This window comes from Polypterus senegalus, chromosome 4 (genome assembly GCF_016835505.1).
Source record: "Polypterus senegalus isolate Bchr_013 chromosome 4, ASM1683550v1, whole genome shotgun sequence".
NCBI classification, from domain to species: Eukaryota; Metazoa; Chordata; class Cladistia; order Polypteriformes; family Polypteridae; genus Polypterus; species Polypterus senegalus.
Genome location: NC_053157.1, coordinates 81,447,714 through 81,519,802, shown reverse-complemented (window position 1 = coordinate 81,519,802; position 72,089 = coordinate 81,447,714). Strand labels below are relative to the sequence as shown.

At 37.5% G+C, this 72,089-nt stretch overlaps 1 protein-coding gene and 1 long non-coding RNA gene across 2 annotated transcripts; both read left to right on the top strand.

The window, feature by feature from the left end:
- Window positions 1-19,572: 19,572 nt before the first annotated feature.
- On the top strand, window positions 19,573-58,435 carry frg1 (FSHD region gene 1). The gene is made up of 9 exons (XM_039750955.1): window positions 19,573-19,746; window positions 26,785-26,849; window positions 27,719-27,841; window positions 36,510-36,567; window positions 44,109-44,223; window positions 44,727-44,831; window positions 53,275-53,366; window positions 54,521-54,631; window positions 58,024-58,435. Exons 1-9 carry the CDS (start codon window positions 19,685-19,687, stop codon window positions 58,058-58,060), a joined length of 768 nt encoding a protein of 255 aa, XP_039606889.1. The 5' UTR covers window positions 19,573-19,684; the 3' UTR covers window positions 58,061-58,435.
- LOC120527491 lies at window positions 19,742-26,080 on the top strand. Its single transcript, XR_005633341.1, has 2 exons — window positions 19,742-19,829; window positions 25,930-26,080. It is a non-coding gene; the product is annotated as an uncharacterized LOC120527491 (long non-coding RNA).
- Window positions 58,436-72,089: the final 13,654 nt, after the last annotated feature.

Below are 72,089 nucleotides of genomic sequence, written 5' to 3'. Positions count from 1 at the left end.
GGCAGTCCTCCACAGCAGATGTAAATGAAAGTTTGCAGGGCAGAGTGAAGCGAAGGTTCCCCTTTCAAAGTCTGCATTTACGAATGAATATTACAATGGATTAACTCATGGGGATCCCAAAAAGTTTAAACACCATCTGCCCCCCTTTGTCTTAGATCTGAGGATGCGACTTTCGCTTCCTTTTTTTACTTTCTGCCTTTCTGTTTCTAGTGAAGCAACACCAATGCTCACAGCAACGGCATCTTGCACAGGCAGTCAGGCTTTATAGAGCTTGCTAACCATTGAGCTTCGCATCTTCCTTTGGCTTCACCAAACTTTTTCTTTCCACTTCACACCTCACAGTACATGGCAATTGTAGTTACATCATTTTTTTTCCTGTCCAAGACACTAGCTCTTCTTTAGTTGTCCATCCACTCAATTGGTTAGTGTTGCATTCTATCATTTCCACTGCATTGTTTTTTTTTTATTTAAAACCACCTTTAAGAGCATCAAAGGGCATGTACCGGGGATACTATTAATAAATATAAAAGAATAAAAACATAATAAAAAAAAGTTTCTTTTTTCAATAGCGTCACAAATGGAATCAAATCAGACAAAGCATTTATGAAATTTTGGGGTATCTAGTTTTTCTATGATAGGGTTTTTGTTAATCCTAAATATTGATACATCAAAATGTCCTTTCTTTGTGGATACCTACTGGCCCAGATGTACAATCCTGCCAAATTTCAGTATTTTAATAATATGAGAAAGAGTGAGTGAGTGAGTGAGAGAATGAATCAGTCAACTTTGCATTATATACAGTATATATTTCAGTAATGTATTAAAATTGGTGTCTGCTTAATTACTTGTTACTTATGCCTGCTTTATAGATTTTCTGAAACTTGTTACTTCTGCCTGCTTTATAGATTTTCTGAAACTTGTTACTTCTGCCTGCTTTATAGATTTTGTGAAGATAATTACTAGTCACTAGCCTTGACTAGATTTCCTTTGAGAGAAAAATTGTAACTTGACTTTCAGAAGGTCAGCACCAAATGAATGTTTATTACAGACCTTGGGAAGCTGTCAACTAACTGCATATTCAGTTCAAAGATTGCATTTTATTATTGAGCAGATTGAATATTTTATTACATCATTTCCTTTGATTTAGTTTATTGCCATAAAGGATTTGGCCCGTTCATTACCTTGCTAAACCAATTCTGTTAGTGGATCTCTAAATTTTTGAACTAGGAATAGTTTATGAAAACCTTACTGAACCTTGGAAATATAATTGAATCATTTATGAACCAGAAAGGACAAGGTAATTTACATTTTAAATCTAACATTATTCATACTTAAGCTTCTCAAATGTCTTGCTGCACAATTAAAAAATATAGCAAATCATATATTTTTTTAATGCTGTACATAGTTTCTGATATGCAGCTCCATTTACAGAATTACTTTTTCATGCTTTATTATACACACTCACAAAACTTAAAAGAGCTATTTATAAAGACTAAGAAAGTATAAATAAGTGGCAAAGTGCAGTGAATTGCCGTATCCTCCACAGAAAATTGCTGCCTTCAATAAGAAAACAACAGCAGAGCAAATCTTTGTGTACAAATGAATCTCTTGAAAAATGTAAAAAGTTTTTTGGGATGATAAAACTATAGTATTATTGAAATTCCATCCATCCATTTTCCAACCCGCTGAATCCGAACACAGGGTCACGGGGGTCTGCTGGAGCCAATCCCAGCCAACACAGGGCACAAGGCAGGAACCAATCCTGGGTAGGGTGCCAACCCACCAATTTTGAAATTACATCGGAATTTACAAATTTAAAAAATACTGCAAATTGAATTTCACACAATCTTTTTCTCTAGGTGTCGTGTTTTCAACTAGCTAGGACTTTCTTAACATTGTAGTATTTATCCAAATACTTAAAAAATATGTTTGTTTCATAATACAAACTTAACCTTGAGTAAAAATAAATAATTATGTCACCTCTTAGATTAACGACAACTGAAAATCTCACCAGCAGTAATTACATAGACCACAAAAATAATAAATATATTATTGAATCGTATTCTCCTTGATTCTTTTTAACTGGTCTGTGTTAAAAATTGATATATGACATCTTTTTGATTGTATTTATTGTTTACCATAACATTGTTCATATTATTAACTCTTAAAATTACTTTTAGGTTTTATTATTGAAGTTGTTTGTAGTTGTGGGATCTCTATTGTTGAGAAAACAAAGCAAATATATTTCAGGAAATGAAACTGTAGTTCTTCTTTTTGTCTTTTATATATGAGACAAGCATTTTGAGTAAATTAAACAGAAGATATACTGAGTTATATGAAATAAACAATGTGAAAAAGAAATCCTGACTGTCCTGGTTATATAAACTGTAATATAAATTGTTTGGCATATTTTTTTTCATTCTGTTGCAAACTTATTATATAACATGATATAGATGTTTAAGAGAATGCAATGGGCAAATAAAAAAGCACATTTAAAGTCATATTTTTGGAAAATATGTATGATCTGTTATATATTATATTTCACACGCAGTTTTGCGTGGGTTTCCTCCCACAATCCAAAGACATGTGGGTTAGGTGGATTGGTGTTTCTAAATTGGCCCTAGTGTGTGCTTGGTGTTTGTGTGTGTCCTGTGGTGGGTTGGCACCCTGCCCAAGATTGGTTCCTGCCTTGTTGGCTGGGATTGGCTCCAGCAGACCCCTGTGACCCTGTCTTCAGATTCAGCGGGTTGGAAAATGGATGGATGGTTTGAAGTTATACCAAAGTGAAATAACGTCCAAAATTGGGTATGAGCAGAGAGGGTCAGACAAAAATGTGGCTGCGTTTAGAAAAATTTAGTGAAAAATACAATTAGACAACAAGTATTAACACAGGGGGTAAGATTTTAGGTTACTTGGTATGAGCTGTGGAATGGAGTAGGAGAGTGAATTACAAAAGTGTGGAAGATGTAAAAGCTGAAAGTAAAAAGAGCCCAACGAAAAAACCCAGAACACACTCTTAATAGCAGAGATCTTCTCACAATTTCACACAAAAATAAACCCATCTTGCTAATTCCATTTGCCAGGTCCACTTGTCAGGAATGCTAATTTTTTATTTATTTATTTTTTACTTCAGATATATTAACCTTATATTTTATCTATTGATAAATGTAATCATTTTGACATTGATTACGCTTCTTACCCATCTTAGACATTTGTTTTAGTCACAGGCGCTGCCATTTTGAGATGGCTCATGGGTGCAGCTATATTGTTTTTTATCACGTGATATATGTCATTACTTGTGCCCAAGGAAAATCCCTGCACAAAAGAGGTGATGTCACTGTCAAAATCATAACAAATAAACAAACATGTAATAATGCTTGGACACACTACTATTTATTCTGTTTTTTCCTTGGAGAACTAACATTGTTCATAACAATGCACAGGTAATTAATTTTAATTTGAAGTTTTGGGCATAAAATCCACAGTATCTTGAAGATTGAGCACCTGCCACAAGACTACCTAACACTAGCATTTTTATTTTTTTATAAGAAAAGACTTACAGCTTTTCCAAAGTAGGAAGTGATTTTAACTATGAGACTATACATTAGAAATCACTTTAATAATGAACAGAGTAAAACGGTGATGAATGGGACTTAAAAGTAAACCAGGCCTCAGGATCATCTCACATAGCATAAAGACATCACAAGCAGGATGAAACCAATTATGGATTCCACTTAAGGAATCATTCTTTAGAGATCTGGAGTTAAACTGAGTAAACTGCAAGTATATCTTTAGGCAGAAATAAGCAGACTATTGTAAGCTTGCCCATGATGTTATGATTGAAATATACACAAAATGACATAATGCACACACTTGTCACCTTGTTTGGGTCCACGTGCAGCTGACTTTGGGAGAGCTGTTGGAGAAATAGTTGAAAGTATCGGACATCTTTTTTTAATATTGTGTGAAAGAAAATGTATTTTTCATTAAAACTGCAGCAGAACTTTGGATGGAGAATTCCCTTTAACACATATTCTTTATTGCAGATAATGGCTCCTCTAAAATAAGGGCAAGTGGGTCACTACCCTCCTTTATCTCCCAGAAGCTGCTGCTGTTATGCTGGCACTGCTAGGCTGTTTCTGAGTTTTTTGAGAAGACCCTTAGACCCTACAGTTTTCCTGCAATACTTCTGTTCATGTGTGCATATATGCAGTCTGAACCTTTCAATTTCACCTTGGAGTTTGAAGATTATATCTCTTTTGAGTGACCTATTGGTTTAATTTTTTGTGATGCCATTTCAAAGGTTGCACAATTGTACAATTGTACATTATGCTATTTTGGAATGGTCATCATCATTATCATGAATCACATTTATCAGTTGTGTACAATGCAATTTAGCACTTTGCCCACTGAAGAAAAAATTGGAAACCTATGAATATCCTTTGGTAGTTGTATTGTATGACATGTCAATATTGTAATGAGAGGCGGCACTGGAGTGATGTCTAGGCTGAGATGAATGGTGTTCCTGTTCCTATGACAGGGCAATAAAATAGGTGGATTGGGGAAGATATCCTTTCAAGGCTGTGTATTCCCCTGATATGCTAGGTGGCAGCACTCCTTGACCAGTGCATCTAAAATTATGTTTCCATGGTATGTTGGGAACTGTAGTCATGCTGAGCAGCACTGCTTCGTGCCATGTGTACCACCAGTGATGACTACAAGGAGAGGGCTATCCCTGCTTTTAAGGGCTTCTACCTGAAACAGAACTGCTTCCTTTGTGCAGTGTCCAGTGGGACCAGAGATATTCCCGGGCCCTGGATAAAAGGGGCCTCCTCACCTAACTCAGGGAGTTGTAGTCAGGAGAAGGAAGACAACACTTGTCTGGGGGGAGTGGAGAAAGGGAAATCTGAAATTAGGAAGGGCAACTGTGCCTTGACAAAAACCTGTGAAGGTATTATTTTAAATAAAGTCATATTTGAATGTAGATTAGTTCTGATTACAAATTGACAACATTATTAAAACAAATGTACCATTTTGATATTTTATTACATTTCTGATTATTCTTTTGACATAACTAACTACTGCATGCTTAGATTCAATATGTTAAGAAAGAATGAATACTGCTTCACAGCAATATGCTGTGCTTCAGCAGCTTTGTGTGGCCTGGTAAAACTTTGCCATATGTTCGGTGCAGAACTATCTTCCTATGAAAGACTTAATCCTACACTGAATTTGCAGTGAGCTACCAACTTCACAAATCAACTATGTGTTAAATTTGGAAAATGAAAGTTGCCTGGTTGTAATCTGTTGCAGACAATTCCTTTAATGTTTTACTGAAAACAAATAAAGATAAATACTGAGTATTTACTGCAGAATTGCAACACAAACAGAATGCTGTGAAATTATGTCCTTGATCCTTCAGTAAAGTCAGAATTTGATCCATTTGGCTCCCACACCACATTTTCAGGAGAAGCCATGATGAAAGGTATTTCAATGGACACAACTGTCACTAGACTAAAAATTGTTTTGGTAGCAAAGTAATGCAGGGGCATTGATTATTGCCTAGTATAGTTTGGGCAATATATTTATTTTATTTATTTATTTCTGTGTGAAGTGCATTCTTTTGGGGTTTATATAGTGGGAGGTTTCTGAGGCCCCAAAACTTCCCCAGTTGCGTGGTGTGCCAAAACTCAAAGCAGGTAGGGATTGCTTGTACATTGCCGAGGCAACCGCAGGTTCGCAGCCTTTCCGCATAACGTGCTGGTCAGCTGATTGATGCAGGGAAGAGTCAAACCCGGCCTCTAACCTGGAACCACTACTGCTTGTTTGCTGTGGTTGTGTGTATTAAAGTGGCAGCTCCCATTTGAATAAAGACCCTGACTGTGCCTGTTTTGATTAAAATAAAGATGCTTGTCCTGAAGTCTGTGGACTCAGCGTCTTCTCTCAGGTGCAAGACAGTGAGTCACATGTCACAATAGGCTTCCAGCTTCCTTCCTGGTTACTTCTACAATCTAATAATTTAGCTGATTATCGACTCTTTATTATCACTATGGTACCAGTAAGTGTGGGTGCCTCTCAGTACCTTGTGAAGGACTGTCACCCTCTGAATGATTCTTGAAAACATGGTATAAAAATATTTTCAAGCATTTCAGAACTTAAAAAATTCAATGTTATAAACATAATTGTGCTCAGGGCCTGTATCAACAGTTACATGACATCGCAGACATGAAGTCAGTAGCCATACCACATGTACTTCAGAACAGGTCATTTACTTGAAGCTAAGCATGTTCAAGCCCAACCAGATGGGAGACCAACCAGGAAAAAGCTTGGGTTTGCTGCTAGAAGAGGTGTTGGTGAGGCCAGCAGGAGGCACCTACCCAGTGGTCTAAATGTGGATCCCAATGGCACAGTGCAATGACAAATACACTGTGCTGTAAAAATGGCGCCAACCTTTGGATGAGACGAAAACCAAGGTCCTGACTCTCTGTGGTCATTAAAGATCCCCGGTATCCTTCATAAAGAGTAGGGTGTATCCTGATATCCTAGTTAAACTGTCCACAACGGCCAGGTCATTCTGACCTCCAATCATCCCCTGTCTCTGACTGGCTAACTATCTCTCACCCCTTCACCACCAAACATCTAATGTGTGGTGAATGTACTGGTGCAAAATGGCTGCCGTCGCATCATCCAGGTAGATGCTACACATTAATGGTGGTTGAAGTGGCTCCCCACTCACTGTGTGAAGCTCTCTGAGTACCTTGAAAAGTGCTATATTTGCTCGTATGATAAAGGTGTATGAGGGAGTGAGATACAAAAAAACACAAATCAGTGCAAACGTTGCTTTGGAATAATTTGGGTATTACCGTGTGGTTACGTGGGCACAATACATAGATAAAAAAGGCAGTATGCTCCATGGTTACTCTCTTAGGTGGGCGTTAGCATATCATAATCTCTTGAACCAATAGCGTGAGTTTTCCGCATTTGACTTATACAACTGGCATTATAAAATACCAGAAATTATATAGTAAAATCAAGTCCCGACTTATCTGCGGGAGAACTTATCTGCTAGTATATACGGTATATAATATTTGTCAGACAATCATAATACTGTGTTGCCTGGCTCTTTTGCTAAGAAAGGGCCAGTAGTCTGACAAGAATACCTGGGGTCACCAGAAAGAGCTCCGGGTAGATGACTCCAGGGGTTCTGTAGAACTATTTCTGGCCTGGAAGCACTTCAGAAGAGCTTTAGACTTAAAAGAGGCTGTGGCTATTGCTTTATCAACTTTAGAGTTGGGAGGAAAGTGGACATGAGTAGGTGCAGTGCAAGAAAGAAGAACGGTACGAAATGGAACAATCACGGAGAGATGTGAGGGTGCTTTTTATTCATTCCCTTAATTTAATATTTTTCCCTCAAAAGTCATGTACACTTATGTATTATTACATTTTTAGTTATACAACCATTCCTTTCCTCATAATTTGATTTTCCTAATGTTCTTTCATGTTCTGGGACAATGGTAACACACTCCTAAGGCCACAATGTGTGCAAAAGAAGTTAAAAAGACATTTTAGAAGATTGAAACAAAGGAAGGAATGCACTTAGTGAGTTGCATAAAATCTTTCTTGTTTATTGTTTAATAAGTACTTAACATTTTAGTGGACCTTTTTCCATAGTTGCTGCTTTATAGGTCCTTGAGTCTAGAGTTTCTTGTTAGAAATGCTCCAGCTTTAATTTTAGGCATATTCAAACATACCAAGAGTAAATGCCAAAAAAAACAAACAGCTAATCTGCATGGTGTCAAAAGGGGAGGCTTAGAATGTTTTATTAATGAGTGATATGGCAGGTAAATGTCAAAGGATAAAAGGACTTACTTTATTATTTTAAGTTTTTTATAATCTTTGTTTGATCTACTTGACTCTTAATGATAAATGTCATCTTATATGCAATGTGGTGATTCAATTGAATTTTCAAAATACTGACTCAGCACCACCTGTGCAATATATCATGATGCCAGAATCCTGAGATTTTAAATACAGACAATGTTTTAACTTAGTTGTGGTGACTGATGTTGCTGTCATTGTTCAAAACTAAGATTTAGATTCAGGAGTAATTCAAGAAGCATAAGACATAGTTTCTTTTAAAGATATTTTACCAAGAATGTTACCTCTATGCAAAAGTGAATTTCTTTGAGTGTTTTTTTTTTTCATTTTTTTTTTAGCTGGATATATATTTACTTGCTGTAAGCAGAAAAGCAGAATCTTGTTACATGCTTGTTTAAAAAAAAACAGAATGCATTAGTTGAGCTAGCTACCTGTGAAAACCTTTTAGTTAAAGTAATCATGATGTGAGGGCAGCACAAGGGCACAATGGTTGCTGTTGCTGCCCCATGGATCTGTCCTCCTGAATATGACTTCTACAAGGTGGCTGTCTGCATGGAGTCTGTACATTTTCTATGTCTCTGCATGGGTTGTCCTCTTACACCTGCAAAGACATACATGTCAGGTTGTTTTTAAGTTCTAAGATGATCATATGTGTAAGTTGGCCCTAAAAATGGACTGACACTTACTCCAGGCAGGGTTGTCACTAGATCAATTTCAGCAGTTGATATTTGATATTAACTGGATGAAGCTAGATTATTGTAGAAAGTCTTTATTGGTTGAGACAATTATATCTTTAACAGAAAAATCAACATGACTGAAAGCAGCATGTATACTTTTGACATTATTGTTGTCATGCACCCTTTCTATCTCCATCACTTCTTCTCAATTCTTTCTTGTCTGCTTTTAGCACCACTTTTGCTGGTGACTATAAATGGTGTTTTGAAACATTTTCTTGAATATATCACTTAGACTACTGTGATATTTAAATGAGATTAAACCAACTCTATCTACAAAACTGGCCTGTGTGTTGCATTATAAATCCAGTACTGAAACATCAGATATGACATAGGGCCTAGGTACATTGTTTTCATTCATCATGAAAGAAAAAGCAAATTTGATTGACATGTGAAATTAGTTACCTAAATGTTTTATATAAACAAATATAAATAAATACAAGCAATGTAAAGTTTTTTCTAGTTTATTTGAAATTTATTTTTCTGATGAGGTGATGGCACTACACTTTGATGACACTGGGTGCCCAGAGTGTCTTCTTGCCTTGTGCCTGACACTGCTGAGATAGGCCCCAGCCCCTGCAACCTTGAATTAAATTGACCACATTGGAGAATGTTATGTCATGATCATGTGAATTTAACAAAGCATCCACCCATTTATTTATCAAGCGTTAAATCGACTAAGGTTATAATTCAGTCAGTACATTAGTGCTTTCTATTTCGTTCAGATGAATCAGTTCAATTTTAGCAACTTTATTTTGTTCAGCTGAGTTTGTTTCTGTTCAATGGCTTTTAAAATGAGTATTGATTTGGTGATCCATTGATATCTCAGCAGTTTTGGCTCTGCTGAATTTAAGTTTAGCTTATTAGTTTAAGGTCTATGTCTTCTGTACAGAATACAATAATTTTTATGAGTCATTATTTTTGGAATAATATCTTTAAACAACAATGCCAGATGTCAAACTGCCTCTTTTAGATCTATAATGGATGGTTAAGGATATTTGGAAATTGTTACCCTAAGTCCCTAACATCTGTGCTTCCAACACTTATGCAGATTATTCCAACTAAACATTGAACATTTGCATAAATTACCACTTTTTTTGTTTCTCTATTGCAAATACTGTATAATACATGAGGCTTTTTACAGATTTCCGAGTAGATAGATAGATAGATAGATAGATAGATAGATAGATAGATAGATTTCTAAAACCAAGGAATGTTGTATTCATTTTGCATACTTCTCAATAATTTTAATAATTTTTCATAAATCACTAACAATATTGGGTCTCCACTAACAAATAAATGCCAGTTTGGTGGCAAAAATAATAACAATTTGCCCCAAGCTATTAGAATAGCGAAATTCTCTTCCGTTTCATATACAGATATTGTGTAAGGGTAACCTGTGTTCACTATGCAGACTGCCCTTACATTGTTCCCATTTCACTTTATAGCATCCTGAGGGCATGCAACAAGAAAATGTCCTTTGTTTTGTAATTTGAGGGTTGAGATGCTTTTCTGGTAGATTCAGGAGTTTGTCTAGATTGTTGTGCTTCTGTATCCTTCCAGAAAGAAAAAACAATTTAGGCCCTGAGTTATGTAGAGTTCTCATTCTATCTTCAGGTAGGTTTCCCTTGGGCAACCAATTCATTTTGCACAGGGAGATGTAGTAAACTCTAACCATACAGTTGTGCTTGAAAGTTTGTGAACTCTTTAGAGTTTTCTATATTTCTGCATAAATATGACCAAAAACATCATCAGATTTTCACTCAAGTCCTAAAAGTAGATAAAGTGGAACCAGTTAAACAAATGAGACAAAAATATTATACTTGGTCATTTATTTATTGAAGAAAATTATCAAATATTACACATTTGTGAGTTGCAAAAGTACGTGAACCTCTAGGATTAGCAGTTAGTTTGAAGGTGAAATTAGAGTCAGGTGTTTTCAATCAATGGGATGACAATCAGGTGTGAGTGGGCAGCCTGTGTTATTTTAAGAACAGGGATCTATCAAAGTCTGCTCTTCACAACACATGTTTGTGGAAGTGTATCATGGCACGAACAAAGGAGATTTCTGAGGACCTCAAAAAAAGAATTGTTGATGCTCATCAGGCTGGAAAAGGTTACAGAACCATCTCTAAAGAGTTTGGACTCCACCAATCCACAGTCAGACAGACTGCATACAAATGGAGGAAATTCAAGACCATTGTTACCCTCCCCAGGAGTGGTCGACCAACAAAGTTCACTCCAAGAGCAAGGCGTGTAATAGTCAGTGAGGTCACAAAGGACCCCAGGGTAACTTCTAAGCAACTGAAGGCCTCTCTCACATTGGCTAATGTTCATGTTCATGAGTCCACCATCAGGAGAACACTGAATAACAATAATGTGCATGGCAGGGTTGCAAGGAGAAAGCCACTGCTCTCCAAAAAAAAGCATTGCTGCTTGTCTGCAGTTTGCTAAAGCTCACGTGGACAAACCAGAAGGCTATTGGAAGAATGTTTTGTGGATGGATGAGACCAAAATAGAATAGAGTATAGAACAAAATAGAAACTTTTTGGTTTAAATGAAAAGCGTTATGTTTGGAGAAAGGAAAACACTGCATTCCAGCATAAGTACCTTATCCCATCTGTGAAACATGGTGGTGGTAGTATCGTGGTTTGGGCCTGTTTTGCTGCATCTGGGCCAGGATGGCTTGCCTTCATTGATGGAACAATGAATTCTGAATTATATCAGATAATTCTAAAGGAAAATGTCAGGACATCTGTCCATGAACTGAATCTCAAGAGAAGGTGGGTCAAGACAACAACCCTAAGCACACAAGTCATTCTACCAAAGAATGGTTAAAGAAGAATAAAGTTTATGTTTTGGAATGGCCAAGTCAAAGTCTTGACCTTAATCCAATCGAAATGCTGTGGAAGGACCTGAAGTGAGCAGTTAATGTGAGGAAACCCACCAACATCCCAGAGTTGAAGCTGTTCTGTACGGAGGAATGGGCTAAAATTCCTCCAAGCCGGTGTGCAGGAATGATCAAAAGTTTCTGGAAATGTTTAGTTGCAGTTATTGCTGCAAAAGGGGGGGTCACACCAGATACTGAAAGCAAAGATTTTGTATTATTTTCCCTGGGTTTGTATGAGGATGGAGCAGAACTTTTCTGGAAGAATAAGACCTTTTCTTGCAAAGTTTAAAAGTATGACTGGTTGCCAAAATGTAGCTTGCCTGGTAATGCCTTTGTATGTAGATAAGAACTGGTTTAATATTTTAGAATTTAGTTTAAGCAGAAAGTGCCCTGACTCTGTAAGACCAAAGTTATGTTGTTTTAGGAATGCTGCGTAGAGTATTACTTAGTTACTGATGAGATACTTACACACTTACTGGTTTGAATTTGAAGTTATACAAGCACATTTTGCTGCAGCAGCAGCATCATTTCCGATATCAGAAGCATAAATTAGATTTATGAGCTCTTAGAGATGAAGCCAACTAACTCAAACACAGAGAACTTAGTTTTATGAGCCCCAAAATGAAATGTTGGGATAGGCAATACTTAATTTTAAAAGCCCAGAAAGAAAGGTGTAGGCAATAAGCCAACCCACCTTGGGGACAGGAGCACAACAAATTTTAGATTAGCTTTATAATGTCAGATAGTAAGCTGATTTTATCAGGTAGAAGAAGAGAGGGAAGTCAGACCAAGAAGGTCCCATTTAATTGCCGAAGCATCATACAAGATGAAAGGTGCTTGAACATTAGAGTACATATTGGATATGTTGTTGATCCTCATCTGTTTTACAGAACTACAGGGCAATTAAAGCTGAATGGTGTGAATTAACACATGCTATTTGCTTTCATTCATGGTGCTAGCTATTTGGATAATGTTTAAGAATAACATACAATAAGTCTGTTCACCTGCTTGCAAGTTGTTCTGTTCTACTGCTAGGGGCTGGAAACCAAGTGTCTTTTGTAGCTAGTTTAATTAGGGGTGATGAGGGACACTTCCAGCAGGGGGCATTAAGGTGTAATGGTAACACATCATTTGTTAAAACATGGCGTTATCCAAGGTGTATTAGCATCCATGTACCTAGGTTACTCTTGGGGACCAAGGGGTGTCAGCTTTAGCCATCTAGGTTATATCAAGGCATGCCTGTGTGTGGCCTAAGCTAGTGAGTCCCTATGTGGAGTACTGTGAAAGTATCTCTCATAATTAGTTTTTAAGTGAATAAGGGACTGTGTGTGTGTGTCTTTCTGTGTGCGTGTTAAGGTTAGGAGGAGAATTAACTTGGTGAGTTCCACTAACACCACAGGGTTTTACAACTTTTTTGTTGAAGTAGATAAATTTCTCTTTTTGTTTATATTCACAGAGAAATAAAATATAATTTCATTTTCTTGTTAGACAATGTACATGTTTGAGCCTAGTTAATTTTATTTATCATTTTGTTTTTGAATGTTACTGTGACACCATTCTGTTTTTATTGGGTGGCGCCATTAAAGCACCCATTGCTGTGATATGATGTTGTGTTGCTGGGAGGGTGGCACCACACTGTGCAATGGTATTTATGTTGGTACCTCATGTAACACCTTATCCAGGTTTGTGGATACTTTCTGAAAATGTTTTTGCAACTGGTTTAGTTTGATTTTTTGGATTTTTAACTATTTTCTTAGTAATTTTTATTTCTTTTTGGTAATGAACCCGTGCATTGTATTTTAACTATGTTTCATCTTTTGACAGGGTAGAGATGGGATATGGGTGAACCCAAGAGTTTGTAAGAAAGAAAGTCCTGAGTGTTACAGTAAACAGAGATGAACAGAAACAGAAAAAGAGAGTAGTCTTATTGGTGATGGTGGGCAAGCACACAAAGAATTCTAAAAAAATAGACTGTAATGGAATTCTTGTGGACAGTAGGCTTAGTAGGGTGGTCAGGATTTTACTTTGTTTATTTAGTTTTGTTACTAAGTACTTTTTTGTCTTCATACCATTTCTTTTGTTCTTTTTTTTTGTTACTTAAAACTTTTATCCTTGCCGTTCATTCTAGGCTCATGGATGGCTCGAGTATGCCTTCTATCATCTATTATGTTATTGACAAATAAGTATTAAATTGTACATATTTTTTCATTTTCCATATTGTAAGATGGAGAAAGAAGAGGGTACCAACATATAGACAAGGGAAAATAAAATGTTAAATACATTTATAAACACAGATAACTACATTTCACAATAATTTACACAAATATATCATTTTCTCTAATAAAGAAATTAAAAAGCTGTTACATAATATCCAACCAAAAACAGAATAAATAAAAGTAAAAAATGTGATGAAATAAAGGAACATTCTAAAATGTCCCTGAAAAAAAATGTTTATGATAGAGCACTTAGTCACACTGAGCTTGTAAAAGTGGTGCACATTACATATAAAATCAAGAGCGGCGTTTGGGGGTGGCAAGTAGGGGGACTGCCCCAGGCCCCATGCCTAAGGGGGCCCCGCTTTTGAGGTCCGCGTGTCCCATTTGAGCGGATTTGCCAAGTTATATTCTCCAGTATATATATATTTCAGATGCTTCTAAGATTAACCCTTTTAAAATCCCTCTTCATGGTTAGATTCCATACATGTATGTTGTGGAAGAGCAGCCTCGACACAGACAGACACGGACTCCAGATGTCAAAAAGCCCACACATTTTATTCCTGGGCCCACAACACAATACAATACAATACTCAGCGCAACACAGCTCACAGTCCTTTCCTTTTCTTCTGCCACCTCTACTCCTCCAGTCGCAAGCTCCGTTCTCTTCCATCCGACTCCGGCTCCCTAATTGGAGGGAGGCGACCCCTTTTATGGCACACCGTGATGTGCTCCAGGTGCTCCCTGATGATCTTCCGGCAGCACTTCCTGGTGTGGCGGAAGTGCTGCCCTTGCACCTGGAAGCACTCCGGGCGTATCTGGTTCCTGTTCCGGCAGCATTTCCTGGTGTGGCAGAAGTGCTGCAGTCCATGCCTCAGGAACCATCCCGGCGCCCCTGCCCCTGATGGAATCCAGGGAGGCTGCCCTCTTGCGTTCAGGGGAATATATTGCCCCTCTCCCTATCCTTCCTTGTTCCAAGCATCCCGATGGGGCAAAGTCCCTGGTCGTCTGCCACAATGTCTTTGAAAACATTCCCTAGTACGAATATTAATACGTAAAAACATGTATCGCTAATGATAACCTGCAGACATGACATCAACGTCCTGCATATCGAGAATCAGAGAATACTTGCAATTTGGGTACTTTTCTAGAAGAGGCCCTGCTAATCTCCGCATGACACTGCATTGCATTTTGCACTGTCATGGTATTGTCATGAATTATGAACTGCACTTTTTTTAATAGATTATATCATTATATTTTGAAAAAGTCCATGTGTTATCTTGCAAAAATGTACCTGAATGCTGTAATGAGAAAATCTGGTGTATGTTAACATTATTTTTATTAAATTTGCGCGCAAGTTTATACAGTCCACACATACTGGTATCAACATTGGACATAACCGGCCCAGCACACCCCTAAGGCCGCCTCAGATCAATTGGACTTAATTGAACTAAACATGTTAAAGTTAGAATCTGGGCTTTAATTCATACCTCTTCGCTGTCTGTGTAGAATCTGCCAAAACTTCCATAAACCTTGAAGGATTTCACTGGGTAACCTTGTTTCCCACAGCATTCACAGTAATATGTATGTTAAGTTGACTAGTTATTCTAATTAGGCCCTGCATGATTAAGAGTGGGTAGGTGCCATTGTGCCCTGTGATAGCCTGACACCTTTTTCATGTTTGGTTCCTGCCTTGCACTTTGAGATGCTGGAACAGATTTTTTAATAACAATCTCTACTTGTGGTCTAGGAATATCTGAAAGGACTCCTTTTATTGCCATTATACAGGGCCTGTATATCTACAGTATTTCATTACATTGTGCACCTACACTAGTGCTTTACATTGTTCATCCTACATAGGAATCAACAAAATTCAAGTTGAGTTAACCCCCTTGCAAATAGAAAGAGTGCTTGAAGAATACAGAGTTCAAAATAGGCATATTACAACCCTGGTTTGAATGATAGTGTGGAATTCTTTATTTAAAACAATGAAAATGAATGGACAACTGTTGATGGTGCTTAATGATGTGTTGAAGTGAACAGGGTGCCTACTAGTGCATAAAGAATCACCAATAGACTCTGATATTAGAGAATCACTAATACACTGTAATATCAGAGAAGTGCAGAATGAAAGTGGATCTAACAAACATGAATAATGAAAATAACTCATGGTTACTGCAAGCAGGATAATAACGACTTCATTTATTCTACTACAGAATATGTAATAGAATTGTGTCACTTCAGAAGATTTGTCAGTAAAGAGTGCCCAGTAGAAATTTGAAGGTTATCAGATTTCCACATTTCAAATAAGAAACTGCAATCTAGAAAAAGGGTTAAAATTGTATTTACATTATAGGAGACAGCCGGCAGCTCAACCCAGCCAGGACGCCCCTGAGAGATGGAAGGATGGGGGAAGGCAGCTTTTTAAGGACACTGCCTCCCCCAAAACGCTAGATGGCAGCTCCCCTGGACTGCAGCGGTGCCCCAGATTCCCACAGGGCACTATGGGACATGGAGTTCAGTAACACAGCCCTGCAGGGTATTGTGGGTGCCACCAGGGGACACTGTAAGGAGAATGTTGGGAAAATAAATTCTCAGTTAGCCCGGAAGTACTAATGGATCACAAGGACGGAAGTCCTGAAGAACTTCCGGTCTGATTAAAGACCTGGAATTCTCCATCTGACCCAGAAGTGCTGGCAAGCCACATGGGAGGAAGAATAGAAACACTTCCGGGTCAAGGACTATATAAAGAACTGCTGTGAACCCAGAAAGCAAGTCAAAGTCAGGTGGAGGTGATATAGTGAAAGAATTGAAATTATTATTGAGAATTGGGGTGTTATTTGCCTGCTTATTGTGGCTGTGGCGCTTAGGGCACTGTTTTGAGAAGAAAAGAAATTAAAATACTTCTCAGTGCTTTTACTCTGTGTCCTGAGTGTCTGTCTGTTGGGTTGGGCAACAGCGACCCCTAGCATCCACAACATATAATTCACAGATATAGATGATGCAACTGACAGATATTCAAGAAATTTGAGATATGTTAACTGTGAACTTGAAAAAGAATAGCATGCTATGGAAGATAAAAATGTATATATTAGCATAAATAGCATATATTAGCATAAATAGCCATAAAAGTAATTAACAGCTTCTGAAACATTAGATTTAGCATAAATTAGAGTCAAGTCAATAGTTAAATAAAAGATATTAGTTTTATTTTTAAGTTTGAAGCAAAATTACCAATATTGGAAAAGGAAGGACAGAATAGAAAGAGAATGATGCACAGAAACTATCAAGGACAGAAGAAGGGGGCACCTGAACACCTGTTGTTTGAAGGCTAGGAAGCAAGCAACATACCAATGACATAATACAGAAAAATGGTCATGGTAGGCATGTGAGAAGCCAGCTGGAATAGTGAGTCAGCAGAAACAGCAAAGGCATTGATAACAACGAGGTCAAGATGATGTAATGTATGGAAAATAAAATATACTAGCATAAATAAAAATAGAAAAATATATATAAGCATTAACATTAGTGCAGATATTAATTCAAGTCAGGCCTGCCAAGCAAATGATTAAATAAAAACACATGCCATATTTCTTTAAGTTTAGCTTTGGGCACCAAATAAACTAGCTTGAAGGCCAACGAAGGGGAAGTGATAAGAGAAAGCCCATAAATGGAAGAAAGGGAATGTCTGTCCGGCCTTGGCCAATAAATAATAAGCAAAACAGAAACTAAAGATGAACAATAGACAGTAAAAATACCGGAGGCCAGCTGTAGAAGGAAGACAGGAGATAATAATGGTTCCCATGAGAACTTAAAGTATCGACTGGCCAGGTGCAGTGGGGAGTCAGAGAAAACAGTGAATTAACTAATTTGAGCGAGGTCATGATGATAAGAAATTATTATATAAACTTTGATTTCTGAAATGTTCGGGGCTCAGTCTGATTTGGCCGAATTGGGACGAGTCCGTGTTCGCTGATGACACTGCTATTGTGGGCTGCATCAGGAGTGGGCAGGAGGAGGAGTACAGGAAGCTAATCAAAGACTTTGTTAAATGGTGCGACTCAAACCACTTACACCTTAACACCAGCAAGACCAAGGAGCTGGTGGTGGATTTTAGGAGGCCCAGGCCCCTCATGGACCACGTGATCATCAGAGATGACTGTGTGCAGAGGGTACAGACCTATAAATACCTGGGAGTGCAGCTGGATGATAAATTGGACTGGACTGCCAATACTGATACTCTGTGTAAGAAAGGTCAGAGCTGACTATTATTCCTTAGAAGGCTGGCATCCTTCAACATCTGCAATAAGATACTGCAGATGTTCTACCAGACGGTTGTGGTGAGTGCCCTCTTCTACATGGTGATGTGCTGGGGAGACAGCATAAAGATGAAAGACGCCTCACGCCTGGACAAACTTGTTAAGAAGGCAGGCTCTATTGTAGGAGTAAACTTGGACAGTTTAACATCTGTGGCAGAGCGATGAGCTTTAAGCAAACTCCTGACAATCATGAAGAATTCACTGCATCCACTAAACAGTGTCATTTCCAGGCAGAGGAGTAGCTTCAGTGACAGACTTTTGTCACTGTCTTGCTCCACTGACAGACTGAGGAGATCGTTCCTCCCCCACACTATGCAACTCTTCAATTTTACCCGGGGGAGTAAATGCTAACATTAATCAAAGTTATTGGCTGCTTTAACATGCATCTTTATTGCTATTTAATATTGTTTTTTGTATCAGTATACTGCTGCTGGATTATGTGAATTTCCCCTTGGGATTAATAAAGTATCTATCTATCTATCTATCTATCTATCAATAAAGCTATAAATTCTGTTTGCCTATCCTCTGAATTCCTAATAGCCTTCATTTCAAGTAAAAGATCTTTGGTGACAATTTTTCACCACGACAATGTGTGAACTGCATGCTGTGAGAGGAAAAAACAGTGATCAAAGTGAAACTGGGAATAAGATTAAGAGGTGATTTGCTACTCATGATCAAAAAAGAAAGAAATCAAGGCAATAAAGCACCTGTTTGGCTGGATGAGTCTAGAATACAAACTGAGAATTGCCCAAGTGTTCCTCCAAAAGGGTAATGTAACTACTTTATTTGAGTGCATACATTCTTGGAAAAGGTTAAATTCCAACTAAGTCCAACAGAATGGAACTAGTCTTCCTGCACTTAAACAGGCTACACCCAAAATACATTTACAATGTCCTTATTTTTCTCAGCAATATAGCACATTATGACATTGTTTGAAGAATGCATGTCACAGGAGGCAAGGAGATGTCTGTTAAAACTCTGACATGTACTTACTGTTAAAACGCAGCTGCATAGGACCAGATGTCATTTGCCATATGCCTCAAAGTATCCTAAGTTTTTATTCTCACTCCTGCATGGCAAATTCCCTTAACTTTAACAGCTGGGCCCTGAAATATGGTGCCGTCACTGAATAAGCATCACACATAACAATTGTAAGCACGATGAGCTTAATATTAAAGACACAAAACTTCAGAATTAAAGAATATATAATGTTTACACACCAGGTGTAAAGAAAGAAAATAAAATAAAGTGGCAGGAGAAGTGACAGTCGAACATTGTGCTTAATTAACCCCAGTAAAAAAATCAGTGGATGTACCCAATGGCATACAATACACATTTTGAAAAGCAATTTTAAAGGGAAAAAAAAGCTATGACTGGACTATTATAAAAGGTACATGAGTGTTTCAGTGAAAAAAAATAGTTGTACTTATTATTTAATATTCGTCCCGTTATTTTACCTACAAAGAGAAAAAATTAGCCTTAAAAATACCTTTTATTTCAACAAAATAAAAAAAGCGTAAGAGTTAAGGACCATCCACAGTAACCGCCGTCTGCAATTCGTACATGACGTGCCTTTTGGGCCTCCGCGTGTTCCGTTGAAGCCGGAAGTTTTTATCAGAAAAGCGTTGTTTTGAACGTCGCGGACGAAATATGTCGGAATATTCCCATGTAAAATCGACTAAGCTTGTGCTGAAAGGGCATAAAACCAAGAGGTGAGCCTTTCCACAAACTTGAAATAGCGGCATTATTAAATTTAAGTATCGTGTGTTTGGTGAACAAAGTGAAATAAACAAAGGTACACAGAAATCTTACAATAAAGCAACATTATTTGCTTTCGAGCGTATGTAGCATTTGTATTATTATTTCTTATGGAGCTTTATAAAAACGTATCTTCATTATTCTAACTTAAATAATGGTAGGTTATAAATCGTAACATTCTAAAAACATTTTTTTAAAAATAGAGTATATTTTAGATATTTCAAGAGTCAAGGTAAAGGTATCCGAAGTGCTTTTTTTTAGGATAACTTGATTACATTGTGCCTGTGCGTATTTTGAAATATCTGAAGTTTATAACCTAAATTGGACTATCCGTGAGTGACCCTCCAAACTTCATGATAATCTGTGTCGGCATTTTTGCATTGCCACTCAACTTTATTTGTATAACTTAATAACTTATTGGACACGAGACCTATGTAAATGAACTAATAATTTTTAAACGAATGAATGTCAGCAGTCACACCGTTTTTACCAATGTGCAATGATCTGTGTATTTGAATTATTTTTCCATGTGGTTTGATTTAAAGTTTACTCTGTAGTAGTTTTCTTTACACTTGAATTAAGAAAGTGTTTTCGATGTTATTGGAACTAGTGGCAAATACTAAGAAAGTGAATCTCTTACTGGTAGGACGCACTGAACTATTGCAGTAAGAGTGAAATCTAATGAAGTCTCTTGTTTTTGGTTAATGTTTTGTAAGGTGGCTCATTGGGCTCTTGTTCAAAAAGCGGACACCAAAGCAAAAGTGTACACCAGGGTTCTTTAAGATTAGGCACCTCATCTAAATTTCAAGATTAGGGACCCTGGTGTACCTGGCCTTACCCCCACGAACCTTACGTTCAGGGTTTGTAGTAGGGGCAGGCCAGTCAAATAGTGATGGGTCGTTTTTGAACGAATCTTTAATGTGACTCGGGAAGAACGAGTCGTCTCGTGGGAGTAATTCGTTCAGTCGTGCATTTGCGCAACTTCCTATAGTTTCTGTATTGGAATTGATTCACTTGATTCGAGTCTTCGGGTTCGAGTCGTTCGTTCATCACGTGACAGCCCCTTAAGCTTAACCTATGCAGTCTGAGCCGGAAAGAGAATTGAACAAAATGACTCGAAAAATGATTCGTTCATTTGGCTGAACGAGACTTAAAGGTCTAAGTCGGTAAAATGATCCGAACTTCCCATCACTACAGTCAAAGTGGCGTCTGCTTTTGGCATCCGCTTTTTGAACAAGACCCGCTCATTGAATTACTGCAGTACAGTAAAATGTTAATCCTGGTAATGGCCACTATGCCAACAAGCCGTAGGATTTGTTAGCTGCTCATTTTATCCCCCTCTTCGGGTGCTAGTTTGGTAAAAATATAGTTTTCTCTTTGTTGCTGGGAAGTTGTGGTCATTTAAAATATTCACTGTTAAGCTCAATCTCGTTCGTGTTTTATCTCTGAATTTTTGTATTTGAACAGGTCGTTGTCTCATAGGGTCTAATGTTAGTACAAGCCAAAACACATACGTTCTGTATGTGGATTACTAAGTTTTGCATTTTGAATTTTCGCATGTTTAATTAATAAATGGATATCCTAAATGTTGCATTGTAGTGTTCTTTAAAAAGTTCCTCTGTAATATTAATTATTTAGCAGACATCTTTTCTCAGAACATTTTACCAAAATGTAATAAGTTAATAACAATGCAGAACAAAATTTTAGAGTAAAGCACAAGAAGCCTAAGTTAAAGCAGCTGGTTGACAATCAATAATGTTGTGATAAAATTTTACAGCTTAGAATGCCAGCAGAGGAGTGCTGTAGATAGGAGCAGGTGGTTAAGGAATAACATATAGTATTTAACTACAGTGGGTACGGAAAGTATTCAGACCCCCTTAAATTTTTCACTCTTTGTTATATTGCAGCCATTTGCTAAAATCATTTACATTAATTTTTTTCCTCATTAATGTACACACAGCACCCCATATTGACAGACAAAAAAAAATTTTTGAAATTGTGGCAGATTTATTAAAAAAGAAAAACTGAAGTATCACATGGTCCTAAGTATTCAGACCCTTTGCTCAGTACTTAGTAGAAGCACCCTTTTGAGCTAATACAGCAATGAGTCTTCTTGGGAAAGATGCAACAAGTTTTTCACACCTGGATTTGGGGATCCTCTGCCATTCCTCCTTGCAGATCCTCTCCAGTTCTGTCAGGTTGGATGGTAAACGTTGGTGGACAGCCATTTTTAGGTCTCTCCAGAGATGCTCAATTGGGTTTAAGTCAGGGCTCTGGCTGGGCCATTCAAGAACAGTCACAGAGTTGTTGTGAAGCCACTCCTTCGTTATTTTAGCTGTGTGCTTAGGGTCATTGTCTTGTTGGAAGGTAAACCTTCGGCTCAGTTTGAGGTCTTTAGCAATCTGGAGAAGGTTTTTGTCCAGACCAGAGAATCTTATTTCTCACCATCTCAGAGTCCTTCAGGTGCCTTTTAGCAAACTCCAAGATGGAACGTTTTAGCCTTGATTCTAAGCGGTATGTGTGGAGACAACCAGGCACTGCTCATCACTTGTCCAATACAGTCCCCACAGTGAAGTATGGCGGTGGCAGCATCATGCTGTGTGTTTTACAGCTGCAGGGACAGGACGACTGGTTGCAATCGAGGGAAAGATGAATGCGGCCAAGTACAGGGATATCCTGGACAAAAACCTTCTCCAGAGTGCTAAGGACCTCAGACTGGGCCGAAGGTTTACCTTCCAACAAGACAATGACCCTAAGCACACAGCTAAAATAACGAAGGAGTGGCTTCACAACAACTCTGTGACTGTTCTTGAATGGCCCAGCCAGAGCCTTGACTTAAACCCAATTGAGCATCTCTGGAGAGACCTAAAAATGGCTGTCCACCAACGTTTACCATCCAACCTGACAGAACTGGAGAGCATCCCCAAATCCAGGTGTGAAAAACTTGTTGCATCTTTCCCAAGAAGACTCATGGCTGTATTAGCTCAAAAGGGTGCTTCTACTAAATACTGAGCAAAGGGTCTGAATACTTAGGACCATGTGATATTTCAGTTTTTCTTTTTTAATAAATCTGCAACAATTTCAAAAATTCTTTTTTTGTCTGTCAATATGGGGTGCTGTGTGTACATTAATGAGGGAAAAAAATTAATTTAAATGATTTTAGCAAATGGCTGCAATATAACAAAGAGTGAAAAATTGAAGGGGGTCTGAATACTTTCCGTACCCACTGTATATTGAGTTTCTCTATTCTTCTTTGTTTTCTGAATTGTGTGTGTCAAGTCAGTAGCCAAATAAGACCCAGACTGAATGTGAAACTGAGTGTTGAGTAAAGTAGCTGAAATTGGAAATGCCTATTAAAAATGGTAATATTTAAGACCATTCTAAAAGAAAAGAAAATCCAAAATGTTGCAGTTAGTTTCCATTATCTTTAATGAGAAATGAAACCAGCTTTATGTGCTTAACAGATGTTGCGTTCAAATACAATGTCAGTGATCTTGGGCTCAAAGGTAAATCTAGAGCAGAACAGTTACTGTGACAGGAAATTATTTAAGCATTTGTCCTTTGCACAATAGTAGATCCAAGAACAGGCCAATGTGGGTAGATAAATCTGTTCCAAAAAGTAAACCGGATAGGTTTACCAATGATTATTCAAGCTAATGTTTGAAAATATGAATAGACAGAAGCTAGCAGATCTGTAAAATAACAAAAATATTTCATAGTGTGTCTAGAGTAACAAACAGCCTTTCATTTACATTTCTGTTTCAACTCTACCTTAGAAATATTTTTTTAAATACATTTAAATTATATTTGAATAGTGACATTTGATCTTGACAGCCTTGCAGCAGAGCTAGGTGGATACACTCCACAGTAGGAAGTCATAGTTTTTGTAGAAGTACAACCCAAATCAGAAAAAGTTGGGACAGTGTGGAAAATGTGAATAAAAAAAGAAAAAAGCAAGTTATAAATTCTCCTCAAATTGTATTTCATTGCAGACAGTATGAACACAAAATAATTCATGTTTTTTTTTGTCAACATCATTTGATTTGTAAATAAATATCCATTCTTGCCATTCAGGCTTGCAATACATTTCAAAAAAAGTTGGGACAGTACAGCATTTACCACTTTGTCCAGTTCCCCTGTCTTTTAACAACACTTAAAAAACTTTTAGGCATTGAAGAAATCAAGTGACTAAGTGTTGCAGGTGTTAGCTTGTCCCATTCTTCCTGCAAACAATGTTTTAGGTGCGCAACAGTACGGGGTCTTCGTTGATGCATTTTTCGTTTCAAAATGCGCCAAACATTCTCTATAGGAGACAAATCAGGGCTGCAGGCAGGCCAGTCAAGCATCCGCACCCTCTTCTTACGCAGCCATGCCTTTGTTATGCGCGCAGCATGTGGTTTGGCATTGTCTTGCTGAAATAAGCATGGGTGTCCCTGGAAAAGACGTCGTCTTGAAGGCAGCATTTGTTCCTCCAAAACTGAGACATACTTCTCAGCATTGATGGTGCCATCGCAGAAGTGCAAGTTACCTTTGCCGAAGGCACTGACACAACCCCATACCATGACAGACCCTAGCTTTTGGACTTGTATCTCGTAACAGTCTGGATGGTCCTTTTCCTCTTTGGTCCGCAGCACACGGCGTCCATTTCTTCCAAAAAAGATGTGAAAAACCGATTTGTCTGAACACAATACACGTTTCCACTGCACAATGGACAATGCCAGATGCCTCTGAGCCCAGAGAAGTCGACGGCGCTTCTGGACACTATTTATGTAGGGCTTCCTTTTGGCACAGTACAGTTTTAGCTGGCATTTCCTAATGTAACTACGTACTGTAGTGCTTGAGAGTGACTTCCTGAAGTAGTCCTGAGCCCACGCAGTTATATCATTTATTGATGAATGACGGTTTTTAATGCAGTGCCGTCTGAGGGCTCGGAGATCACAGCCATTCAGTTTAGGCTTGCGCCTTTGGCCTTTGCGCATGGTAATTTCTCCAGATTCCCTGATTCTTTTCACTATGTTATGCACTGTAGAGGGAGAAATGCCCGAATCTCTTCCTATCTGTCTTTGAGAAACGTTTTTCTTCATCATTTCAAAGATTTTGCCCGCACTTCGTTGCAAACTGGCGATCCTCTGGCCATCTGTTCTCCTAAAGGAGTAGGCCTTTCATCAATGCTGCTTTTGTACTGAATCATGATTGCAATCACCTGTTAACATCACCAGTTTCAAATCACATCATTATTTAGTTATTATATATACCTCATTACTACCCCTGAATTGCCCCCATCCCAACTTTTTTTGGAATGTGTTGCAAGCCTGAATGGCAAGAATGGATATTTATTTACAAATCAAATGATGTTGACCAAAAAAAACATGAATTATCTTGTGTTCATACTGTCTGCAATGGAATAAAAGTTAAGGGAAATTTGTAAATTACTGCTTTATTTTTTTATTCACATTTTCCACACTGTCCCAACTTTTTCTGATTTGGGGTTGTAAAATGTGATTCTGCAGCGGTTTGGTGCAAGATAGCTGTATAGCTGAAACAGTGCAGAAATGTGCTTACTCAGAATGTGAAATATAATAAAACAAATCATGTGCCAATACCTTCGTTGACCCAGTCTCTTTGAAGCAGTGGTAATAGTGTTTAAATCAGATGTCAGTACCCTAATAAATGATATGGTGGTACAATAAAGTATTTCAGAATATGCACTGTGAATTCAATTAAATCCAACGTATGTCAGCCAGTATTGTGTAAGGAAGTTAGCCAGGTTATCATTTTGCAGCAAAAGAGGATCGATAATCAGACTTATTCTAGCAAAGTTAGTTTGACCCTAGATCACTTCTTCCAATTTATTTTTGAAGATATAAAAACGTCTCTAGAACTTTATGTTTAATAATATATGTAAACTCATTGATAACAGAAACCGTGATGTTGTAGGAGAAGACAGATTGGACACATTGACATTTTTCAGTGGCTACAGTAGTAAATCTCATTTCTTGCAGCATACACATTTATTCTGAATTGACATAATTGATCATCTTCCATGTAGGCTGTTCTAAATCTACACTGAGTCATCCAGTAGGCTCAGGCTATGTATTTCCCTGTTTCTCCAAATACATTGTTCTTTGTTCTTGCAGCTTAAGACCATGGCGTGGACCCCCTCTGGTCAATTCTTGCTGGCATAGGCAGATCTCAGTTTCAATTTGCTAATTGGACATAGAGTTGCCACAAGAACCAAATGCTTAGTACGATGTTGATGCCAAAGTTCCAAAAATATAACGGTACAAGCTTTTTTGCAATATCAGTAGTACAGATAAAATCAGTACCATACTGCTGTGTGATTGTGTGACTGCAAGTAGACAAATTACTTTGGATGGCACAATAATACATGAGAAAATCATTAGTAAAACTTCACATGGAAATGGCTTACAATTCTGATAATACAACACCAAATCAACTTGTGTCAAAAAGAAAACAGAAATCAGGTCTGGAAGTATTTTGAATTTAATGCAGGATAATTTTAACAGAAGATTTCAATAATCATACTTTTTATTTAAGAAAAATAATAAACAAAACAGAGGCAAGACACACTCATAGGCTCTAGTTATTGACACTTTTATTCCATTATGGAGTAAGTTCAGAAACAGAGATTTGTGTGCTTTAATAGCAAAATAATGTGTTAGATGCAAATTTCAAGAACTGCTGCTGACTTTTAGGATTCTAGCTATCATTTTTGGGTTGTTCCTTATGGCAATGCAAATGTTATACATATATAAAATAAAATTACTTAAACACTTCTTCACTTAACAAAGGAAGTTTCTGAGGCATGTGACAGTATTCTGCCTTTGTGAAAAATGACAGTTACAGATTAATTTTCAGGAATAAGTTAACTTTATCTGTCTTTTGATTAGAATGAGGTCATTATGTGCTAAAAATAAGCATTGTATACATATTATATAAATATCAGTAATTCTTACATTATATTTTTTCAGCAAGAAGAAAAAGCAGGCAGATAAAAGAAAAAGAGAAGATGATTCAGAAAAAGTGGACATAGTTGGTGAGGATTTTGTTAGTGATTGATGTATCATTCATTGCCATGTGTGTATGCTGCTAGTGAGTAGTGTCTTTTCCTAATTAATATTTTCTATTTGTATTTCTAACATTTCTGAGTGTGGTGGCTAGGATGGGAATCGGCACCTCCAAATCCGAGACCATGGTCCTCAGCCGGAAAAGGATGGAGTGCCCTCACAGGGTTGGGAGCGAGATCCTGCCCCAAGTGGAGGAATTCAAGTATCTCGGTGTCTTGTTCACGAGTGAGGGAAGAATGGAGCGTGAGATCGACAGGTGGACTGATGTGGTGTCCGCAGTGGTGTGGGCACTGCATCGGTCTGTCACGGTGAAAAAGGAGCTGAGCCGTAAGGCAAAGCTCTCAATTTACCAGTCGATCTACGTTCCTACCCTTGCCTATGCTCATGAGCTATGGGTAGTGACCGAAAAAACGAGATCGCGAATGCAAGCGGCTGAAATGACTTTCCCCCGCAGGGTGTCTGGGCTTTCCCTTAAAGACAGGGTGTGAAGCTCAGTCATCCGGGAGGGGCTCAGAGTAGAGCCGCTGCTCCTCCACATCAAGAGGAGTCAGATGAGGTGGCTCAGGCATCTGATCAGGATGCCTCCGGGACGCTTCCCTGGCGAGGTTTTCCGGGCACGTCCAACCGGGAGGAGGCGCTGGAGCGACTATGTCTCCCAGCTGGCCTGGGAACGCCCTGGGATTTCCCTGGAAGAGCTAGAAGAAGTGGCTTGGGAAAGGGAAGTCTGGGCATCTCTGCTCAAGCTGCTGCCCCCGCAACCTAACATCGGATAAGCGGAAGAGGATGGATGGATGTATGGATGGATTTCTAACGTTTGTTTTTTGTAATATATTTATAGGGATTTGGTGGAAAACGAGAAATTTTGGAGAGATCACAGGGAGTGTGGCCATAGAGATGGGCAAAAATTCCTACATTCATGCTTTAGATACTGGTCTGTTCACACTTGGAGCCCCTCATAAAGGTTTGTAAATTAGCTTATACACTGAAAAGGTCAACAAAAGTTAAAGGTTATTGACAGATCAAAGTGAGTTATGCTATAATTTTACATTTTTACAATACTGTTTTTCTTTTGTACTGTTTGGTTCATGAGTTTGTTTTTACTCCCCTTAAGTATGTATTGTATGTTTTGTATTCGGTATGTTTCTCTTTTGCATGTCTGATAGCCACTTGGCAAATGACAGATCCTTAGTAATAATAATAAACATAATGCATTTTATTTATATAGCACCTTTCCCATGCTCAAATATTCAAAGGATTGCATCAAGAATAAAAGTAAGTAGTACAAGTGATGAAAATTGCAGAGTGTGTATGCCTAGCGCTTCTGACTGCGTCATACATACCACTGTGACAAAATATTTAAAAAAACATGTATCTGTCTCTTTGATATAAGCAAATTAATAGCAGAAATTGCTCCAACTTTCAAATCGGTTAACGAAGTGCTTGAATGCATCAGAATGTTACACCATGAGTAAATTTTCTAACTTGTTAAAAAATAAGAAATTGCTTTATTTTGCTACTAGCAAAATACCCGCGCTTCGCAGTGGAGAAGTAGTGTGTTAAAGAAGCAATGAAAAAGAAAAGGAAACATTTTGAAAATAACGTAACATGATTGTCAATGTAATTGTTTTGTCACTGTTGTGAGTGATGAGTGTTGTTGTCATATATATATATATATATATATATATATATATATATTTACACACACACATAAACATATATATATATACATATCTATACATATACACATATATATACATATATATCTACATATATACACATACATATACACACACACATAAATACATACACACACAAATACATATATATATACATACATACACACACACATATATAAACATATATATACATATACATACATATCTACATATATACACACACAGCTATTTCAGTATCAGTGCAATACGCTGCTTGTTAAAACGGATAACTCCCGCTCTTACGTGCAAGTCTGCGTGGATATTATGAACTATCGTATTTGTTCAAGTTCTATTTAAATTTTAAATAGAAGGAATTTTTATTTAGTCGACAGAAATATCTTTGGTAGGAATGGTAAAAACAGACAGGAATATTATTCGTGAATAAATCAACTCAAACCTTAAACAACTTATAATATTTTGCTCTCCATAAAAATTTATCCTGTCTAAATTATACAAGTTAGAAATAAAGTAAACGTTAAAAGAACAAACATTCACATTTCTTTACTCTTATGTAATTTTATATAAAAAATAAACTTAGATTTTAAATATCCCAAAAGATTTTGCTCTCCATAAAAATATATCCTGTCAAAATGATACAAATTCAAATATGAACATGCTGCATAACAAAACCTAGAAATATAAATGAAATGTGTTCTTTCAGCAATAACAAATCAAATCATTCAGTTTTCTTTGCTCATATGTCATTTTAGAGCTGGACGCCTGGCATCTTTTTTGGCCACAGGTTCTTTATGTTTGGTGTGAGGTTCTGTGTTGTGGAGATTCTCAGGATGGATTGCAGGTGCTCATCAGTGAGGCGACTCCTGTGTGCTGTTTTGTTAGTCTTTATCACTGAGAAGAGCTTCTCACACAGATATGTGCTACCAAACATGCACAAGGTTCGAGCCGCATGTAGACGGACTTTTTGTTCTTCAAAGTCACCAAAGCGCCGTGCAAACTCAGTGCGCTCAGTTTATCAGCAAAGTGCGTATTTGGGAACACCGTAGTGACGACTTGGTTTAACATTACTTGGCAACAGGGAAAAGGGGCAAGTGCACTGGTGCATTTGTGTCTCCCATAAAAGCAGCTTCACTTGAAATCACTTTGTGATTGTGCACGGGTTAAAACGTCCGCTGAAGTGTCAGATTCTTATTTAATTATGCTGCTTTCTGTATCTTCTGCATTGCATTCAGGTTAACCTGATGTTTTGTCTCATAGTGCCGTCTTAGATTAAATTCTGTAATTACAGCCACATTAGCTCCACAAATGAGACACACGGGTTTAGTAAACATATACTCAGCCTCCCATCGGTTTTTAAAGGCTCTATTTTCAGAATCAACTTTTCTCTTCAGCATCGTGTGAGCTAGCTTCGCAATAACTTGATTAACTCGGTAAGTGTTCGGCAAGGCAGCTGAAGCGCTGCATTATGGGATCTGTAGTTTATTGTGTTACCAGCGCTTCATATACCCGGCTTTAATAACAATAATACAGTATATAAAATGATCTCGGGCGGATATAATTACACGGGCGGATGTGGCCCGCGCCCTTGAGTTTGACACATATGGACTAAATAGAACTTGAAAAGATATATTTTTCAAATGTGATCGCAATTCAGATAGAGTTGACGCACTACAGCCTGCATGCCTCAATAAGTCATCCTTCCTCGCTCTTACTTTTTACCGCTCATCTAATGAATACACTGAGTATGGCTTTACCAAAACAATCATTGATGGCTAATAAAGTATCCATTATTCGAGTATGTAGATCGGGTTATATATATATACATATATATATATATATATATACCCGCGTATCGCAGCGGAGAAGTAGTGTGTTAAAAAGCTATGAAAAAGAAAAGGGAACATTTTAAAAATAACGTAACATGACTGTCAATATACAGTATTTGTTTTGTGAGTGTTACTGAGTGTTGCTGTCATCAAGGATTTGATTATCATTATTTCTTTCAATCAGGTTCGTATTTGTAGGATGTGTTGTGTTCAAGTTACATTCCGTGTTTGTCAATCGCTGTAAAGATGACAGGTTTCATTCATCGATTCGTTTCTTACTGCATCAATAAACAGCTCGTCTTCTTCTTTATCTGAGACCTGACACACTGCATGCACGGTTTTTTTTTACACTGTCTTCCTTTAGCGGGACATTGACTTTTTCCAACGTGTATGTATCAAACGCTTAATATTTTTTGCTGCCTTTTCAATTGTGTAATTCGGTTTTTGTTCAGCGCTCTTTGGAACTGTTGCTTTTATCTGTGCACTGCGTCAGTTCACGTGAGCCGCTTCGGTGTACATGCATCGAAGTTTCCCAGCTGTGCTGGTGCCATCTGCTATGTCCATGGCTGTATTTAATGTTACCTTAGTCCTGGCACTTAAAACTTTCTCTCGCAGTTTCGCTGAGTTTGTACCAAACACCACCCTGACCATCTCATCTTCCTCTGCATAAGCACAGTCCTTAACCCGTGAATATTTAGTGGGAGTTTGCTATTGGATTGCCGCTGACGGACGGCCTTATATGGGCAGGCACTAAATTACAAACGCCAGCGGCAGCCTGTCTATGAACATAATTTAAAGTGTAGGTTTACATCGGCTTTGTTTCAAGTAGCAGAAGTCATGAATATGGTTGTATATGTCACTCGCTCGCTTCTTATTGTTTCGCTGCCTTCTCTATTATATAATGCATGTTTTCTTCAGCGCTTTTTTTAGGTCTTCCTGGTTTTCTATGTACTGCGTGATTACGTGGGAGGCGTGATGATGTCACACGAAACTCCGCCCCCACGGCGTTGAAGCTCATCTCCATTACAGTAAATGGAGAAAACTGCTTCCAGTTATGACCATTACGTAGAATTTCGATATAAAACCTGCCCAACTTTTGTAAGGAAGCTGTAAGGAATGAACCTGCCAAATTTCAGCCTTCCACCCACACGGGAAGTTGGAGAATTAGTGATGAGTCAGTGAGTGAGTGAGTGAGTGAGGGCTTTGCCTTTTATTAGTATAGATAATTACAGTAAGTAGACAAACAACCTTAAAAAGCATGTTTTCTGTCATTAAAATATCATTAGTGTTGTTTGTGTAATTTTTCATAATTTTTAAAGTTTATGTATACAGTGGAACCTCGGTATACGTCCTTAATTCGTTCCAGACCCTTTGACAGGACGTATACCAAACAAATTTTTACCATAAGAAATAATGGGAAAATGATTAATCCGTTCCCATGAAAAAAAAATCCTATTGCTATTGGAATATTATACATTGATGGGGTTGTATAAAATAATTTAAACACTGCTTAATATTAAAATACATAACTACAAAAGCAATTAGATGAAATAAATGAAAATTTTACCTCACTTTACTTTTTAATAACATCTTTGTTTTCACAATCGTAGATACCGTCGTTCTCGGCAAACGGTATGCAACAGCCATGTCCCGGATACGCATGCGTATAAAATCACGTAGTGACGATGCGGGTTTGCTGTATGCTCCCATCTGCTGCCGGGGAGCCCTTGAACCCTACACCGTCGCTAATGTGCCTCACTGCTAACCTCATTGGTAACAACAAAGCAAGGGGATGGTGAAAAAGTGCTTTAATTAAAACAATTAACAAAACAAGGTGTTCAAATTAAAGTGCAGTCTCCAAAGTTCCAACAAATAATCCATAAAATCAGAAATGAAACGTGGAGGTTAAAAACAATAGAAAAAAGTCTTCTTAAAACAACGGTTAAAATAGAGCAGGAAGCATTCTTTTAAAAAAAAAACAAAAAAACCAAGAAGAAGCCCGGTGCCTTTTTACCTGGCGGCCCCCCTGCTTCCCAACAGGGGAGTCGCTCTACTTGCACCTGACGTTAACTCTGCCTACTTCAACTACTTCGCTCTCTCTCTCTCTCACTCAACCTTCCAGCCGTTCTTTCTTTTTCCTCCCCTTCTAGCCGACTCGCGCTTCTGTTTATCAAGATAAGCAGCCCCAGGAACAATCATGAATGCGGACGGTCCCTCACAAGTGCACTTTGGTGAGAAACGCCCACATTGTGAATCGCCCTAACAACCTTCAGCCACATAACCACCACGCCCCCTCACCAAGCTGCAAACGCGGTGATTATTTATTTTAAAGGTGGACTTTGACAGGAGCTGTGGACCCGCTATACCACACACGTGAAAGTTCACAGAGAGTTATAGTGAGGGTTGTTCACTGAATGCTACTGGGCAGTCGTGGCTTTGTTTTCGAGAGAGGTAAACAAGGTTAGCACGCGAGTCGTATTCCAAACAAAGGTCATATACCAAGCAAAATCTTTCATGTCCAAACAGGACGTATACCAAGTTGGACTTATTCCAAAGCAGATGTATACCGAGGTACCACTGTATATGTTAATATAATTAAAACCTCATAATGCAAACAACTTTGTGTTTAACATGAGCTTGAATTTAAATATGTGACAGAACTGTTGTGATATTCAAAAAAATTGAATTACTTTATTATGATTCGTCTAGCTGTCTCAGTTTTAAATGCCAAGCTCCAACCATGTTTAATAGCAGGTTTTGAAGGGTTTGAAAGCCTCTGTTGAGACAGCATTCAATCAATAATGATATACATTTTTTTTTTTTTTTTCATATTCGCAAAGATGTTTTAAGGCAATTTTAAACTACAGTATACTTAGGTTTTCTTGTTTTTATTCAAAAGGAATCCAGAGGAACTGGTAACAATAGCTGTATGAATACTTATTTTTTTATTGTCAATGTTGTTTCATGTTTTACTGCATATTCTATAAGGGACACATGTTCCAAGTTTATGTGTCTTTAAAATGCTTGTGCAAGATATGTTTATACAGTGGTGTGAAAAACTATTTGCACCCTTCCTGATTTCTTATTCTTTTGCATGTTTGTCACACAAAATGTTTCTGATCATCAAACACATTTAACCATTAGTCAAATATAACACAAGTAAACACAAAATGCAGTTTTTAAATGATGGTTTTATTATTTAGGAGAAAAAATCCAAACCTACATGGCCCTGTGTGAAAAGTAATTGCCCCCTTGTTAAAAATAACCTAACTGTGGTGTTTCACACCTGAGTTCAATTTCCGTAGCCACCCCCAGGCCTGATTACTGCCACACCTGTTTCAATCAAAAATCACTTAAATAGGAGCTGCCTGACACAGAGAAGTAGACCAAAAGCACCTCAAAAGCTAGACATCATGCCAAGATCCAAAGAAATTCAGGAACAAATGAGAACAGAAGTAATTGAGATCTATCAGTCTGGTAAAGGTTATAAAGCCATTTCTAAAGCTTTGGGACTCCAGTGAACCACAGTGAGAGCCATTATCCACAAATGGCAAAAACATGGAACAGTGGTGAACCTTCCCAGGAGTGGCCAGCCGACCAAAATTACCCCAAGAGTGCAGAGACGACTCATCCGAGAGGTCACAAAAGACCCCAGGACAACGTCTAAAGAACTGCAGGCCTCACTTGCCTCAATTAAGGTCAGTATTCACGACTCCACCATAAGAAAGAGACTGGGCAAAAACGGCCTGCATGGCAGATTTCCAAGATGCAAACCACTGTTAAGCAAAAAGAACATTGGAGTTCGTCTCAATTTTGCTAAGAAACATCTCAGTGATTGTCAAGACTTTTGGGAAAATACCATGTGGACTGATGAGACAAATGTTGAACTTTTTGGAAGGCAAATGTCCCGTTACATCTGGCGTAAAAGGAACACAGCATTTCAGAAAAAGAACATCATACCAACAGTAAAATATGGTGGTGGTAGTGTGATGGTCTAGGGTTGTTTTGCTGCTTCAGGACCTGGAAGGCTTGCTGTGATAGATGGAACCACGAATTCTTCTGTCTACCAAAAAATCCTGAAGGAGAATGTCCGCTATCTGTTCGTCAACTCAAGCTGAAGCGATCTTGGGTGCTGCAACAGGACAATGACCCAAAACACACCAGCAAATCCACCTCTGAATGGCTGAAGAAAAACAAAATGAAGACTTTGGAGTGGCCTAGTCAAAATCCTGACCTGAATCCAATTGAGATGCTATGGCATGACCTTAAAAAGGCGGTTCATGCTAGAAAACCCTCAAATAAAGCTGAATTACAACAATTCTGCAAAAATGAGTGGGCCAAAATTCCTCCAGAGCGCTGTAAAAGACTCATTGCAAGTTATCTAAACGCTTGATTGCAGTAATTGCTGCTAAGGGTGGCCCAACCAGTTATTAGGTTCAGGGGGCAATTACTTTTTTCACATAGGGCCATGTAGGTTTGGATTTTTTTTTCTCCCTAAATAATAAAAACCATCATTTAAAAACTGCATTTTGTGTTTACTTGTGTTATATTTGACTAATGGTTAAATGTGTTTGATGATCAGAAACATTTTGTGTGACAAACATGCAAAAGAATAAGAAATCAGGAAGGGGGCAAATAGTTTTTCACACCACTGTATGTTGTTCAGTTCTTCTTATTTTATTATTTTTCACAGTACAGATATTTTAAAATTACTTCAATTGATTAAAATGGTCCTTCTGAAAGGAGGCATCACAATACAGCTGCCCACTGTTAACCCCTGTAAAAGCACCTAAACTCAATTAAATCTGAAAAGTACTATAATGTGCTATATACCTTAACCATGATATTTTTTTTAACTGTATCGTGATATAATTTTTTTTGCAATACTGCTCACCTCTAAAAAGGTCTTAACAACTTAATGGATTAGTAGAGATGCACTTTAACACTAAAATCCCTGAAGCCGACAAAAATATTCGTAATGCCACCTTAAATTCCCTCTCACCTCCTCATCAGCATCTTTGTTTTGCAAATGTATCCGTCAGCACAAGTGCAAGCAGCCTTCTCACTCATCCCCCACCGAGGCAGCTGAACTCGTCAGATGCAAAATTCTCAGAGCTGAAGTCTGTTTATCTGGGAGTTGGGTGTCTCGAATTGTATAGGGTAAATAATATATCATAATTTGAATACATACATTTCTTGTGTGTTCCGTGTCTACAAAGATCTGTGTAAATGTAGGATGACAGGAAATGAGAGGCAAGAAATGTTGAACACATAACTGAGACAGAAACATTTTTATCAGGTATAACAAAACAAGTGTGCTTTTATTCAAGAATATAACTGAAGAAAAAGAAATTATTCAGTTTACCTTCCGTTATCAAGGCTTCCTGACCAGGTAATGGAGTAGGGTCCACACAGGCTTGGATGCTGGTCTTCGCTCACAACTTGAAAGGCAACAACAATAAGAAAAATAAATAAATAATGCACTAAACTTCAGTAGGGCAATGGCAACAGAAGGCAGGAGATGATGAGTGATTTACAGCACAAAAAAAATATTTAATTTACAAAATATATGCTTTCTCCATGTCTAATGGTGAACAAAATTGTTTCAAACACAGACATGAAAAATTATTTTGAAAGTAATGGTTTGGAAGAGTACATAATTATACATATATAGTTATAAATTGTTTACTTGTTGCTTCAAAGTGATATGTATGTATGATACAGTGATATGTATGTATATTAATCCTAAAATATATTTGCAACTTTAGAAAAAGTAGTATCCACAATGTTTAACTTTTTTTTTTTGTTTCTTATTGTTCAATTACTGAGATTTCCTTTATAATGGTAATATAAAATAAAGCAGAACTTCAGAGAGCCGTTTTCAAGTTTGTTGGTGAACAATTAAAATATTGATGATTTCTTCTAAAAGGATGACACTAATACTTTTATTTTTAACTAAACAGTATGATATGCAAATTGAGATCTTTACTCAAAATATAACTGGATTTCTACATTACTTAATTAATTTTTTGATCATGTTCTACTGTGCATAAAGTACAAAAAACAGTAAATGCAGTTGCCATTGTCAACCATATCATTTAGAAAACCTTATTTTTTTTCTGTTGCACAGATGATGAAGGTCCTGATCCTCCAGAGCAATTTACAGCCATTAAATTATCTGAAACCAGGTAGGATGGCATATCTTCATGCCCAGTATATGTATAATGTATGAAGTGCAGAACGTTATGCATTCTGTATTAAGACCAACTCAGGATCTCATTTAACTCTTTAAAGAGAAAAGGAGGATGGATTAATGAATGAATGTTAAGCAAACAATAATAGAAGAAATAAAATTTGGCAGAGTGGTGACTGAGATCAAAGCTCTCAAAGAAACACAGGAAAATGTAATATTAGACAAATTTCAAAAGTACACACTTGACAGATTATTACAAAGCATGAAATAAAAGAATAAATGAAGCTGAAATGAAAATAAATATATTGAGAAGATTCGATGGTGCATGTGGAAAATAAATGAAGCCAAATGTGATTGAATTGGTTCAAAACTGAATAAGCACAATAGCTATAGAATTATAACATTCTGTGAATGTTTTGCTAACAATTTAAGATAATATCAGCATTTCCAAATTTTGAAAGAAAATCAATTTTCTAAATACAAGAAAAAAATACCACTTCTGCTATTTCAGGATATTATGATTGTGAAGTGATCCCATAAATGATCTCAAATTTATTTTAAAGAGTCATAGACATCTGCATTACATTTTTTATACTTGAAGCCATTTTTGGCACAATGCTGAAACTATAAAATACTGACAAACACAAATACAAACTATATTAGGAATCCAATATACACCGTTCAGTCGTAACATTGTCACCACTGACAGGTGAAGTGAATAACATTGATGATCTTGTTACAATGGCATCTGGCAGTGAGCGGGATATATTAGGCAGCAAGTGAGCATTTTGTCTTTGAAGTTGATGTGTTTGAAGCATAAAAAATGCGCAAGTGTAAGGACCAGTGATTTTTGACAAGGACAGAATTATGATTGGTAGATGACTGAGTCAGAGCATCTCCAAAACTGTAGCTCTTTTGAGATGTTCCCAGTCTGCAGTGGTCAGGACCTACCAAAAGTGGTCCAAGGAAGGAGAACTAGTAAACTGGCAACAGGGTCATGGGCAGCAAAGTTTCATTAACGCACATGAGGAATGAAGGATGCCCATGTTGTCTGATCCAATGGAAGTGTTACTTGTAGCTTAGATTGCTGAAAATGTTATTGATGGTTCTGGTAGAAAGGTGTCAGAACACACAGTGCATTGCATTTTGTTGCGTATGGGGCTGCATAGCTGCTGACCGGTCAGGGTGTCCATGCTGTCCTGTGTCCACCTCCAAAAACGCTTACAGTGGGCACATGAGCATCAGAACTGGACCATGGAGCAATGGAAGAAGTTGGCCTGGTCTGATGGATCATGATTTCTTTATTATGTGGATGGCTGTGTGTGTGTGTGTGTGTGTGTGTGTGTGTGTGTGTGTGTGTGTGTGTGTGCGTGTGTGTATCATCTGTCTAAGAAAGACATGGCACAAAGATGCACAGACGGCAAGCTGGTTGAGGCAGTGTAATGCTTAGGGCAATTTTTTGCTGGGAAACGTTGGGTCCTTCCGTTTTACGTGGATGTTACTTTGAGATGTACCACCTACTTAAACATTGCTGCTGACCAAGTACAGTACTCCCCTTCATGGAAACAGTATTCCCTCTTTCAGCAGGATATTGCACCCTGCCACGCTGCAAAAATGGTTGAAGAATGGTTTAAGGAACACAGCAATGAGTTTGAGGTGTTGACTTGGCTTCCAAATTCGGCAGATGTCAATCCAATTAAGTATCTGTGGGATGTGCTGGAGGCCCCACCTCCAACTTGCAGGACTTCAAGGATCTGCTACTGATTGCTTGGTGGCAGATACCACAGCATTCCTTGATAGGTCAGGCCTATTTTGGCAGCAAAAAGAGTACCTACTCAATATTAGGTGTGTGGTCATAATTAGGGCCCACGATTTACCGCAGCATGTTTTTTTAAAATTCAATGCAATACCAGAACTCCATAAGACTAATTCGTAACCCAAGCAAAATAAATGCAATTTTTCTTATTCTTAATCCTTAATAATCAATCGTAATACTAATCAAATAGGTATATCAAAGCGTTCGCATCTGCATATTTTAATCCACAGATTTGCTTTAGGCAAATGATGCTGAAAAATATGTAGGCATAATATTATTCTCAACAAACTGTTGAATAATGTTTCTAAAGTTATTGTTTGTTTATTGTTGAAGAAAATGGCACTGTAAGCTCGTAAGTTTGCTTGTGACAGAGAATATCGTAGTGGTGACAACACCAATCCATATTTTGAGAACGAATGTTCCACATCAACAGAAGAGATCGGCAACACAATGTAAACTTTAGCAAGAGCTGCTAAGCGAGGCAGTCTGTCCTCTAAGGCACACCAAAAAGCAGTGATATAACCTGGAATTACTTCACGAGATGCTATGTTCAGATAAGCTTGCCATTCATCTGCTGCAGCCATCATTGTTGGCACTGATGGTGCATGATCAGCAAAATTCTTCGATAAGAGTGGTAACTGTCGTGGATCAAATATTCTCACAGATCTGAATAGGTCTATTGCCAGCTGTTTGGTTCCCACAAAATATTCTTCAAGTTTAGCAGCAGCATTGTGCTTTGCATCTTCACAGCTGCTGGTTGTAATTGGAAATCCGGACGATTTCAGGCAAGACAGTAAGTCAGACACTTTGTTGTAGACATCGACAGCCATGAATGACTCTGCCTCAAAAGAAGTCAGTGTTCATAATTGGCTGGCAGTGAACAGATACAAATTCAAGTTCAGCTCTCAGCTCATTAAGTTTATCAGTACTTTGCAGCAACACTGACAGCTTCTTTAACTGGACTGTAGCTCCACTGTGTTCGATTTCAGTAGCAACGAACAAGATATTAATGAGATGATGCAATAGGCTAAAGAAAGAACTTAAAGAAGTAATCAAAACTGATCATACTAATATCAATATGCCTCAAATGGTGAGATTTCATTCAGATTTGGTATTTTCCGTGGCGTGGCGTTTTATTGCTGCAAAACCCTAAATTCCGCGGCGTGGCATTAAATTCTGCGGGCTGCGGTAAATCTTGGGTCCTAGTCATATTATGAATGATAGGTGTATACTCGGTTTTAAAATTAAAATTGTATACTGTATTGAAACTCATCTTAGTAGCCATATAATACAACATTGCAAAAAAAATAAGCAGGCTAAAAAGTAATAATTACACAGATTCAGCTTTGTAATCTGAAGATCTTTTTTTCAAACCCCCAGAGCTTTGTCTCATGACATTATGAAGGGTATTACAGATTTTGCATATTTTAAAGCAACGTTTCCCAACTTGTGGGCACTAAGGGCTCATTTATACTTCACGCGGAGAACGCGTACGCATCATGGCTGCCTGTCCTCTGAGCAGACTGGGAACATCGCAAAAGAGCTACAGTTTTGGAGATGCTCTTACTCAGTCATCTACCCATCATAATTCTGTCCTTGTCAAAAATCACTGAAATCCTTACACTTGCGCATTTTTTATGCTTCCTCAGAAATTAACGTGATGCGTTCGCAAGTTGCAGCACCAGCAAAAAGTTGGGGGGCGCAGTGTGATAAAAGTTGGAATGTGACGTCAGAGTCTCTGTTTACTATCTACATGTGACAGAAAGCTGCTTTGAGGATCCTACGGGATCGATGAGCGAGCTACGATGTTTGAATGGTTCGATGTGGGACATACAGATGTATTTGTGATGCTTTTATATTCAAGCGTCGCATATTCCCGATTGTAATGACACGATACATTTTAAAAGTCTCACATGCCATCCTTTGTGCCATTTTTTTTTTCCTTCTTCTGGGCTTCCTCCTGATCTGACAGCAGCGGCAAACAGGAATAGATCACCACTCAGAACACATTAAATGTATAATATTCCAACCCTCTGCACATTTAGAATCCTTAGATTTATACTTGATAACACTTTTATGATGAAATGCAAGTATGTATGTTACATTTTACAGATAAATCGTTAATTTCGTTTAAATAATGAATACTGTTAATAATTACACACATGGGGGTGACACAGTGGCGGAGCGGTAGCACTGCTGTCTCACAGCGAGTCACATCGCTGGTATTCCCTGTCTGGAATTTACATGTTTTCCTGCTGGGTTTCGACAGTGTGCATTGGTTTCCTTCCAAAGATATGCAGATTTGGTGACACTAAAATTACGTTAGTGTATGTAAGTGCTTGTATCCTCCTTGCGATGAGCTGATACCCCGCCTAGAGATTGTTTCTGCCTCGTGCCCAATGCATGCTGGAATGGACATATCTCTGGATTGATGATTTAATCATTAAACATCCTTTTCAGATATGTTGCGGTAAGGTGTCATCAGAATTTAACGGATGTTCCAGGTAATTCACAACACAGCAAAGCCGAACCTGTTCTCACCGTGATAACATCTTGCACTGCCACCTGGTGGATTCTTCCAGATTTACATAAAGTATGCACGCAAGTATAAACACTACAACGCTTGCGTAGCAGGAGCTGTCCACTGGAACATGTGTCACGTCGTGTGAAGTATAAACCTGGCCTACAGGTGTGTCCCTTAAATACAAACTACAAGAAACATTCATACTAAAAAATTCAGAAAATACAGCATATATTTAAAATGATGTAATATTGTTGCATTTTTATTATTTATACAGAATGACAACCATGACCAATAGGAATACAAAAGCCAAACCAGCACAACCTCCTCATGCTTATGCATGTCAACTGCACAGGTGGTAGACAAGAAAACATTGACTCATTTGAAGGACAGTTGTGTGAAATGATTTATTGCTATCCACACCTTTACCAACATTAAAACACATAGTGATAGCCAGATATTCACAAATTCAGGGTGAGAAATCGCCCACACCCTGGGCAAAAGTGAATGTTTTTGTAAACAGAAATGATATGTAAAGGCAAAGAAAAAACTTTGAAGTGGGGAATTTGGGGGATTCTTCTACTACGCAGTGTCACACACTAAATGCTTTAACCATGAATACACCAGGGTGTGCATTCATTCCTCTGTGCTCAACCGCTACTGTAACTGCCTGTGCCAGAGTGTAAACAGACCTTTATATGCTGCAGTTATTCGTAACGGGGGTCCTGTTATGCTAATGCCTTTGCCTGTTTTCAGCTCACTCGCCCTTTGCGGCTTCATTCCCCAATGGGTTTACTCCTAGGTCCTGTGTTACAGGAACTTTTGATTATTCAAATTTTATTCCACTACTCAACATGCTTTAATTGTGTGAGTCTGTTAATTTCAGCTAGATAGATATAGTGCAAAGGGATTCTACATAAAGCATTTTGGATTGATGGCTTTCAACTGACAAATTTTAAAGTGAAACAAAGTGACAAATCCACAAGTAAAGCAAAAAATAAGCCAAAAGAAACGATCAAACAAAACTAAAAGGTAGAAGAATATACAGCAAAGAATATTTAGCTGGTTTTTGATTCACACCCTAGCAGCGACCCCAAGCCAAACCCAAGGAGTGTTGTTCAAAGTTGTTTTAGCAAACAAGGCAGTGGAGTCAACCAAATAACGCCATCACCTCAAAGCTAAACTTTCAGATTTTGTGACCAAATAACCTGAATTTTCTAAAGAAATGTATGCATCCTTTCTGGTAGAGAATAACATAACCAAGACTGGGAGCCCACATACTATAAGAGAACACTGGATTTTGTCTGCTGATAAGGAAATAGTGGATGTGATGCTGGGAGTAAAGACCTCCAAATGGGTGAAACTGAAATAATTGTCTAACAGTATAGTTAAATGGAGAATTGAGGACATTTTGAAAGGTGTGTCTGAGCAGCTGGTAAAGACACTTCAAAAGAGTTTTCTATATGCCCTGCAACTGGATATTGCCAAACTTGCAAATCGACTTGTCTCTGTGAAGGTTTGAATATAATTGAGATACACAGTGCCTTCCGTAATGTTTGGGACAAAGACATGTTTTTCCTTGCTTTACCCCTCAGCTTCACAGTTTGATTTATAATTTTAAACTCTTTCTCTAAAAGCAAAAATTGACAGTTCTTATTCAAAACAAACTTGAATTAATCATTAGGAAACTTGAATTGTGGTCTAGGCAAGCTGAAACTGTGATACTTCTGAAAATCTCTTCCTATTTTTTTTTAAAGAAAGGAAAAAAATGCAGCTTCTAATCACTATAGTTAGTGGTATAAGTCAGCTTCTTAAAAGTGTCAAAACCTTGTTGTGTGATTGAATACTTTCCCATCTTCAATGTGCAGCACAGCTGGATTGAAAACTTGTATGTCTTCCACAATGATAAACCATGACCAGACTAAATGCCAGAGAACAAGATGGCCTTGCTGATTTTTTTGCAACAGTGTTTTGAAACTTTTTTCTCACTGAAGCATCTTTATGATTTTTGGCAGGCTATCCTGCACTATCTGACAAAACAGTGAAGTTTTAATGCAAGAACGTAATTCTGCAAAGCTGGGTTCCCTGTATTAGTCGCACTGAAGACAAAATACAGACACCCGCTTAATACTGAGCCTGATCTTCGATTAAGGTTGTCCTCACTGCAACCAGACATTGAGTGTTTGATGCTAGACAGACAACACCAGCCTTCACATTAGGTTAGAGGCCATACTTATACATAAGGCCTACAGTTTTAGAAACTGTTTTATTGTGTAAAATGTACCCCTTGCAGTATTAGTTTACTTGAAACATTACATGTGCTTAAGTAAGAATTGCATTCCATTTTTGCTACATTAATGATATCAGAAAAGTCCAACTCATGACATTAAGTGTTCTTCATACATAGAGTTTTTCTGTTGTTATCGTGAGAGATTTTGAACTTTATTCTGCCTTCATTGAATCCTATATTGTCCTGCAGTTGCATACAGGAAGAATCATGTGCAAATCAACAGAAGACTTACCCATGCTTTGAATGGTAATTAACCCTGTTGAAATACAGTATGTGACCTTGCATATTTGGCCTCACCATTTGTAATTATGTAATAGCTGAAATCCTTTAGTATAATTGCTCATTCAGTCATGAAGCAAGAACCACACAACTTTATGAAGGAGTAATTGCAGATAAGGTGTATAAAAAGAATAAGCTGGTTCATACAGAATACTGTAGCATTTGGATGAAATTAAATTCAAATCTCTGCCACTATTGTGATGAGTATTTTTTTCATTGGCTGTGCCAGATTGTGGCTTCTGTGATTTATAGGAGTCATTAAATGAGATGCAAAAAAAAAAAAAACGTGATAGTATTAAGAAAACAAGGTGAAAAGACCAATAAAAAGATAAACAAAATATGTAGAGTCTAACACAATGGGAATAATAGAAAAGAAGGACCATATGTTTTTTTTTTCATCTTACTGGAAGTTTAAAACAGTTTATGCATTTCCATTAATTCCTTCTATAGCTGACAATTAAAGTGGAGAATACAAAAATGTTTTAAAGAATAGCGAAGGTACTCAACTGTCCAGATTGAAAGCAAAGCAGAAAACTTAGTTAATATAATATGTTTTTAAGATTTTCATTTGCAATGTCATATTATTTAACAAGTAGCAAAAAATTGAGATTTTTCTTTTTCCTCTGCTAGAATTGCACTGAAATCTGGATATGGCAAATATCTTGGGATAAATTCAGAAGGAGTTGTCATTGGGCGCTCAGATGCAATTGGTTCTAGAGAACAGTGGGAACCAGTGTTTCAAGATGTGAGTCTGTTTATGTGCTTCTATTTTCTTATCAGGATTCCTACAGTGATAAACTGTGAGTAGAAAGTTTACTTTTTCTCATCAACTAATTATTGTCCCAGGCCAGTAACTTCCTCGGCCTCGCTCTTTGATGACTGGGCTGGGCATCACTAACAGCTGCCTTCTGGCATCTTAGGGGTAGGATGGCATGCTTTCACCCAGACTACAATCCTTACTTTACTGTTGCCCATTATGTTGTTCTGTCGGGACTTCTGCCAGATTTATAAGACTGATACCTGTTTGCTGTTAACCTATACAGGCACTTAAAGATGCTCTCCTTTCACCAGTCTGGGTTCCCTTTCACCTGCTTGCCTGCCTTCATGCAGTAGTCTGTTTCTATTGAGCTTAACTTCATAAAATTTTGAAATAAAGTGTATTCTGCTAAAATGGTTCTATGGTAAATGGCACTCATTGAACTCTTACAATTTAATAAAATTTTTAAATGCTTATTTTGTAAATTACAGGGTAAATTGGCTTTATTGGCTGCAAATAGTTGCTTTGTCTCTTATAATGAAGATGGGGATGTAGTTGCTAAAAAAAAGACAGCTGGAGAAGAGGAAATGGTAAAGGTGAGCTTTTCAGCTTTGTTTCATGTCCTTGGTTTCTTGGCAAAACTCATATTTGGAATTAATGGTTTTATGATATTTTGCTTTTTTGTTTTCCTCCTTATCCTATCATTTCCTGTATGGAAAATTTGTAAAAATATTTCAGAGAAAAAGTAGGAGATTAATGGAAGCATTTTATGTAGTGTTAAATCAGTTTTCCTAGATTACATGTGGACCCTTCCCTTCTGTCTAATTGGCCCATTTATGGCCTGTATTTCTTTAGATATAAGAAATAATATTTATCAGTAGGGCTAGACAATATTAATATGTTTTTTAAAATAAAATATCTTAATTTTCTCCTTTCAATATCAAGGGATACCTTTTATTCTCCCATGTTTCCTTTCCCCACCGTTGAGCTTCAGGTATGGTTGTGGTTTTGTCCAGAAATATCATTAAAATACATGCGTACCTGCAAATATACATGTTGTACTCCAATCACGACTTATTCTTCTTTCACATCATAAATAACAATAAGCGCAAGTAATTTGAGCAACTATGTTTACATAATTAAAATCATTTGAAACTATTGTAGAAGTAAATCTTAAGTTTATAAGTGACATATTTGCTAAAAAAGATAGTAATATTGCATGCATTCTTTGGAATTATTTTTTAATGTAGGAATTCTGATATTCAGCAAAATACTATATTGATGTATAGTTGGTTGCCACAAAAGGTAGAAGCACCACAAGCATGTTTCTTTATCTTAGATAAAAATATTCAGGTCACAACAACTTTTATCATTTTAAACAGTAGTCCCTTTTACCAGTGAAAAGAAATTGATGGCAGTAATGCATTTATTTAATCCAAAATACCTTCAGTTTAGCAAACTATATTTTTCTCTTGCCTTTGACAAGCAAATCACTGAAACTCTACTCATGTCTCTCACTATACCAACAGCACCACTGATTTGGTGGAGTAGAATGGAAGATTGATAATTCAGCGTAACAATCCATTACATGGGTAATGAATGGAAATTGTAAAATATATGCCTTCTAACATCATATTGATCCAGTAACTGTACACATTAATTTTTGTGTCCTAAACGCTATACATTTGGCTTAGCAAATATGAGAGAATCTTGGCAAAAGAGTTGTTGGCCAGATATAACAGTGATTGAGTGACCATGAAGTAGAGGAGAATAGCCGCAATGCATACTCCGCATAGGAACAGTGGTTCACAGGAGTTTTGGGGAAATAGATGGAGCATCACAGTCTATTCCATTTAAAATGCTGCTTACCTGTCTAAAGTTCATTAGCTGAGACTGAAGTATGCTCTGAGCTTAAAAGCAAGTATAAAATGTATTGCTCTCAACTAGAAGTTTAGAGAATGATGTGAAAGCCATTTTTACTCCCAAAGGTTTTGTTTACTTACTGTTAGCTATCCATGTGGGATTTACTATAGGATGCGATAGAGTTTGTGTAGTCATTAAAAAAGAAAATTGAAAAATGTATTTAGTGTAAATTACCTATTTGTTATTAACAATATGTAAGCTTTTGCCCAGTTTGTCTGACTAGTGCTATACAAACATTATTGTGGATGACATGTTCTGTATGTTTTGTTTATAAATTGTTATATCTTCAGCTTTCAAATAAAATTTTATATTTTTATATCTAGAGACGCAGGAATACTACACATTTGCAAGTGTGTATGTGTAAATATATTTTGTAAGGGTATAATACCTGTTTTTATATTAATTGCCTATAATATATAATTTGTTTATTTTCTTACACCATCTTTAAAATATTTTGTTATGACAGACTCTTGTCTTAAAACTTGTCAAGAAGTTGTAGCCATTGGTAGGGTATTGTGTGCATGACTAATGTGTAGAGTGTAAGAGTACCCCAAAACTGTGTGATATTTTTTATTTTTATTTTTTTTGGAACTGGAGGGTCTCTTTTTATTTCCACATGCCCAATCTGTATTTTAATCTCAAATTGATAGTGGTTACTCTGTGATAACCAATATACTTGTTTGCTTATAATGTTTACTGGTGAAACGGCTATGTTGCTGAAAAACACAAAGCAGAAATGTGGGGAGTGTATTGGATAGGAATGTCACTGCAAATATAATAATTGTATGGACAAACTTGTGATTTTATAGCATAGTTTTATAATTATTATTTAGTAGTATTATACTAATAGATAAGAGAATTAAGTCCTGTTTTTTTTTTTTAATTAATGGAACTTTTTTCTGTGCGCTTCCTTCACCTACATGGTTTTCCCTAAACATATGGTTTGCATTGAAACAACTATCATGCGGAGTTCATATTAATGTTAAGTGCAGTACAAATACTTTCCATCTACAGAAGACAAGATATACATTCTTCTAAAGACATTTTCTTTGGCAGCAGGGAATAATTACAGACTTCATGCAGTGTAAGATTTACCTGCATATTTTAAATAGAAATTGAGACTGCAAAGTACATGTCCAGTTCTTATTCTAAAGCAACCATGCTATTGACGTCCTCAGGATACAATATACCATTAGCTATTTCTCAAAACAATGAACTTGCATATGTCTGTGTTCCCAATTAATTAGAAATACAGAGAACAAGTTAAACATTTCAAGGTATTTTTCATGTCAAAGTTATTTATTTACAATCAAGGCATATACAGGAATGTGCCACTTGACATCTAAGACAGGCATGTCAAACTCGCTACCATTGGTGGGCCGCTTCGACTGCCATACGTGCGTCAACGGGCCACACTGTAACAAATACTATTATACTATTATACAAAGTTACTGTAGCTTTCTTTCCAATACTGAAAACTTGAAAAAATGTAACACTTTAAAGTTTAAAGAAAAGCAATTTATTTCCATACAATCTCCGTACAACAGCATACAATTAGAGTCTTAGCCTCTTAGCTAAGTCCTTATATTATTATATTATATTCATTATATTATTTTCATTGCTTATGTAGGAGTCTTACAGTGTGAGATTTATTTCTTTTGTTCTGACACTTGGCATCTCTTGTTAGTAACCAGTTTGTCAATATCAGGCTTGAAATCTTGTGCAGCTGCAACTTTTATGAGGGATAAAAGGTGCTCGACAGTAAGTCTTGAGCGATGTGGAGTTTTGGTAGCTTTCATTAGCGAAAACAATTTCTCACAAAGGTAAATGCTTCCAAACATAGACAGTACTCTCAATGCCAACTTACGGATCTGCACATAAGAGGGTGGCAGGTAAGTATACAAGCCTGGCACACCAACTTCGTTGTATTTTGCCATCAGAGTAGAATCTGACTGCAGTTCAATCAATTCCATTTGGATATTCTCAGGCACATTCTTAACGTTGTAAGAGTATGGTGACGTAAACATCACAAAGTCCTGTTCGTATGAACTGAAGTCACGAAAATGCTAACTGAATTCATTGCTCAGTAATACAAGTTGGAAAACAAATCCTCCAAAAATCTAATTTTACTTTGCTAAGTTTACTTCAAAGTTTATATTGTAAAATAAGCCGATATGCAAAAAGCCCCCTGAACTACACTAAATATACAAACTCAAAATCACAAAAATGTATTAATAAACAAACTCACCAACTTCTTGCATCCACTTCAGATCTTCAGCTGTTGTCTGCACTAACTGTTCTTTGCAATACTAGCACAAAATTACATAAAACTAGAGCAAAAAAAACGTGAAAATATGCATGCTATTACTACTCGTGATGGTCAGTTCTGCCCAGTGGCCAGTCTCAGCCGCCCAGCCAGTAGTGTAGCCCAGTGGTATGCAACCTTTTTGACACTAAGTAACGCTTTACTAGAAGCAAATTTTTCCAGGGACCGGTGGGTTTTTAGAGGTTGGAGTTTGTGGGGTGATTATGGGTGGGTTCGTAGGGCAGTTTTATACACAATTTACATTTCTATTATTATTAAGTTATGATTTAGTAATAGAAATTTATACAGCTTACCATAATGCAGAATCAGTAAAAGCCCTGAGCTTGTTTTCCTGCAACCAGGCGATCTCATCTGGGGACAGTGGAAGACAGTGACACACAAAGTGTGTTGCTTATGTTCAGTCTACTCCTTAATCTCGTTTTGGTTGCTGTCACTGCAGAAAACGTGCATCACAAAGATAGGATGTTGGAAATGGAAGCAGCTTCAATAGCTTCTTTCACGTTATTTTAATCTTCTCCTGTCTACAAGTTATGCTGACGAGAATTTTTCTCAGCATTTCCTTGCGATAATATACTTTCAGGGTGTGAATGATGCTCAAATCCAATGGCTGAAGCACTGCCGTGCAATTGGGTGGGAGGAATTCAATGCGAACATTATCTAAATGCGGAAGCATGTTGTGGGCAGCACAGTTATCAATCAGAAGCCAAATCATCCTTTTCTTCTTCTTCATATTATGAGGTTTCTGAACTCTTTCGGGATCTGGGACCCCTCAACCCAACAGGAATGAAGTGATATGAAGTGCGTCCCGAAGCGCTATTGCCACGTCTGTGTGAGATTGTTTGTCCGGGTCCCAAGAGCGTTTAAAAACCTCATATTTTCTTGAATGAGTGCTGCGTTAATAGAAATGTTTCTTGAACAAGCATCACTGAACCACATAAAAATTGGCGTCTTCAAATGCAGCAGTTCGCATACGTTTGCAACCCGAGATTTTTCTTCTTTTTTGCATATAACAAAGACATATGCATTGCATTTGTCATTCCAATAGATTGCACATCACAAACATTAACACTGTTATCGTTTTTTCGTGTCTGCCGTTTCTGTAGAAGGGTGACAATGAGTTAAATTCCGATGGATGTTTTTCAAATGTTGATGAGCAATAAGGAAAAGGTATCACTTATAACCACACAAAACAAAAAAAGCAAAAAACAGTACGAGGAAAGTTCGAAGAAAGAACGTTTTTTACAGTGTTTCTGTTTGGGGGTGGTTGTGTAAGTGTACACAACTGAGCTGCGACCACAGAATGAACTTACTGCTCTGTGGATGATTCATTTAAGCATTTCAAGGTCACTTCGTTGTAATGAAAGTATCTGCTGCTGAATGTACTTCGTAGTAACGAGATTTCTGTGGACTCGTGTCATATGGGGAAACTGTGAGAAACATAAAAATACTTCATTGTAATACTCTCTCACCGCGGTCTCTCTCCTGTCTCTGCGCAACTGCAAAGCCCCGCCCGCCTAGCGTTCTGAAAAGTGTCCTCAGTGAAGGGGGCAGCCTTTTTGCTGTAGTCCTTTACTGAGTGAGTTGCGGACTGCAGCCTACCACTTCAGTTGCGACGTCGCGGCTGCAACTATACTAGCAGATAACGTTTCCGGTACCGTAATGCCATAGGAAAATGTGCTTTTGTCAGAAGGCAGAAGTAAAAAAAGTAAATAAGTAGCGACGAAGATGCAGAATGATTCAATCACAAACGATAGTAATCATTTTGTACAAGTTTAGTGCTAACTAGGATCTGTCTTGCGGGCCGCACAGATTTCTGTTGCGAGCCGCATGCGGCTTGGGGGCCGCATGTTTGACATGCCTGATCTAAGAGATGTTCTGTGAAATAGGACATAAAGTGATTTGGACATTGTGCAAACAACATTATATGCAGTACTTAGCAAAGCTATATGGGATAATGAAATGTACCTCTTTTGACTAAATACAGAGGGATAATGCTGCAACGCTGTTGACGCGCTGCATGTAAGAATGGGGAACTACTACCCACAAGTCAAAGCATACGTTGTTACATGGTAAACGTTTTACTTTTAAGTAGGGAAAGTTTACATTAAAATAACAATAGAAAGTACAGAACAGTAATGGCAGAGCAATCACTTTGTATACAAGGGACCTGAGGTAGATGTGTTGCATTCAGAAAGGTCTTACATTCACTGCATTCAGTTATGTCTGCTGTGTTTTGTTCTCTGATCAGGATTTCTGAACTCTTATTGTAAACTTATGGAAAATCGGATGAATATACAGTTGGTCATTGCTGAACAGACATTATGTGGCGCATAGCTGTATTAGTGTCCTTCATGAAATTGCATCCTAAAGTGAAGCATATTTTATAAACTTAAAAAAGAGCTAGCTTGCTCTTGCATTTCAAAATAAAGGTGAGGGCTACCGGAGTCCCATTATAAAGAAAATTTTCAAAACTTTGTAGTAGCAAAGGTTTCAATTTAAGAAAACATGCCTTTTGAGTTAATGAGACAAGCCTATGACAAAAAAGTAAACTGTAAATAATACATTTTAATGGAGATTCTTGGTTCTATTTTTTGAGGTAAGGATATATTTCTTGCTTGTTTGTCAGCTTGCAATAGCCATTGCAGGTAGATTATGACAACACAACAGTGAAACGTCCCAAGCCTTTTGTATTCGGTGTTGCTGTTTTATATAGCCAGCAGAGCAAGATTCACGTCGAGTGGAGGCGTAGTTAAAAGAGCACTATAAGTTTCATTTAATGTTGTAATCATAACAGTAAATCTGAACTGAACTGATGACACTATGTTGTATTTTTAATAAAAGCCTTAGATTTTTGAAAGACCCAAGTCAATTTTTTAAATTAAACTGGTAGTTTGTGCAGATTGAAGCCCCACTAATTTATTTTTTCCCTCCTTCCACAAACCTGCCCTCTTTTTAAAAAAAAAAAAAAAAATCATGATGAATTGCTCTTGCTGAGGATATGGTGATAAAAACTCAACACAATGTATTTGAATCTCTGACATTCACTGATACCAGTCAATTTGTAAATACATGAGAAAAACATGCAAACTCCATGTGGAACCTGCCGCTCTGGTGCAGGAATAAATCTCTACATTATCACTTTGCCTGTGCTAAACTTACTAAATTTCAACCTGATTAAACTTAGGTGAATTGGCGCTGCAAACGTGGTGGAGTGGGAGTGTGTGAGAGATTGTCTGCTCTGTGATGGACTGCTGCTTTGTTCATGTGTTTTTGCTGCCCCACAATTGTTCCCTGGGTAAGCGAGTTAGGAAAATGGATGAATGAACAAATTAATTATTATTGTTATATTATAGTATCTTTGACAGAAAAAAAAAATATGAATAAATTATTCTTATTTTTAGCTTATTTGTCCAATGTTGATGCGTAGGGTCTGCTTTTTGGCACAACACTTTCCACTTGCAAGTCCAGGGCATCTTCAGATGTGGGGTTAAACACGGGGCTGTCTTTACCATGGACTAGTCATCATGTGGCCATACCATCAAAGACACACAAGTTCATATGAATAAATGTAAAATATTGATGACAAAAATAAAATTATTGGACGGCAAGATGCCACAATAGTAGTGCTGCAGTCTGGGGTTTGGAATTTGTATGTTCTCTCCAGGTGCACCAGTTTCCTCCCACAGTCCAAACACATGCAGGTTAGGTGGTTTAGCATTGCGAAAATGACCCGTTTGTGTGTTCGCCATGCTATGGACTGATGGCCCATGCAGGGATTGTTTCTGTCTTGCATCCAAGCTACTCATACTTCAGCTGCCCCATGACCCTGTACTTGATAAGTGGCTTAGGATGATGGATGGATGCCAATAACCTCTGTTCAGTTTGTCACTTGATTTACATACTGCACGTGAAATCAGTATTTTGTCCCTGAAACACATGTGTAGTATAAATCTATTGGCAGTGACTTTTTTAGTGATTATTCTCTAGTTGTCACAGAACAGAGACATCGATTCACATCTGGTGGTGACTTTCCAAGGTAAATTACCCTGAGGCAAAGTATATCCTCCCCATTCCAGTCTCCTTGAGAGTGAAATGGTACCGCAGAGGCAGACAAACGGATAGTTGGTAAAGTGACGCATATAGTCAGTCCACTTTTGAATTGGCTGAATTAAGGCTAAGGCTTTTCTTTATAATGGGAATCTGGTACCCTTCACCTTCATTATAAAGTGCAAGAGCATGCTAGTTATTTTCTAAAATTTGTAAAATGCTTCACGTTAAAATGCAATTTTATTTGGCAAAGTAATATATATCATGATTGTGAAGAAAAAACTTTTACTTGAAAAATACCAAACTTATCCATTCAGCATTTGAATACAGGATTAGGTTTGCAAAAGTCTTGTATTTGTATAATGATTTTAGAGTGCACCTCATAGAGTGAATGAAAATTAACTTTAGTTGCTTTTGCTAAAGAAATCTTAATGAAAAATAAATATTTACCCTGTACAGTCTAAGCATCTTTCACATGTAAAATCAGAGAAATTTAAACATCTGCACTATTTCTTTTTTTTTTTTTTGTTAAATATTCTTGTTATCTAAGTAAAATTTCATCCATTCGTAGACCCAATTTTCAAGTTTGCCTGAAAGTTTTCACATTTAACTGTCTGTGAATATTCACCAACCCTATTTGTTGTACTACTTTGTTTGTTTTAAAAAAAAAAAAGAAGAAAGAAATTATATTATGATTATTTGTTACCAGAAAATATTTCAGCATTTAATGTTTCTGTCTTTAGATTCGTTCTTGTGCTGAAAGAGAAACTAAAAGAAAAGATGATATTCCGGATGAAGACAAAGGAAATGTGAAGCAGTGTGAAATCAATTACGTGTATGCATTTTTAATATTCAAATAATATCTGTCTTGCAAGTCTTTGCTTTGATTTTCTTTGGTTGAATCCTGTGGACTTTTTTCTCAGTTTGAATTACAACATTTTAATTTTGTATAAAACTTTGTTAATTGCTTCTATAGCCAGATCTAAAATTGAGTGATGAATGAAATATACATTGTGAAAAGTAAAAAAAAAAAAAAAATCTGGGGTGGTATAGGTCTGGATTGAAAAATGAGAAACCCTGAAAACACAGATAAAATGTGAACTACATACACTGCATAGCTCCAAGTGCATGCTGATTAACATGAGGACAAAAACAATATACAAATTATTTCCTACATACATACCCATTCTTCCCACACTAGGAATCCCCACACCTTTTCAACAGAAGCATCATGCTGGTGACTACAGTACCTTTCCCCAAAAAGTGAAATGAGCACACATAGGCTTTTTTGGTGGCTTTTTCAACTTTAGGTATGTCCTCCTCAGTAGTGGATGAAAAATCAAGATGCAGTGTAATTTTCTTTTCAAATTATTGTTTCTATCTTTAAGGAACGTAATGTGCTTCATAGCCTTAACTGTGAAAAGCTTAGTTTGGAATTTCAAACCTTTGATTTACAAAAACAAATACACATTCCTGAGCAATAATTATCAGGCCCCATTACTAGATTAGAGAGTTCCAGTTGCACATGTGCATACACTCACGCACAAGCAAAGTGCTGAGCAATGAAGGGCCAATTGGTCTAGCCCCAGCAGCTGGAGACAGGCTTGCAGAACCCAGAATAAGTACAATTTTACATACTATTAAAAGCAATATTTCTCTAGATAGGTAAATACATTTAAGTATATGATATAGAGAAGAAAAAGTTGATGCATATTGCAAACATCTAACAATAAGTTGAATTACTCAGGGAAACTTATTATTTTGCACAACATCTGGTGTGGATGTGCTCCACTGGCTCTTAATACATAAATGCTACTGGTTCTAGATACTAAAAAGTATGTCAAAAATTAACAAAACAGAAGTAAGTTCAATTAGCAATAGTATTAATTATTATTTCAATGAATGTTTTAAAAAGATATTTGACATTTTAGAAAATGCAATTATCATAGATTAATATCCATTTAAATGAAGTTTTTACTTAAATTACAGAAAGAAATTTCAGAGTTTTCAAGATCATAAACTTCAAGTTACTAAAGAAGACAGTAAAATCCTTAAGAAAGCAAGGAAAGATGGGAGCTTTCATGAAGCTTTACTGGACAGGTATGTGTTTTTAAAATGCATGTTATCTGAATAATAGTATTAAAAAGAAGGTCTGCTTCAAACAATGTTGGTTACAGTATTTTAATATGCTGGGCATAATTATATAATGTGACTGTCTAAATAATAATTTTTTAATTAGTTACTGTGTAGATGTATACTGCTAAAGAGGTTACAGTGAATCATTAAGCAAGCACACTCCATTTGTTCTGCTGCTCAAGACAGGTTTTTTCCCCTTCTACCACCATCTGTCAGGTTTTGTAATTTTATCGTCTACTACATAACAAAACACAAAGGTTTATGTGTCCAGTCCCTTAAAGCAGTTTGATTAGTCAGTTTGGCTTTGGTGATGCGACGAAAGTGGAATTATGTGTGTGAGAAAACATGAGGAGGAGTAAAGACGTGAAGCATGCTGAGAGAGTAGGCTTCAAATGTGGCCAATATTAAACCAAACAGGAGGTGAGAAAGGCATTTTGAAATAATAACAGTCTGAGAAGCAGCCTTTATTGGAACACACTGGTTAAGTGACTTTTACACAAGTACAGAGAAAAGATGCTAAAGGTACACAGTACAGTATCTGCCAAATAATACAATGAGTACAGGGCAAGTGTTTCATCCTTATTAGGGCTCGTCAGGTGTACACACTTTTGCGTCCCCATACAGGGATACTGTATCACATATCTATGAGCTGCTTGTTGCAACTGAGAGGATATGGCAGATGTTTTCCTACTGGCTGACTAACCACAAGCGTTACCTTGTAGATAAACACCTAAAAAATCAGATTGTGATTGAGAACTAAGAATGTAATACTGTGCTCTGATCTTCACCCTGTCAAATAAGTAAACCAGCTGTCTTGGCACAATGTCTTTTAAGGGGATACAAAAGTGTGTATACCTGACAAGCCCCAAATAAGGGCGAAATACGTTTTGTGTGCTCTTTGTATTATTTGGCCAATACTGTATTATGTGTATGGAGATATATAGATAGATATATGGAGAAAGAAGAGAGAGATAGATAGATACATATATATAGATTTGTGATGTCTGTGTTCTCTTATTCTTTAAGTTTAAAATCACACTTCTGCTTTACTAGAATTTAATTTGCTTTCCCTAGCTGGCATATTGTAGTCATTGTCTGATCAAAAGATTGTCAGTGAACCTTCTCTGTACTCATTTTGTTAGATATATTTATAAGGCCAATAAAAAGTATTCAACTCTTGGAAGTATTACATTTAATTGGTTTACAGCACTGAATCACAATGAATTTCATTTAGCTTTTTACATTGATCAACAGAAAGCAGATCTCTGCAAAGTGGTTTAAATTATTAAAAGCATTAAATAAAATCTTATATATAAATGTCTATGCGTGGAAGTGTGTGTGTTTGTCTGTCCGGCCCGGATGTGCGTGGCCTCAGCATTAAGCTCAAAGAGCTGGCAAGGCTGCCCCAAGTTAACAAAGTCATAAGAAGAAAGAAGTACAAGGCTACAGCATGAAGCTGAAGGAAAGCAACTCCGTTGTCAAAGTGAAACCTCCGAGAAAGACAAACGAGAGAGAAACTCACTTAGCTGTTGATAGACAAGGGGAGCGAGCACGTCCGCAAAAGGAAACCGTCGACTCTGCATTTCAATTTTTTTTCCTGACGATTTCAATAGTTTCTAGGAGCCTGGGCTTTTTACAGCACGGGCTTACACAGCTAGTTAAATACATAAGTATTCACTCCCCTCAAGTCATTATTTAGTAGATATACCTTTGGCAGCAATTATAGCCTCCAGCCAGTGTAGATAGTTCTCTGACCACTTTGCACATCTGAGCACTGTAGTTTTTCTTCATTCTTATTTGCAAAACTGCCCAAGCTCTGTCAGGCTGCATGGTGTGGGGTAACTTGGATAGCCAAGTTTAATAACAGAAAAATAGCTGACTCAATAGTAGATAAGTAAGCAAAAGAAAATGGTGTTGAGGCGGTTTTTAACAGCAAACTAAATGCTATCAAGAGTTCTCTGTTCAACATTATGAGGTTCAAGACTGATGACCTTCCTCTGTAGGTCCCCTAGGTAAATAAGTCTGAGACTGGAAGGGGCAGGTTTGGAAGATGTGTCTGGGGCAGGACTAGGCATTATCTCCCTAGTCTGAGCTGCAGAGGAAAGAGAAGATGCAATTAGTGACAATGCCCTCTCTTGCTTTGAAATTGTATTGATGGGTTTGCCTGAGCTTTCTGTGTGGTCCTGATGCGTGTATATTTGACAGTGGGGATCATAAGTAAGCAGCCTTTTTTAGGTCCATCCACAGATTCTCAGTTGTATTAAGATCTGAGCAATGACTCAGTCATTCCAGGTCATTAACATGCAGTTTGTATAGGTTTGGCTTTATGCTTGGAATCATCTTGGAAGAAACAAATCTTCTCCCAAGGTGCAAATTCATTTTACTTTCCTACCCCAACAAGTCTTTCAGGGCCTGCTATACAGAAACATCTTTTCAGCATGATCAGTTTTTCATCGGACCATAAAATCTTCTTTAGGTATGTTAAATTTAAGGGCATTAACACTTGCATGATCAATTATTTTATTTTATATTTGTAATTAATTTATATTTTGCAGAGTTCTGCTTTCACTTTGATATTTAAATAGTATTTTTCTGTCAAGTGTCACAATCAATGTTGTATAACAGTAAAAGTTGAACACTTCCAGTAGATATGAGAGAGGTTGATAAACTTAGACTTATTTACACACACGCTGTGTGAACAAACACCAGAATGACTAAAAAGAAAGACACTTCTGGTTTGGCAGTTACAGTAATCCCTTATGCAGGTGTTTTCCTATTGGTATAATGGAGCCCCACTTCTGCAGAATAATTTGTTAGCTGAAAGTACTTGGTGTCAGAGAGGAGATGTGCAGCATTATTCATAACGATACTCCCTAAATTCTCTTCTTTGAGTATGTACTATATATCTGAGCGTCCTCATTTAATTAGCTTGTTGATTTGATGGGCCTTCCTCAGTACACCACAGTGTTGAAAATCACACTAACAATCACATATTTGTAGAATATGTGAAGGATATCACTACATATGTCAAAGGGACACACAGTCTCTTAAGAAAAGAGTCTGATCTACCCTTTCTTATATGGGGTACGAGATCAGTCCAGCCTGTCATTGAAAGAGGTTAACACACAGACAAATAGTCTGTTGTGAACTGTTCTTATGAGCCTTTATGGAAGAGTGGCCAGAAAAGTATTTTTCTGATATGTCTGTGCATGACAGTAAAAAATGAAAGTCTGTGCACTTGGACTTGGCTCAACAAGCAGTACAAAATAGTACCAGTCTTAAGCTGTTTTATTACTTTATTTGATTTTTATTCGATTTAAATTTCTAACCTTTATTCTTTTTCTGTGCTTTTGCAGGAGGTCAAAGATGAAGGCAGATCGATATTGTAAATGAACATTCTTTTTTCTTTTATATTTTTTTAAGTAATGATTTCACTCTTCACAGCTTTGATGCTACCATTTAAATATTTGAACTTTTGCAATGAGAAACGGTGCAGTATTTAAATAGCGATAGTTGTTGATAAACAAAATAAAGCATTTGAGTGATCTCATATTAAAAATCATTTCCAAATAAACATTGAAGTACAGAGCTTTAATGCTTATCAGAATAAATGTGTCAGTGTTTGCATTCTGTACATGCAAGTTTCTTAAATTTATTAGCTTCCGTCGTATGTATACAAGTAACAGGATATTTGCAAAACAAACAAATGTGTGTACTGCTTATGCATATCAATGTAAACATAATTAAATGAATTTTTTATTTAAAATATATCTTGAGTGTGTTTTATTACCCATAACCAATAATTGACCAGTAGACATTGACAGCTTTAGTTTAACTGTAATGATGATTCAATTACAAATAAGGCACTAGTTCACTGTGAGGAACCCTTGAGCAGCCTTGCAGGCTCTAAAGTTGCATTCTGTGCTTTAGCATACCTGGAGGCAGCACATATGGTGTGAATATAATATTTATTATGCAAGACATGTATCTGTATATTTTAGTTTTAAGCTACTCAGTCCTAAAGAGAATATGTATATGCTGTAGTCTCTGGTGTACTTTGGTGCCGGGAAATATGTGAACTTTTCATTGTGTTTAGTATTTTTTTTTCTTTTCTTTTTAAATTTCAGACAAAAAAATAAATGTAAATGTTGCAAAAAGAGATTTTATTGATTCTGACTGCTATACTTATTTTATTTGATCAGGCATCAAGTTTCACTGCTTAAATTAAAAAGCGTTTAGTTTTACCTCTTAAAAGGAAGATCTGGCTCCAGTCCAGTTAACTTCAGAAGTTGCATAATTTTTTGATTAGGAGCCACCTAATCAATATGTTGTGAAACCAAACAAATTTGATTTTTCAACATATCGGTATTCCCCATGAATCCTAATATGCATCACGTACACAGAGATTTTATGTGCCATCCTGGAGGAAAGGCTTAATGTGACGTATCTTGAGATTTATAGTTTTGTAGAGTAGGTTTTGCAGCTGATGCCGTTTGAGCAGGGGCTTTGTTGTAAATCAGAAAGGAGATGGTAGACCACTTTTCTTTCTACCTAATATTTATCTGCTGTGCTAATCTTTTGAGGTATGTAGTCAGTATGTGCTAGATCCTCTGCAGCAGGCATTGATCATGTGGTCTTTCTAGCACTGGCTTTATACCTTGACTTTCTTTCATGAACCTCGGTTTTCATCATGCTTCCATTATTTTGTTTGTTTGGACAGTGGGTCAATGTGATGTATTCAGATTTTGTGTCCAGTTATGAAATGCTTTTTAAATACTTTTTATTACCTTGAGGTTTTCCTTGGAACATTGACGGCAGTGATGCATCTTTTCAGGAGTCAAAAGCACCAAATGAACACTAGGAAATTGTAGTTGGCATATTTAGTTCACAGGAGTGAATTTTTTTCAATTTACAAACTGAGTAAATTAGAATAATCCTTTCAGATTGAGGCTTCAGAGGGTTTTTTTTTTTTGACATACATACTTTTATGTATATTATAGTGCTTATTTTTCATGCTTGCTCATAAATCCCAATATCCATGGAACATTTAAAGCCCAGACTTGTAAGTGTAATACACACTTAAACAATGTGTGTGTGTATATATATATATATATATACAGTATATATATATATATATATATATATATATATATATATATATATATACATACATACACACACACATATATACATATACATACATACAGTGGTACCTTCCCTGACCGAGCTTGTAAGTCCAAATGCTTGTATCTCAAATCAATTTTCCCCATTGAAATCAATTGAAATGAGATTAATTTGTGCCAGACCCCAGAAAACCACCCCAATTTTGTGTTAAATGTTTTCAACATAAGAAAAATGTATTTATAATGAACAAATATTGTATACAAACAAAATAAAACCAAATACATACAAGAGAATTTAAAGAAATAAACAGATGTTGGCGAACCTGATTAGCATATTGTAATTTTTCTCTTTCACTTCACTTTTGCTTAACTTAATTTTCTTCTTCACTAGTTTTTTCTTTTTTGACACGCTTTCGTCATTTTCATTCTCAAGGCATTTCAATTGAAACCTATCCAAGAAGCTTTGTTTAATCCTCCCCTTTAGAATGTTTCTGAAATGAGTTAGGCAAGTGTCATTAAATAGCAACAGAGAATTGCAAGCTAACACATAAAAATTAAAGATGAGTTACAAGTTCATGACTAGTACTTATTGTAAGTGCCAGGAAGAAAGAACAGGCCTCCTGGCTGTGGGATAAAGGAGGCCATAATTGAAGGACTGGGTGATTGGGCTCACCGGCAGCAGTTCATTCTTCTACATGACAGGCTGGCAGTGTTCCTCAAGGCTGGATCAGTTTAAGACACAGAGTGGCATGGTAGTTGAGTCCAGAAATGCAGCCCTGTCTAGGTCCTTTGGGGCCACCAGAAGGCACTCCTGGGGGAGGACTGCTCTAGTTTCTGTACAACGTGGAAGTGCTTCGGACAACTTGGACAGGAGACTGGAAGCAGTCCCTGAGTCTAGTTTTAAAGAGAGCCCACCACCTCACTTAAATCGAGTCAGGACTGGGAGGCAGTGGGGCAACACCCACTTGGAGGAGGAAGATAATTTGTGAAATAATACATTTTGCTGGTGTGCTGGTAAAGTTTTTTTTTTTTTTTGCATGATTTATTCCTGTTTGTAATTTATTCATTAATCTTTATTTCCTATATTTTCCGTTAATAAGTAACTGATTATTTTGCTGTTTTCTGAGTCAGATAGCATTTGATAACGTGTTCTCAACAGCAGTGCAAATGTTTGTAATGCAATATCATTCTGAATGAAAGGTGCAATGTAGTTTATTACAGCATCAATTGCAAAATATATTCATAGGTTAATAGGGTCAGTATTGTTACATGTACATAGCAAACATTAATGCTGAATATGTGTAAATCACACACACACATACAGTCATGTGAAAACATTAGGACACCCTTTGAAAGCATGTGGTTTTTTGTAACATTTTTAATAAATGGTTATTTCATCTCCGTTTCAACAATACAGAGAGATTAAAGTAATCCAACTAAACAAAGAAAACTGAAGAAAAGTCTTTTCAAGATCTTCTGTAAATGTCATTCTACAAAAATGCCTATTCTAACTGAGGAAAAAGATAGGACACCCTCACATGTATTCCCTCTTAAATTGGCTCAGATCTCACACAGGTATATCACACCAGGTGCACATAATTAGTAGATCGTTACTCTGCATGTTGAATGAGGCTTGCCCTATTTAAACCTCAGACATTTAGTTTGGTGTGCTCCTGACTGTTGAAGTGAGAGTGAGCACCATGGTGAGAACAAAAGAGCTGTCAGAGGACTTCAGAAAAAGATTGTAGCAGCCTATGAGTCTGGGAAGGGATTTAAAAAGATCTCAAAAGATTTTGAAATCAGCCATTCCACTGTCCGGAAGATAGTCTACAAGTGGAGGGCTTTCAAAACAACTGCCAACATGCCCAGGACTGGTCGCCCCAGCAAGTTCACCCCAAGAGCAGACCGCAAGATGCTAAAAGAGGTCTCCAAAAACCCTAAAGTGTCATCTCGAGAACTACAGCAGGCTCTGGCTACTGTTGATGTAGAAGTACATGCCTCTACAATCAGAAAGAGACTGTACAAGTTTAACTTGCATGGGAGGTGTGCAAGGAGGAAACCTTTGCTTTCCAAGAGAAACATCGAGGCCAGACTGACATTTGCCAGAGATAAAGTTGACAAAGACCAGGACTTCTGGAATAATGTTCTTTGGACAGATGAGTCCAAAATTGAATTATTTGGACACAACAGCAGAGGACATGTTTGGCGTAAACCAAACACAGCATTCCAAGAAAAGAACCTCATACCAACTGTGAAGCATGGAGGTGGAAGTGTCATGGTTTGGGGCTGCTTTGCTGCAGCAGGACCTGGTCAGCTCACCATCATAGAATCCACGATGAATTCTACTGTGTATCAGAAGGTGCTTGAAGAACATGTGAGACCATCAGTTAGAAAATTAAAGCTGAAGCGGAACTGGACCATGCAACATGACAATGACCCAAAACATACTAGTAAATCAACCAAAGATTGGCTGAAAAAGAAGAAATGGAGAGTCCTGGAATGGCCAAGTCAAAGTCCAGATTTGAATCCCATTGAGATGCTGTGGGTGACTTGAAAAGGGCTGTGCGTGCAAGAAACCCTCAAACATCTCACAGCTGAAAAAGTTCTGCATTGAGGAGTGGGGTAAAATTTCCTCAGACCGATGTCGAAGACTGGTAGATGGCTACAAGAACCGTCTCACTGCAGTTATTTCAGCCAAAGGAGGTAACACTCGCTATTAGGGGCAAGGGTGTCCTATCTTTTTCCTCAGTTAGAATAGGCATTTTTGTAGAATGACATTTACAGAAGATCTTGAAAAGACTTTTCTTCAGTTTTCTTTGTTTAGTTGGATTACTTTAATCTCTGTATTGTTGAAACGGAGATGAAATAACCATTTATTAAAAATGTTACAAAAACCACATGCTTTCAAAGGGTGTCCTAATGTTTTCACATGACTGTATATACACTGTGTGTGTGTGTGTGTGTATGTATGTATATATGTATATGTATGTGTGTATATATATATTTATATATATATATATATATATATATATATATATATATATATATATATATATATATATATATACACAGTGGTGTGAAAAACTATTTGCCCCCTTCCTGATTTCTTCTTCTTTTGCATATTTGTCACACAAAATGTTTCTGATCATCAAACACATTTAACCATTAGTCAAATATAACACAAGTAAACACAAAATGCAGTTTTTAAATGATGGTTTTTGTTATTTAGGGAGAAAAAAAATCCAAACCTACATGGCCCTGTGTGAAAAAGTAATTGCCCCCTTGTTAAAAATAACCTAACTGTGGTGTTTCACACCTGAGTTCAATTTCCGTAGCCACCCCAGGCCTGATTACTGCCACACCTGTTTCAATCAAGAAATCACTTACATAGGAGCTGCCTGACACAGAGAAGTAGACCAAAAGCACCTCAAAAGCTAGACATCATGCCAAGATCCAAAGAAATTCAGGAACAAATGAGAACAGAAGTAATTGAGATCTATCAGTCTGGTAAAGGTTATAAAGCCATTTCTAAAGCTTTGGGACTCCAGCGAACCACAGTGAGAGCCATTATCCACTAATGGCAAAAACATGGAACAGTGGTGAACCTACCCAGGAGTGGCCGGCCGACCAAAATTACCCCAAGAGCGCAGAGATGACTCATCCGAGAGGTCACAAAAGACCCAAGGACAACGTCTAAAGAACTGCAGGCCTCACTTGCCTCAACTAAGGTCAGTGTTCACGACTCCACCATAAGAAAGAGACTGGGCAAAAACGGCCTGCATGGCAGATTTCCAAGACGCAAACCACTGTTAAGCAAAAAGAACATTAGGGCTCGTCTCAATTTTGCTAAGAAACATCTCAATGATTGCCAAGACTTTTGGGAAAATACCTTGTGGACTGATGAGCCAAAAGTTGAACTTTTGGAAGGCAAATGTCCCGTTACATCTGCCGTAAAAGGAACACAGCATTTCAGAAAAAGAACATCATATAAACAGTAAAATATGGTGGTGGTAGTGTGATGGTCTGGGGTTGTTTTGCTGCTTCAGGACCTGGAAGGCTTGCTGTGATAGATGGAACCATGAATTCTACTGTCTACCAAAAAATCCTGAAGGAGAATGTCCGGCTATCTGTTCGTCAACTCAAGCTGAAGCGATCTTGGGTGCTGCAACAGGACAATGACCTAAAACACACCAGCAAATCCACATCTGAATGGCTGAAGAAAAACAAAATGAAGACTTTGGAGTGGCCTAGTCAAAGTCCTGACCTGAATCCAATTGAGATGCTATGGCATGACCTTAAAAAGGCGGTTCATGCTAGAAAACCCTCAAATAAAGCTGAATTACAACAATTTGCAAAGATGAGTGGGCCAAAATTCCTCCAGAGCACTGTAAAGACTCATTGCAAGTTATCGCAAACGCTTGATTGCAGTTATTGCTGCTAAGGGTGGCCCAACCAGTTATTAGGTTCAGGGGCAATTACTTTTTCACACAGGGCCATGTAAGTTTGGATTTTTTCTCCCTAAATAATAAAAACCATCATTTAAAAACTGCATTTTGTGTTTACTTGTGTTATATTTGACTAATGGTTAAATGTGTTTGATGATCAGAAACATTTTCTGTGACAAACATGCAAAAGAATAAGAAATCAGGAAGGGGCAAACAGTTTTTACACCACTGTATATATATATATATATATATATATATATACACACATACAGTGCATCGGAAAGTATTCACAGCGCATCACTTTTTCCACATTTTGTTATGTTACAGCCTTATTCCAAAATTGATTAAATTCATTTTTTTCCTCAGATTTCTACACACAACACCCCATAATGACGTGAAAAACGTTCACTTGAGATTTTTGCAAATTTATTAAAAATTTAAAACTGAGAACATCACATGTATATAAGTATTCACAGCACTTTGCTCAATACTTTGTCGATCCACATTTGGCAGCAATTACAGCCTCAAGTCTTTTTGAATATGATGCCACAAGCTTGGCACACCTATCCTTGGCCAGTTTGGCCCATTCCTCTTTGCAGCACCTCTCAAGCTCCATCAGGTTGGATGGGAAGCGTCGGTGCACAGCCATTTTAAGATCTCTCCAGAGATGTTCAATCGGATTCAAGTCTGGGCTCTGGCTGGGCCACTCAAGGACATTCACAGAGTTGTCCTGAAGCCACTCCTTTGATATCTTGGCTGTGTGCTTAGGGTCGTTGTCCTGCTGAAAGATGAACCGTCGCCCCAGTCTGAGGTCGAGCGCTCTGGAGCAGGTTTTCATCCAGGATGTCTCTGTACATTGCTGCAGTCATCTCTCCCTTTATCCTGACTAGTCTCCCAGTTTCTACTGCTGAAAAACATCCCCACAGCATGATGCTGCCACCACCATGCTTCACTGTAGGGATGGTATTGGCCTGGTGATGAGCAGTGCCTGGTGTCCTCCAAATGTGACGCCTGGCATTCACACCAAAGAGTTCAATCTTTGTCTCATCAGACCAGAGAATTTTGTTTCTAATGGTCTGATAGTCCTTAAGGTGCCTTTTGGCAAACTCCAGGCGGGCGGCCATGTGCCTTTTACTAAGGAGTGGCTTCCGTCTGGCCATTCTACCATATAGGCCTGATTGGTGGATTGCTACAGAGATGGTTGTCCTTCTGGAAGGTTCTCCTCTCTCCACAGAGGATCTCTGGGGCTCTGGCAGAGTGACCATCAGGTTCCCTGACTAAGGCCCTTCTCCCCTGATCGGTCAGTTTAGATGGCCAGCCAGCTCTAGGAAGAGTCCTGGTGGTTTCGAACTTCTTCCACTTACAGATGATGGAGGCCACTGTGCTCATTGGGACCTTCAAAGCAGCAGAAAAATTTCTGTAACCTTTCCCAGATGTGTGCCTTTAGACAATCTTGTCTTGGAGGTCTACAGACAATTCCTTTGACTTCATGCTTGGTTTGTGCTCTGACATGAACTGTCAACTGTGGGACCTTATATAGACAGGTGTGTGCCTTTCCAAATCATGTCCAATCAACTGACTTTACCACAGGTGGACTCCAATTAAGCTGCAGAAACATCTCAAGGATGATCAGGGGAAACAGGATGAACCTGAGCTCAATTTGGAGCTTCATGGCAAAGGCTGTGAATACTTATGTACATGTGCTTTCTTTATTTTTAATAAATTTTCAAAAATCTCAAGTGAACATTTTTCACGTTGTCATTATGGGGTGTTGTGTGTAGAATTCTGAGGAAAAAAATGAATTTAATCTATTTTGGAATAAGGCTGTAACATAGCAAAATGTGGAAAAAGTGATGCGCTGTGAATACTTTCCGGATGCACTGTATGTATATGTAAATATATGTATATATATGTGTATGTATGTATGCTGTTTTAATTGTTTTTTTCCTTTGTTTTATGGGTACATCCAAAATAACATCACAACTTTAAATATCTTTGTAGTTGCATTATTTACTTAATAAAATACGACTTCGTAACTCTCATAAAATCCTTTTGAAAAATGCAACCAACCAATCTTATTAACTTTTGGTTGGTATTTCTAAAAATATCATTACATTTGTTAAAATGTGGCCGTTATTACTCTGAAGCACTTTGAGCAGCATATTGGTACTATTTTGATATTGGGTCATGCTAGGTTTTCACTGAAGGTGTCAGTTTTAAACTTACCCATCCAAGGAAATCTTAGACTTTCCATTCCCAAAGACTGCTGTAAGATTTTTTGCAAATTTATAATGGGCAGTGATGTCATTTATGAAGACTAAAGTTTTACCCCAGCCTGACTACCCATGAGAAATGAACGGTTGTCGCCTGTAGCAAATGAGAAACAAACATCTGCAGATCCTTTGATGTGCTCTAGGAGTATTTTGGACATCTTGTATGAGCTGTCATATTGTTTGGGATAGTTTTGATGGATGTGTATATCCTGGGTAGTGCCATCCATTTGTGAACTATTTGTTTTACAGCAGAATCATAAACTCCAAAATACATGTGTTGATATTTAATTCACTCTAACCAAGTGGTGTCAAACAGTAGCTGCAGGTTCTCTTTGCAGCTACATTTATTTAATAACCAATTACTGCCGATAATGGAACAAACACTTTTTGACTGACTTTTAATGATTTAGCAGCCAAACAATTTTGTGAAAAGGAAAAGCCACATCAGTCTCAGCATTGAAATCAAGTCTCAAAACTTTTATGAAAATAGGAAAGTGTCAGCATGCACTTTTGAGTTCACTTTGCTTTGTTGTATTTAATTTTAATTAATTAGGATTATCTGTATTATAACTTAATTACTAGGGGGCTTCCTCCCCTGCTTGCTTCGCTCGCCAACCCCTGCTGCCTGCGCTACTTGCCAACAACTTCACGTTTCTGCCACTCGCAAACAACATTGAAAACATTGAAATTTTCTCTCACGGGATTTCACTTTCACCAACAACCAATCTTTTCATTCTCCCAGATACGCCTCTTCATTGGGAAGAAACACTACTTTTACCTGATGGCAACACGAATTGGACGATCTACAAATCTCTGACTTAAAGTTTAAATCCTAACAATGTATTCAATCTCTTTCACTGAGTAATAATTTCTGTTTGTTTGTGCTAATGCGATCTTTACTATAATTTTTTTGAAACTTTCCAATTTTCATACTTCCATTATCTCTAACCTGCTCTGCATGTTTATTGTGCCAACATTTTTGAACTCTTTACGACATTCTACTTTGTCATCTACTCTTTGTCTTGTATTTCCGGCCCCGGGCGTGGTAAAATCTCTTGGCACAAAGTCTTGTCTCGCGGGATATGAAAGCGTCTCTCTTCAAAAGATCACGTCTCGTCACAGGATAAAAAGTCTCGTCTCCCAAGATATTTTTATAATAATAGAGAGAGAATTTTTTATTCAACTTTTCCCCCTTTCCAGTCTTTAAGTGGATGTTATTGTCAATAAATGAAGTGTCTATTTTCTGATTTATTTTTTTTTTAATTATTTTATTAAAACATTCAATTGCCCATGGAATGATGTATTTTAGAAACTTATATTTTTGGGCCAGAAAAGCCCCACCATGTGTACAGTATGCCTCTTGTGTTTGTATTTACTGCTGGGTGTTGCTCTTGTGATTGTTCAATATTGTTTTTTTAGCCATGCTATATTTGTACACCCCAGTAATGTTAATACGGAGCCTTCAGATGTATTCAGACCACTTCACTTTTTACACATTTTTTATGTTGCACCTCATCAAGCCCATTTCTATACCTCAGAAAAAAATGAAAATATTTTTTCCAAATATTTATTTAGAAATAAAAAAGAAATTTTAAATTATTACATCTTAAGGAAACATAATGTGAACTAAGTAGAGGGGTCTGAATATTTTCTGAAGGCACTGTAAATTTTTCTTTTTAAGCTCTCGGTTAAGCCATATCCTACATCTGGCGCCGTCGCGAGTGGCAACCATTCCAGCAGCTCCGTGTATGATTTTATCTTTTTACTTTTTTTCTCTATTATTCACTATTTCACTGATCACTTCTACCACTTTCTTTTATGTGGAATCGCTCCCTAGACACTTTTTTTTTTTTTTTTTTACTGCTTTTACTACTTGACATGGATTTTTACACGCCGAGACTCACCTATTCAGAAACACAGGAGCGCCGCAGGGGACTGCGCTTTCTCCGGTCCTGTTCAGCCGATATACATCAGACGTCCAATACAACTCGGAGTCCTGCCACGTGCAAAAGTTTGCAGACGACACTGCTATCGTGGGCTGCATCATGAGTGGACAGGAGGAGGAGAACAGGAACCTAATCAAGAACTTTGTTATATGGTGTGACTCAAAACTACCTACAACTGAACACCAGCAAAACCAAAGAACTGGTGGTGGATTTTAGGAGGCCCAGGCCCCTCATGGACCCCGTGATCATCAGAGGTGACTGTGTGCAGAGGGTACAGACCTATAAATACCTGGGAGTGCAGCTGGATGATAAATTGGACTGGACTGCCAATACTGATGCTCTATGTAAGAAAGGTCAGGGCCGAATATACTTCCTTAGAAGACTGGCGTCCTTCAACATCTGCAATAAGATGCTTCAGATGTTCTACCAGACAGTTGCTGCGAGCGCCCTCTTCTACGCGGTGGTGTGCTGGGGAGGCAGCATAAAGATGAAAGACGCCTCACGCCTGGACAAACTGGTGGGGAAGGCAGGCTCTACTGTAGGCACAGAGCTGGACAGTTTGACATCCATGGCAGAGCAATGAGCGCTGAGTAGGCTCCTGACAATCATGGAGAATCTACTGAACAGGATCATCTCCAGACAGAGGAGCAGCTTCAGCGACAGACTGAGGAGATCATTCCTCCCCTACACTATGCTACTCTTCAATTTCACCCAGGGAGGTAAACGCTAACATTATTCAAAGTTATGGTCTGTTTTTTACATGCATTTTTATTACTCTTTAATATTATTATTATTTTTTTTTTTTATATCAGTATGCTGCTGGATTATGTGAATTTCCCCTTGGGATTAATAAAGTATATATCCATCCATCCATCCATAGGATTCCATTTGAATCCATTTATATGGGCTTTTTATCTGAATAGTTTTTGCTAGAAAGGTTCAGATCACATTTAATCTTCCAAAAAAAAACCTTGACATTAGTGGTATGCGTTTCTGAAATCAGGATTCAGAACATCAGTTGATTGCTTGAATGTGCCGCAGGCGATGCCAATGGTGATTTTCATCCTCTGTTCATTGCAGTACAAACACTGCTGTAGGCACAGAGTGACTTATTTTGATTGAGGATTTAAAAAGATGTAAGGAATTATTTAAATGTCTTAAGGTGGGTTGATTTCTTTGACATGGCATAAAATGGAAAAACTTAAGTTAACCTTTTTATTTCATTTTACTGGGCCAGGCACAGTAAATCTGTACAATATATCAGGAAATGAAATGTGTTTCTTTATTCGGATATTTAAAAAAAAATGCACATGTAAGAAATAGGCAGTTTTAATGTTTCAGTTTGCATTTTCCATTAAGTAATTCACATTCACAAGTGAAACTTCATATTTTTAGTTCCCCACACTACAGTACTCTACTACTACTAATATTACAACATTATTACATTTTTTTATTCGCTTTGCATATTACCGTATGAAAGTATTTTGAGGCAGTGATCACAAGTTATATGAAGATCTATGAGTCAAAGATTTTAATAGAAATAATTGTATTGTTTACAATAGGTGTAGTATATTCTTCAAATTGCTATGATGGTGTGGTTCTTCACTTCCACAAGTCTACCCGGATAGAATTGCACATCAAATTAGAGGGGTCGACCAAATAAATATCCAAATTCATACATATGATTTGATTTTTTTTTTTTACACTGCCGTGTACACCTTGTAGCTGAGTAACACATATGACGCAGTTAGGACCAGCCTTGAGAAACCTCATGGAAGTGCCAAGTAAAACACAATGCCAATTAGATGCCAGCCTTATGGTGTGTTCTGGATACCTATGAAAAGTGACTGCTTTCTTTTAAGGAGGTTCCTGGACTTCATGTGTGCAGATGTCCTTCTAAACACAGATAGGTTCTGAAATGAGATTCGGCAGCAGTTGGTTCATCTTGCTATCCTACCTTCAAGGGACTGACTCCTTGTTACCAGACCTGTGTGGCCATGAGGAGAGTCGGTTACTAAACATACTGCAAAGGAGCCTTTTAGGTGGTTCCGGAGGAAGAAGATAAAGGTGCTGAAATGGCCCAGACAAACTCAATGGAATATTTGTGGAAGACCTGAAGATTATGATTCATGTGATTCATGTGATTCACTCGTCTGCTGCCTCAAATCATTTTAAGATTTAAAAAATGTCAATGTAGAAGAGTGGGCCACAATCCCATCTGAACATCATGAGTTAATACCAATGTCTAATAGCAAAGTCCATGCGCATAGCTGCACTGAGAATCTGTTTATAGAAAAAAATATTATGTGATAAATATTTATATGTATCTCCCCCACTACAAGTGTTAGTGATGAGTGAACCTGGAACCAAAGCAACAATTGTTCAATGGTCAGATTATGTCTTAAACCTATTGGATGTTCAAAGAAAAAAAAACGCTGTCAGATTATTGGGGGGCTGTGATGAATCAGCTAGGATAGAAGCTGGACAGACTCAGAAGACCCAAAAGTGTGCCATGCAAACACCAAGATGGCGCCTTCATTTGAGATGATTTTACCTTTACCTCAGAATTCAGTTTCTGCTGTTTTCTCTGGCAGGTTGGGGACATTATCAGAATCGGAATTCATTTTATTGACCAGGTACACTAATGTGTACTAGGAATTTGTCTTGCTAGTATTGGTGCAGTATATAAGGACAACACAGAATACAAAAGATAAATATAACAAGACAAAATATAAAATGATGAAATATGATGCAGCATACGACAATACAAAAAAAATAAAGAGATAATAATATTAAAATGTCGAGGCAGTCAAGTGTGCATAGATACTGAGTAGAAGCGTAGACCTGATTAGTAAGAATATATTGTGACAGATAGAGGGCGCTATCGTCCTCTTGAACCTTCAGACTATACGCCAGACACCAGGTGAAAGTCCAATAAGTTGACTTTTTATTAATTTTCAGTGCACAAAGCACCCTCTTCTCCACAATACCCATAAATTAATTCTCCAATACAATAAACAATAATCCTCCACCACAACCCAGACACGTTGCCACCCTTTCACCCAGCTCAGCTAGACGTCTGGGATTTCTCATAGTCCTTTTACTGTATATTCTCTGACCCGGAAGTGTTTCGATCCTTCAGTCCATGTGACCTCCTATCACTTCCGGGTCAGATAAAAAGTCCTCTTCTTCATCCCGGAAGTACGTCATTTCCCCTATCGCTGTGATTAACAACAACAACATTTATTTATATAGCACATTTTCATACAAAAAAAAGTGCTTTACATAATGAAGAACAGAAAAATAAAAGACACAGTAAGAAAATAAAATAAGTCCATATTAATTAACATAGAATAAGAGTAAGGTCTGATGGCCAGGGTGGACAGAAAAAACAAAAAAAAAAAAAAACTCCAGACGGCTGGAGAAAAAAAATAAAATTTGCAGGGATTCCAGACCATGAGACCGCCCAGTCCCCTCTGGGCAGACTAAAATGTACGTCCGGGTTATAGGGCACATATGATTTTCTGGGCCTCCCTGCAGCATCTTCTAGGGGCCCCTGTGGTATCCAGCAGGTCTGTAGATGAAAACTCTAATGTCCAGAATTCCCTGCTGGCATTCGGGGCACCTCAATGCTG

Excerpts from the sequence above, each read along its gene's own strand:
- frg1 (XM_039750955.1), top strand. The coding sequence starts at position 19,685 with ATGTCGGAATATTCCCATGTAAAATCGACTAAGCTTGTGCTGAAAGGG. Across the intron at positions 19,747-26,784 it reads AAAGGGCATAAAACCAAGAG|CAAGAAGAAAAAGCAGGCAG; the intron begins GTGAGCCTTTCC and ends ATATTTTTTCAG. Across the intron at positions 27,842-36,509 it reads ACTTGGAGCCCCTCATAAAG|ATGATGAAGGTCCTGATCCT; the intron begins GTTTGTAAATTA and ends TCTGTTGCACAG.